General features: G+C 44.1%; 1 protein-coding gene across 1 annotated transcript; it reads right to left on the reverse strand.

Annotated features, from left to right (window-relative positions):
• Positions 1-22,149: 22,149 nt before the first annotated feature.
• SIAH3 (siah E3 ubiquitin protein ligase family member 3) lies at positions 22,150-59,163 on the reverse strand. The gene is made up of 2 exons (XM_042839030.1): positions 58,967-59,163; positions 22,150-22,890 (listed from the first exon to the last, which is right to left on the reverse strand). Exons 1-2 carry the CDS (start codon positions 59,099-59,101, stop codon positions 22,297-22,299), a joined length of 729 nt encoding a protein of 242 aa, XP_042694964.1. The 5' UTR covers positions 59,102-59,163; the 3' UTR covers positions 22,150-22,296.
• Positions 59,164-65,641: the final 6,478 nt, after the last annotated feature.

Consider the following 65,641-nt stretch of genomic DNA (forward strand, 5'->3'; position numbering starts at 1 on the left):
CTCCCAGGAGCCCTACCTGGGACAAGCAACTGTGGGTTACAGAATAATAGAATATCCTGAGTTGGAAGGGACCCGCAAGGATCACTGAGGTCCAACTGCTCACGTAACACATGTATGAAAACCATACTTTGCTGAGGGATGAGGTTCGTGGGGCCCTTGAATGTATGACCACTTTTGTTAGAATCTAAAACTGGGCTTGTATTTCATTTAAAGCAAACAAACATAAAAACAAAGCAAAACATCCTGGGCATGGATTTTCAAGCCCAAAACTAGTTTCAGAAAATGAACGCAGGGCTGATCAGAGCTATTTCTGTTTCACTTATTTGCTTTTGGCAAGGAAGAAAGGGTTTGTTTGAGGATGATGAGTTTTCCATCTTGTGGCAGCAGGAGCAGGTAGTAGGATGCCCAGGGCAGGTGAGCTTGGTGGCCATCCCTTTCACTCTGCACCCACAGAGGGATATCCTGAATATTTCTGTGTTGAACGAAAATCTTTTTAAAGGAGGATTTTTAGAAGACATGCATTATTCCAATCAGATGCCTCTGTGACCTTTGAAGCAGAGAGGCCAGGAATTGTTGGCAAGCTTTACTGAGTATGACTTAAATGCATTACATTAGAAAGCACTCAATTTAACTGGTTGTTTTTCCTGATTTGCTTGGCTACTCCAACCATCTCCTCCCGCTTCTTTACTGTGATGGAGATGCCATTAGGCTGGCATGCAGAAAAGACTTCACGTCAGCATATTTGGGGTCCTAAAGGCAAGTTGTAGCCATCATTGCATAGCTCAATGATGAACAGAATTCCAGGCCTTCCTAATTAACCTCTCTAATTTATCTTCTCACCGTGTGGTAAATCAGAAGTTAAATATAATAGAGGAGTAATTCCTGGCCTCATTTTCAGAAGGTTAGCCTTGCATTTTAGATGGTCTTTCCACCTGGATCAAAATGCAAACTTTTATAAAACCAATGCCACCTCTAGTTCTTTGCTGAGAGTGAGGAGAGGTACACAAAGAAGAGTTTTGCAAGCGAAAGAGCTGTGAAGGTGTCTTCAGTTGCAGAGTATTCAGGAAAGGGATTCAACCACATCTGCACAAAAACATTTTGAAATCTTGCTCGTATCACTTTAGATCTCACCATGCCAGCCAAGATATCAGGAGATGTTGGTCCAGGCTCTGAGCAATCTGATTTAGCTATAGGTGCCCCTGTTCATTGCAGGGGAGTTGGACTAGATGACCTTTAAAGGTTCTTTCCAACACAAATGTTTCTACGATTCTATTATTGCCTCTTGGTCTTCAGAAAATGATGTGGTGTATCCAGCCTTAAAGAAATGGGACCCAAGGCTGGGGATGCAACACTGCAGCTTCACATAAAAGGTCAACATCACACAGGCTTATTTTTTCCAGATATTTTAAAAGTGTCTGGTAATGACCCCTCAGAAGATGGGCTTCATGGATGTTTACAAAGGACAGCAATATCCTCAAGTAAGCAGCCATAAGAATAGTGATAGACAGCCCTGAAAACACAGCCCCAGTAATACTTGCACAGCACTTCGAAGCTTTAGAGCGTACTGAAAACACAAATAAATCCTCTGAGCAGAATAGCTTGGTAGCACTACCTGCCTCTTTCAAATGGATTAAGAAGGAGGAAATGCTGCCTTTATCAGTAAACCACTTCAATTTTTCAGTAAAGAAAGAAATCAATGGCAGGAGCTCAAAGCTGAAAACTTGAGGTTTTTCAAGCTTCCAGGAAGAAAGGGGTTTCATTATCCCTTGAGGAAGGCTAGGGAGACTCGTGGCCACAGTGTGGGTCTCCAGTCTGGGTGGATGTGTGATCCCCATCCAGGTGCAGGTGCAGGGGGGTTTTCTCCTTGGCTGTGGGTAAAGGCATAGTAAGTGGCTTAGATATAAACATCTGCACTGTGAACTATAAGGTTGGCAGAGAGTCTTCTCACTACTAGTGTTATCAGTTTTTCTGTTGCTAAGTCCAGCAGTCTGCTTAAAAAAAAGCTAATGATAACAACAAATGGAAGAGGTTCCATGTTTCCATTTGTTTCCCCTTGCTGTAGTGAGAGAAATTTTGATCAGACACATTTGAAATGTTTACAGATCATTCTACTAATATCATTAAGTATTAAATGCATGTTCAGGAATTCTGCTTAGTCAGGACCTTAAGAAAACGTTAAGAAAATTCAGCTTGTAAGACAAGAGGGAAAAAAAAAAAAAAAAAAAAAAGCAACTTGCCTATTTCTTAGTCTGTGATGATGACTAAAATAAAATCCTGTGGAATTACATTTCTCTAAAATAAAACTTATGGGAGATGTAGTAGAAAATTGTGGTGAGCTGGTGACACATTGCTTGATTGCTTTTGGCTCTGTCTACACTGGGAGGCAAAACGCCACAATTTCTGTGCTTCTGTGACTGATGCTACTGCTGATGTGGGAAAGTTTTTCTGCATGTTCTGTGTTTGAATGTTATTTCCTAATATGTGAATTATTTTTAAGAAGGAACTGATGGAAAAATTAAGTTTCAAGCAACTGAGTTTGAAGCAATCCTGCAAAAGATACTGAAGGCTCTGTGCAATGTGGAACACCTTTTGGAGTAATATATGCTAGTTTAAAGGGCAGTGACAAACAGTATCTTCACTGCTTTTTTCCCTTCTGCTTTAGCAGTGAAGATAAATTACAAAAGCTCCTGCACTCCTCTCCCCTCAAAGCAGAGCTTTAATTTTAAATTTCATAGTACACCAGAAAGAAAACAAACAAAAGTAAATGAGAGAATAAATCTACTGGGGAAAATACAGCGATGGAGAGTCGCTCCAGTGACTTCCGAATGTTAGAGGTGCCTACTTGATTTTATGGGCACTGCAGTTTCCAAGTGGTTGGAGCTATCTTGGTGTGTTACAATCACTGCAGTTCAGACATGAAAGTTTGGCTTCAGGTTTTCACTTCAACCTTTTTCAATCTAGAATGGAAAAACATGAAAATAGAGAATCTCAGGCAATCTACAAGCTCTGGACTTTGGCCTGACAAAGCACACAGCTCACACTGAGGCTCACTTACTGTTGGTCTGAGCAAACAGTGACAGAAGGAAGAAAGCACTGCACACAAAATCAACAATTAATTTATGTCAGATAGGGCTTAAGTTTACTTATTCTTCAAAGCGTGACCAGTACATAAAAAGAAAACACCTTGGCAGAACCACTCCTGATTACTCTCACGTCTCTTGTTTTCTCACTGGCAACCTCAGAAAGCACTTGGATGTCCTCCCAGAATGTGTGCTCAGCAAGGATCTGTGAGCTCAGTGTAGGAAGTGAAATGTCCTTCTTCTATGTCAAGGAGCTTAGACTAGACAATTGCCTCCCTTCTGGCCCCAAATACATTAATCTTGTAACAACAGTGGCTGCAGAGTTTTTTTGCAGGAGTTTTATCCAGGAGAAAGTCTGCCATGGTGCACAAACAGAGGGTGAGAAGATATTCTGGATGTCAGGAGCAGTAAGAAGTGCCTCTTTTGAGGCTGTGTCCTTCCAGATACTTAGAAATTTAACTATGCTGCTTGGATACAGCTTCTTATTGATTTATGTGGGATTCAGGGAGACATGATCTAAGCAGAGGAACACAGAATACTGCCTCTGTTGGACAAGGGGGATTTCCTCCTGCTCTGCCTCATTGTGAGATGTGATGAGGCAGACCCAAGCTATCTAACCTGGGATTGCAGTGTTCAGTATGTACATCATCCTGATCCATCCCCGAAGATGCCACTTTCTTGCTCTTTCACACAGAATCACAGAATCACAGAATCACCCGGGTTGGAAGGGACCTCAAGGATCATGTAGTTCCAACCCCCCTGCCTAGCAGGGCCACCAAACGCACACATTCAGATCAGGTTGCCCAGGACCCTGTCCAACCTGGCCTTAAACACATCCAAGGACGGGGCATCCACAACCTCCCTGGGCAGCCCGTTCCAGGGCCTAACCACTCTCCTTGTAAAGAACTTCCCCCTAACATCCAACCTAAATCTTCCCTCCTTCAACTTGGATCCATTTCCCCTAGTCCTGCTGTTGTCAGCCCTTTTGAAGAGTTTACTCCCCTCGTGGGTGTAGGTTCCCTTCAGGTATTGATAGGCTGCAATGAGGTCACCCCGCAGCCTTCTCTTCTCCAGGCTGAACAAGCCCAACTCCCTCAGCCTGTCCTCATAGGGGAGGTGCTCCAGCCCCCTGATCATCTTAGTCGCCCTCCTCTGGACCCTTTCCAAAATCTCAATGTCTTTCTTGTACTGAGGGCTCCACACCTGGACACAGTACTCCAGATGGGGCCTCACAAGAGCCGAGTAGAGAGGGACGATCACCTCCCTGTCCCTGCTGACCACCCCTCTCCTGATGGAGCCCAGGATCCCATTTGCCTTTCGAGCTGCCAGAGCGCACTTTCCTGGGTATTCCTGATGCCATCAGCATAGAAAACTGATGTGGGGAGATACACAAATATTCTCAGGAGGATTTTGGGGAGGACTGGCCACATCTTTGAATTCACATAGTATGTCTGCAGGATAGATCACAAGCCCTGACATGGTCATTGTTGTCCTAAGTAATGGCAAATAAGGCCCCTGTCTAGGTGCAAGACATCTCCTAGTGCAGAGGTTAACAAGATCTCATATGGGTTAGGTGTTAAATGTGCCCATTTCTTCTCACCAATGGGAACTGAGAGTAGCCCATCCAGGTGGAGACAATTCCTTTGTTGGCACTCCAAGCCAGTGAGGCTAAGATCTCATGATCTTAGGGAGAGTCTGGCCATTTAGCTCAACACCATCCCATCTCTTCCAGGTCAGCTTCAATGCCGGAAAGCTGTGATGGTCACAGAGTTGAGTGGGTGCATTTGTTCTTTCATAGCAAAGAAAAAACCTCTGAGAGGTGCACGAATATACACGTGGACACAGCAGTAAGATTCCATGTATAATTAGGTTTATACTGAGTGTCTAAATAGGTGCTTCTAGAGGACAAGGTACTCCAAGCCAAAAGCCTCAGCTCCAACTCATAGGAAGTGAGTTGGAAAAAAACTGAGATGTGATGGATGCCTCATCCCTGGAGACATACAGGGCTCTGAGCACCTGATCAAGCTGTGGGTGTCCCTGTTCATTGCAGAGGGGTTGGACTAAATGGCCTTTAAAGATCCCTTCCAAATCAAGCGATTCTATGGTTCTATGAGTCTGTGATGAGTGACTAGCAACCAGTGGTCAAAGCACATCTAAGAGCCCTCTCCACTCTTCAGCAGAAAGGAGGTAGTCAGGGTATTGCTCCTCATCAAGGAAAAAACACCAAACCATGTTCCCTTTCCAGGATAATCACAGCTGCAAACTGTAATGCATTGTTCATTGTCCTCGAGCACGCATCTCTCAAGTGCATCCCACCAAAGACAAAGTTATTTGTGCTAGTCAAATCAAGGAAATAATCATTACTTGTAAAATTACTGCAAGCTGATTTTCTCATTAAAATTTCATTAATGTCTTTTTTTTCTCTGGCAGTAGTAAATGCCATACTTTTAAAATAATCTCATTCTGTTACATTTCCATTAACATTAGCCACCATATTAATAGCTTGAAAACACATGTTGGTATATTTGTACTGCTAATGAGCATGCCTTTCTCCCTCCCAAAAGATAGTTATGCTGTGAAAAATAAATATTATGGATAGTGCTTTGCATTCCTCCCATGGATGTGTTTTAAAGATATCAGCAGGGTTTCCACTTGATCTCAAAGGTCTCATTCATATTTGGTTTGGAAATGAAAAGCCACCAAGTTATTATTGCCTCCATCTGAGCATAGAGCCCTGCTGACAAAAGGAAAGTGTCACATCAATGTCACTTAATCTGGAAGGGGAGATTTAGACTGGATATAAGGAAGAAGTATTTTACAATAAGGGTGGTGAGGCACTGGCACAGGTTGCCCAGAGAGGTGGCGGATGCCCCATCCCGGAGACATTCAGGCTGGAGGAGCTCTGAGCACCTGATGGAGCTGTAGCTGTCCCTGTTCATTGCAGGGGCTTGGACTAGATGAACTTTTAAGGTCCCTTACAATTCTATGATACTATGATTTGATAATTAATGCAGGTTGATTCTCTGTCATCTCCTCCCAGCTCCTTTGTTGAGGAGAGGAGAGGAGAGGAGAGGAGAGGAGAGGAGAGGAGAGGAGGGGAGAGGAGAGGAGAGGAGAGGAGAGGAGAGGAGAGGAGAGGAGAGGAGAGGAGAGGAGAGGAGAGGAGAGGAGAGGAGAGGAGAGGAGAGGAGAGGAGAGGAGAGGAGAGGAGAGGAGAGGAGAGGAGAGGAGAGGGCTTACTACTCAAGGTGTTCAAGAACTATCTGAATGTGGCACCGAGGGTCATAGTTTAATAGGCATGGTGATGATGGGATGATGATTGGCCTAGATGATTTTAGTGGCCTTTTCCAACTTTAACGATTATATGATTCTATCACTCAATGCCTTCATGGGTCAAATCTGGTGATTAGCTGTTTCTTTTGATACTAGAAAAGCCCATAACCCAAATGAATCAGCAATGATTGGAGCTTGGGGAGAAGCTAACAGTGTTACTTTACCTGGCAACAGGGAGAAGCTTACTTTTTTCTCCTGTGATATTTGGAAAAATGTCCCTAGGAGAGTTGAAGAGAAAGGGTTTTTTTTTGTTTTGTGTTTGTGTTCTGGCTAACCTGTTTATCCTAAAGAAGATATTTTGTGGTGATATATTGACTTCCTCCACATTTTTTTCATTACATTTTAATGAAGTTTCAGGAGTACACTTTGGCTATATCCCTGGGGAGGTAAATCCAGAACGACCTGAAAGACTTTCAATCTTGCAGAGGATGTTTTCAATCTGTTTTAACATAATCCCTAACTGCAAAAATTCAGAAGCTTTCAGATTTCTTCTAAGGAGAAAATTAAAGAGGATTTCACAACTTCTGGTGACATCCAAGTGAATTGCCCCCCTCCAGCACTTTTGTGCACTGTCCAGCTGGGTGATTCAGCCCAATCTGCAGCTGGCCTTGAGTCATCACCTACCTGCTGGCCACCACTTATCCCTTTCAGCCTTACCTTGCTACCCTTTTACATCAACCACAACCCTAAGTCCTTCTCAGCAGGGATATTCTTAAGGCATTCTCCCAGTTTGTGTACATACCTGGGATTACTTCGACTCATGTGCAATACCTTGCATTTTGCTTTGTTGAACTTCATCAATTTCACGAGGGCCCTCCTTTTGAGTTGATCAAAGACCCTCTGGATGGCATCCTTTCCTACTGCTGTATCAACTGCATTGCTCAGCTTGGTATCATCAGCAAACTTGCTAAGGGTGCACTTAATCCCATCACATATGTCATTGACATAGATGTTAAAGAGTACCAGACTCAAGAAAGACCCATAGGGGACACTGCTCATTACTGGTCTCCACCTGGACATAGAACCATTGACCACAACCCTCTGTTTGTGACCTTCCAACAGTTCCTTGTCCACCGAATAGCTCACTCTTTAAATACACATCTCTCCAAATTAGAGATAAGGGTGTGGTGGGGAACTGTGTCAAAAGCCTTGCACAAGTACAGCTAGATGACATCAGTTGCCTTGGTAAAGGGACACTACCAAGACGTGAATGTTTCAGCTTATGTTTAATAGAATAACTGAATCATAGAATGGGTTGAAAAGGACCACAGTGCTCATCCAGTTTCAACCCCCTGCTATGTGCAGGGTCACCAACCAGCAGACCAGGCTGCCCAGAGCCACATCCAGCCTGGCCTTGAATGCCTCCAGGGATGGGGCATCCACAGCCTCCTTGGGCAACCTGTTCCAGTGCGTCACCACCCTCTGTGTGAAAAACTTCCTCCTAAAGTATGTTTAGCAGGTCTGACCCAAAAGTCACAACAAGCAGCCCTGGAAGAGGGCTGAACCAAGGAGCTAGATGTGGGAAGTATAGGAAAGACCTTGGCTTGGGGCTCTTGTAGGCAGGACACATGGATGTGCAGAAGGATCCAGGGGCCAGAGCCAGTTATCTTGATAAACACATAGTGAAAAAAACACATTTCACTCTGGCTGTGGAGGTAGCTGGTGTCCCACATGACGACATCCTGCTTGATAGGGAAAATAGCCCCATCTAATTTCTTAAGGGCAGCAGTGATCCAGAGAGGGGGAAACACTTGAATAGGAGGTTCTGATTAAAAAAATTGATGGCTTCCTTAGTATTCGGGATATTTATGTTGACTGCAGAGTCCAAAGAAGCTGGCACTGTACAACCTATGAGAAAACTGAAATTGTATGTACAAGACTCTTCATAGCTCTGCAGATCATTTACAGTCGGTTTCAGTCATGTGAATGATCCTGTCTGGATCCAGCCCTTTTCCAACTTTTCCAATATTGTATGATGTATGGCCAAAGAGCTGTCAGTCCAAACTGGCATTTTTATAAACAGATCTGGAAGCAAAGTGAATTTACATTCAGTCCCTTTGTCTATAATGCAGTTTTCACTGATGCAATAAGCTTGCGGAAAGAATTTCTCTGAGAGTCTTTATTACATTTGTTAACAAGAATGAGGCTATTCCCCTGGAGCATTTCAACCATAACATTTTATATACAGAGACGGTTTAATTTCTCAGTCACTTTCATTAATCTTAGTATCTTAAAAATCCTGATTCCATGTGGCCAGTCGCAGGCATGAAAAACTTTGAAAAGAAACCCTACACATATTCTTCCTGAATTCACCCTTGTTTTGCTCGTGGCTTTGGGGAAAACTCTTCTTTTCTTACAGATTTCTGCAGCCTGCTGCATTACCTTGTCACTTCCAGAAAATAGGATTTCTCACCTACAGATGGTGAGGAGAGAGGAGGATAGCCGTGAACATTAGGCTGAAATTACTTGTCAAGTTTGATCAATTCATAGAAAGACAAAAATCCATTTTGAAAAGGCACAGTTGATTTTTTGAAGATCAGTAGCGGTGTCCTCACAGCTTCATTGTTTGGCTAAATTAGACAAGGCTGCAGTTTATTACCTAAATGAAAGATATATTTGCATGTAGATGGTACATAAATTATTTCATTCTGCACTGGACAGTGCAATAAACTACCTCTCTCCTGTACACGTGCACACAAAAATGCACACATGCAATCACTTACTTAAGACACAGGGCTGGTTCCTTTTTTATTCCTTCCTTTTCCTTTTATTGCCTTGTAAGTGTTATTATTTGACAAAGCACTAGGGAAGGAGTACATGAATCTATTAAAGATAACAAAGCTTCATTACGACCCAAAACTCAGGAAAACAGATGAATAAATCTTTCATAATGGGGAGTAGCTATTCCCTCACTCTTCAAGCAAAGGAAAAAAAGAGTTGATCTTAAAATAAACGTCCATCTGAATCCTGCTGTTCCTGCAGTGATTTCTTGTTGCAGCAATTTCTTCTTACAATTTAGGCATGTCATGATGCATTAATTACCATCTGTGTGGCTGTGTTTAATGGGAGCATTAAGAGACAATACCTGTTTTGCTCCCTCCTGGAGCAGTATTTATAGATGGCTGTGTGTGTGCCAGAAAACAGCTCCTGATCTACTGTAAGTTTTATGGTCTACCAATGTAGGCTGTTAGCAGGCAAGTAGTTGGCTGTCTCTGACAGGAAAAAAAGATAGGTATCATAAACACTTCCTGCTCTGATTTTTAGCCTGGTTTTATCTGGGTGGTGTTTTATGCAGCCTTCTTCTATGCAATGCACTATCTTCAGTGAAAGCCCCAGTATGGGCAGCTGAGGGAATTGGATATTCCAATAAAGTGGGCTGGTCCAGTTTAGCCCAGGGCACCAAGTGGGTTTGGAGAGCGAGAATAACCAAACTGGTGACACAGATCTCCCTACAATGACTGCAACAGAGGGTAGGATGCACCTTATGTAGATGCTGAAAGGCTGCAGAAATGTCCTAGGCTTGCAGAAAGGTCCAGCTGGGGCTCTTCTTCCAATCACCTGCATAAGCCACGTTCCTGAGGTTTGGGCTGGAATGATAGTGTCAAGGCTATCATCTCTGGCACTTAAAAACTGAGGAAGATCAACACTCTTCCATGTAAGAAACAACTCAGTTCCCCATCTGGGACCATGTGGAAAGCTTGAAATATTATGAAAGCATTCTCTGACCCACTTTGTTGGCTGATCACAAGCGTGCAGCCTCAGGAAAAATAAAGCTTTTTTTGCTTTTGTTTGTTCTCCCCTTTGCCCGTTTACATTTCATTTTCCTATGATTAAAGAGGAAAAAAATTGAACTTGTGAACAGCGCCATGTTTCAGAACACTTTGCTGCAGCAGAAAGAAACAAAATTAAACAACTCCTTAAATTATTGCATTTTCAAAAAGAATCATCATCTCATTGTATGCATAGTATGTGGCAGGCCCTCATTAGCATCCCTGCCTATTTTTAGCCCCTGTTCTCACTATGCACGAAGTGGAGCTATGTTAAAGGAGGTTCCATGCTGCCTTCCCAAATGTCCACAGACCACAGAAAGCCCTCTGCCCCTTCCTGCCTGTTTTTTATTTATTTATTTTTTTTTTAGGTACAAAATCCCTCTTTGCAAACAAGCAACTGCTCTGCAACCACCAGTTGTCCATGGGGAGTGGGGGAACATCACCTGCCAGCTCTCCCTCATCAGCAGCTCATTTTTTTTCTGCAAGAAATAAAACGACATTACTCCTTCTCTCCCAAAGCAGGTGTCCAAAGAGCTACAAGGAGTCATGAAATGACCTCCCTCCACTCTACAAAGAGAACTAAGGGTGACGTGTGCAGATGCAGACACCTTCCAGATACGTGGAATCAGGGGAGATGGCATCCATATTTCATGTCCAACAGGAGAAGTTGGTTCTTGCAGACCTTTGAAATCTGCTTCCATTTGCACATATGGTAGGGATTTTCAGATGTCTCCAGCCTGGATCAGATACATTTTTCTTTCACTGTTTTGCTGAATTATTTGACATGAGCTCGATGTCCCTTGCAGCCAGGCTCCAGGAGGAACAAATGAGTGATAATGAGGCAGAAATTTGTATGAGAGTCAACAGGTCAGCTGGAGGTACCCTGCTCTGGGAAGAGGGTGGAGGTGGCTCCAATGTGCTATGAATATCCATCTTGCTTATCTGGTCAGGTTTGATCACTCAGCTTTTTTCAAGGCAATTTCTATCAAGCTTCATGAGAGCCTGAAACAGGTTTTGGCAATAAGAGAGCAAAGAAAAAGATTGATGCTAAAAGGAATTGACAGGCAATAGGGTTAGAGATCCTTCCCAATTCTGATCTTGCAAATAGCCAACCTGAAATTAAGAAACTAATCTCTGAAGGTCCTTGACAATTTATTGGGTAATACTAATGTATATTCTTTGCCAATTGTACCAGAAGAAAAAAAAACAACAACAAACACAACTCCCAAAGCCTGCAAGCCATGAGGAGAAGCCTGATGTTTCTCACACTCACAGAATCACAAAAAGAATGGCCAGGGTTGGAAGGGACCTCAAGGATCATGAATCTCCAACCCCCCCACCACAGGCAGGGCCACCAACCTCCCCATTTAATACCAGACCAGGCTGCCCAGGGCCCCATCCAACCTGGCCTTGAACACCTCCAGGGACGGGGCATCCACAACCTCTCTGGGCAGCCTGTTCCAGCACCTCACCACTCTCTCTGTAAAGAACTTCCCCCTGATATCCAACCTAAATCTTCCCTCCCTCAACTTAAAACCATTTCCCCTTGTCCTGCTGCTATCTACCCTTTCAAAGAGTTGACTCCCCTCCTGTTTGTAGGCTCCCTTTAGGTACTGAAAGGCTGCAATGAGGTCACCCTGCAATCTTCTCTTCTACAGGTTGAACAAGCCCAGCTCCCTCAGCCTGTCTTTGTAGGGGAGGTGCTCCAGCCCTCTACTCATCTTTGTGGCTCTCTGGACCCTCTCCCACAGCTCTCTGTCTTTCTTGTATTGGAAGCCCCAAACCTGGGCACAGTACTCCAGAAGGGGCCTCACAAGAGCAGAGCAGAGGGGGACAATCACCTCCCTGTCCCTGCTGGCCACCCCTCTTCTGATGGAACCCAGGATGCCATTTGCTTTCCGAGCTGCAAGAGCACACTGCTGGCTCATGTTCAGTTTTTCATCCATCAGGACTCCCAGGTCCTTCCCTGCAGGGATGCTCTCAAGGACAGCTCCTTCCAGTTGAAGAAAAGAAAATGCTAAGAACCCCTTTCTTTGTTTCCCCTCATGATCAGCTCTGGGCTAGATACAGAAGCAGATAACAAAGCTCAGATGGAATGCACTTTTTCAGGCTGTTGACACCAAATGCTGTGGGTGCTGAATCCAGCTCATGAGAACAACTGGGGGAGTCCAAGCTGGGCTTTGACTTTGCCGTGTATTATGGTGATGGTGAAATTTTTCAGATTGATTGCAACTGCAGAAGATTAAAGGTAGACAACAACAAACTGTAAGGCAAGCTTTTGAAGGCAGTGCACTTTTACAATTGCTTCTTCCTAATACTTCATTTCTACCATCTCATGGTGCATCATTCTCTTCATAAAAAGTAGCTCTCCAACGCAAGTAGGTGACACAAGCTGGGAATACCAACTAGGACTTAATGGCATTTTCCTGTGCCAGATATTGTGAAGTGTTTTACAGATAGAAGGGTTTATTTCTGCTCTTTCAGGTAGTACATCATCATAAGAATTTCTAGAAAATTAAATATATTGATTCAGATTAAGCAATTCCTTCTAAGGTATCATTGCATATTAAACCAAAGCACTTCATATAATGTAATATATTAGGTTAATGTCAAATATTTGAGAAGGGACTGTGGAAAATGAACTCCAACAACAAAAGTGTATATCAAAAATATACGGAAGAGAACACTGCTTAGTACAGTAAATTTCTTATCCAGTCCTATATCACTTTCTTTACCAATGTTGCATAACCCAACTGGCTTCAGACACGTTCCTCATACTTGCCTTTGTGCTTAGTCCTTCTGTGTTCACTGAAATGTTAAAGCATACAGAAAAGTCTCCTGACTAAAACCCTATAAGAGTTGTGCACTGGACTTTAAGGAGCTGCTTAGAAATAGTGCCATCATAAGTCTCATGTGGCATAGCCATATATTGCCCAAGCAAGAAGAAGCAGATTCAGTTTCTCAGAGAATTTTATTGAGTTATTAGTAGAGTGATGATACTGTCTGAATTTTAAATAAAAAAATGTGCTTTTGAAGCTACTGTCCTTGATGCTCACAGACGGGCATATCTCGGTGTCTCAGAGGTTAAGTTAAGCATTTGGATTAGGTGACCTGAACTGTAATTAAAACATTGCATCCTCTTGTTAAGATCCCTCTTCTTCCCCATCAGCTCCAGGACTGCCCACCTGCCTACCTCCAACCGCTCCTTATTGCACACCTTGATGCTTCTTTCTAATTGAAGCCAGAATCCTGGCTCAGACTCTTTCTGATTTTCTGGCTGCTGCATGCTTTGCAGTGCCTTGTGCTCATTTGCCGTAGGGTTAATCGTGTCTATCCTGGGAAATGACACTGTGTTATGACATGTGGCATCTAACACAAGGCTGAAGAGATAGCTGGGATCCCTAACCCTTTGGGAGTATGCAGTCTTGTGCAATTATGTTGACAAATGCAACCAGTTCACTAAAAAAAAAAAAGTGTCTCACAGAGTGGAGCAGGGGCTAAAAGCATCACACAATAAAAAGGGCTGGAACAGGCTCTGCTCTCATTAAGGACAGATGAGGAAAGATGTCCTGTAGTTCATTATTGCCCTGAGCTGCTGGAAATTTCCACATACCTGCAGCAGTGCAGTATGAAAACCAGCATGAACGCAGCACTGAAAATCAGGGTTAACTGTGAGTGACTTGAAATTGCTTTGGTCCTTGTCTGCAGTGAGTGACAAAGTGTATTTAGTATACATGTTGTGATAATTAAGGGCAATGTCCCAATGGGGACAACAGCCATTGAGATTTTCTTATCCAGGAAGAAGCAGTAAAGAAGTGAACTGAGGGCCTTTGACCCTCACACATCACCATGAACAAAATCAACATCCCCCCTAGTTGAAGAGCTTTGGATAGAGTTATCACCACTGAATGAGAAGAGAGCAAAAAGCAACAGGCATTTTGATGATGATGAAAATGCGTCCCATCATCACCACTGTCCTTCCCCTTAGGGAATGGACATGAGACCAAATGTTTGCATAATGGGGGAGTTAGGAGGACCTCTCCTTACCATGGCATTGCTCATGGAAGATGAAAGCAGCCTCTATCTACACAGCCCTCTTCCAACCCAAGCCAGCTCAGTTAGCACTGCTCAGATCAAAGAGGACTGCCATTGAGTCTTTTAACATGCAATTATACTCTGAAAGGTCACTGTAAAACAGCTCTGCGAGGCCCCATGTTTATTGACTCTCTTCCCCAGCAATTTGCTTAGTTTACATGTAATGAGTAAATTCTGCTCTTGGCTGCTGCCCAGCCAATGGGTCTGAGAGCCAAGCTGTGCCTGCTTTCTGCCAGGCCATTATCACCAAACTAAAGGACAATCAAGAAAAACCTCCATATTTTTAGCCTGGAAGTGTCCTTTCCTGTCATGTTTGCACTTGGGCACTGTATTGTAATCCTTCTTATCAACGTTCTCCCATTTCTTGTGATTTTCAACTGTGGATGAACTCCATCACTTCTTGTATTTAAGCTAGATTTGGGTGACATTTTGCACCATTGTTAACATTCATGTGCAGTGTAGATCCTACCCCAGCCACAAGGGTTCCAACCTGTTTCTAGAACTGCCTGTTATGTCTGCTTAAGGCTATCAATAGAAGAAAACGATTACACCTGTGATCTGAGGGGTTAAATTAGCTCCAGGATGAACAGCTGACATACTGTGAGCTGAGCAAGTGACTGAGCCTGGTGAAGTGATGGGACCATAATGGCAGGTTGGTTTCTGATGCTTGTTGGGGTGGCATGTCTGTAGTTGGATCACACACATCACAGCAACACAGTGTGAGCATAATGGCTTCACAGTTTTTGAGCTGGAAAGGAATCTTTCTTGTCCTGAGTGGTTTAGGTATGTTTTTGTTTGTTTTTTTTTTTTTTGTAGTAAGCCTCAATCTGGGGGATGCATCAGTTCTGGAAAAGAGCTGCACTCTGCCCACTCAGCACATGAATTATCACAGCCACTGAGGAACTGAAAGCCCAAAGTCTACGCCATCTTATCTGATAGCATTGGAGTTGAGTGGGAAGTGCCACAGTTCCTGCACAAGGAAATGTCATGAGCTGTAGCAGACCCTTCACTAAGGCTGCAGCTTGAGTGGATTCAGCAGTGACAAGTGCATTTAGCAGAAAGAAACTCTGTTTCTGCAAGCAAAGACAAGTTAAGACTTGTATTCAAGGACTTCTTAGCATCCAGGTCTGTGCTTTTTCTCTCTGTGAACAATGCTGGCCCATCTCAGACAGGTATCTCTGCCGTGCTTCCTGGCTGCTCTCAGTGGCCCAGCCACCTGCATGGCTGCTGACCCCTCTCTGGTCTGACCCTCCTAGAAAAGACAGATCACATGCAGAAATGTGTTTTTAATGCTACTTTTCACTGTCTGCACAACCACAGGGCAACTTGTGTTGATTCACCCTATTGATAACACCATAGGGCTGATGATGCTGCACGTCAGCAGCATCAGTTGCTACAGATGTACACCACTGGAGGCTCAATCTCCACTGTATTTCAACACCGGAGGTATTGCACACAACTGCCATACAACAGCAACAACATTTTACAGGCTGTCAGGAACCCAGCCAGCCTTTCTCAGACCGGGGGCTGTCCCAATCTTCTGCCAATCCATCAGAGCAGCTGTGCAGAGGCCTGGCTGCAGGCTGTTGGATAAATCTCCTTGGCAGCTTTCACACTGGTCACACCTTACACTGGATATTTGTCTTCCTTTTTTGCAGCTCTGGATAAATATTTCTTTGCAAATACTCCAGAAGTGGCTGAGCAGGGGCTATGATGTGTCAGAGTTCAGCCCTCTCTGGCTGCTGGAAATCCTTTCCCAAAAGCACACCACAAAAATACACTGCCCAGAGGCAACAGCACTATATTTCTCCTTCACTCAGGACTCTCCTAGCTCATTTTTTTTTTTTTTTTTCAGTGCAGCATTTCTATGAATAATCAGGGTATAGCCCTGAGACTGCTGCTCTTCAGCATATCTTCTTCCACATCTCAATAACAAAAGCACAGGCATCACCCGAAGCTCATTTTGAGTTATGATTCCTTTCAGTATCAGCTGTTACTTTTAAGATGTTATCAGTCCTGATAGGTCTCACTGTATTTTTATTATTTTATGCTAGTGAGTTATACTGCTATTTATTTAGATTACTGTATTTCTCAGAGACCTTTCTATGGATCAGGACCCCAGTGTGGAAGATACAGTGTCACCTACCATGTTTTGAGGAGTGCTCTCATAGAGATCTGAAACAGCCTTATGCTTCTGTTCAAGATTCTATTTAATTCTCAAAGCTAAGAGAGGGACTGTCATTGATTTCAACTGCTGTTGGACTAAACATCACTAGCACTTGTGACATCCAGCTCTGTGGTCTGTTCATTTGCCAAGATTTATTAGAAGAGAGCCAAACAGATCCCTGAGGGTATATCTAGTGTTCCTGCTGTGAAAAGCAGAGGCAAAGGCCTAAGGCTTTCCTGCATTCCTCCATTTGCAAACACGCTGGTGAGACGAGCAGAGCCTCTGTGAAGCTGTGGTATCTCATGCTTTAAAACCATCTTAACCTACAAGTCAATACTAGCAGGTTTGTAGAGAACAGCCTTAAAATCATCCAAAGCTTCAAGTCAGCTGCCTGACAGATGTTATCTTCAATAAATGAAGTAGTGATCAGGACATGAAGGAAATGTTTGCACAAGTCATGCTTGCAGCTCTGTATCAAGCCAAATGAGGCTTTGGCTTCACCCTGAACAAGTGGGAAATGCAGCGCTCTCCCTGCAGTCCAGGCAGTCTAGTTTGAAAAGAAGGCTCCTTTCCAGAGTTATTTCATCCGTGACAGTGTTAGCTTTGCTTTTTGGAGCAGTCTCCCTTAATTGAGAAAACAAGAATACCTGCGTTTCTCTTGAACTCAAGCCAATAGGACTTGACTGGAATTACTCTCGCTTAGCAGACTGTGGCAATAAAGAAAGTGCTTTTAAGACTCTGCCCCACATTTCAGTTTTTGTTTGAATAAGTTTATTTCTTTGTCTAAAAGCCTTGATTTTTTTGGCCTGTGCTGCATGGATGTTCAGGTAGTTCTTCATTGTTGCCATGAAAGTTCAAAGCCATTTATCTTCAGTATGGTTACTTGATGCAATTTCTTACTGCACGCACCCTTCAGTCCTGGGGCTTTCTACAAGATTAAGTGATGTATTCAGATAGAAAATGTCTCAGGAGGATTTTCAGTATTTGGAAGATAGAGAGCTCATTCTATCTGAAGGACAGCAGCCTTTGTAATTGGTGTTTCCCATTTGCCTCCCTTGGAAATAATGTCTTAGTGAGCACAGTCCTCATCAAGGATATGAGGTATTGGTGTGATCTAGTGTTGTGCCAAAGATTTTTTAGGGCAATTTGCCCACCTTGGGGGTAGAGGTGAAGAGCTTTTTGCCCTTTGCTCAGCTGGTGTGAGCACTCAGGACTAATTAAATCTAAAAGCAAACAAAAAAGAACCATTTTCTTGTGTCTGACTGTTTACAAGTTGCAGCTCCACTGGGAAAAGGCGTTGTGATCCAGCTGGAGCAGAAGTTCTTCTCTGTGTCTGTTCTGACTCTCCCATCAAAGTGTTTTTCAAGTGTGTTATAGGCTGGGAATTCAGATAAATCACCCATAGTACAGTATTGTCGATCAGCCTTCATTCCTCTGTTACCCAAAAGAGAGTCATGTAGCAGTACCCAGCAATTTATTGTTACCCATTCGTTTTATTATAACCTTTTCATTTTTCAGAATTTACCACCTCTCCTTTCTTTAATAGCTTACTGGCCTGTATTCATAAAAGATAGTTTGAAATGTAGGATATGAAATCACAGTCCAGTGGGAAGGGGACTACTGCCCTACTTCTCAGCAAACCCTCCGGCTGGCACTGTTAGCTCGCATACAAGATCCTTTGTCATCTTCAAGATGATGAGCACCAGAATGCTTCAGCTGATTTATAAGGAGTCATGGATATATGATGTGAGCTTAATTCATAATGGGATTGAGCTAAAAGCACTAATCCTATTTTACTGTAGACCTGGCATTAACATTCACACTGAGTCTGATGGATAGTGCAGAAGAACCAAAGTAGGATTTCTGTAGGGTCTGGAGGCAATCCAGCTGGCTCAGCCTGATGAAATTGTTGCAGTTTACTAATTTGGGCACAAGAAAGTCTGTTCATGAGCACAGATATGCAAAAACTTTAAATATACTCAATTTTGTCTATTTAAAAATAAAATATAAAATATAAGGACTAGAAGGAATGGCTTCAAGCTGCGCCAGTGGAGATTCAGGCTGAACGTTAGAAAATACTACTCTGAAAGAGTGGTGAGGCATTGGAATGGGCTGCCCAGGGAGGTGATGGAGTCATTGACCCTGGAGGTGTTCGAGGAACATCTGGATGTTGTGTTGAGGGATGGTTCAGTGAGAACTATTGGTTGGATGGTTGGACTGGGTGATCTTGTGGTTCTTTTCCAACCTTGGAGTTTCTATGATTCTATGAAAATAAACAAAGATTTTTGCTGTCAGGTAGGTAAGAAATCAGAACTTTGCAACACCTTTGTAGCAACATTTTAAGCATTTTCTTCTGTACTGAAATAAATTTACGTCCTTACTTCACAGAGACGTAGGGCTGTGTTTTCCACTTTTTTCAAGGTGTCTGGAGTGACTGGATATAATGCATCAAAAAGATACAAAATATCAGAGCATAAAATTAACTCTAGAATCTAAAAATTCAGAAACTCATTTTGGAAACCAAATTACAGCTGCCTTGTATCCATGATCAGATAGCTGTAAAAAGCTCTATATTATGAGCACTGTAATAATGCGTGTAAACCAAATTCATTGTTGATCCTACTCACCAGCATTTCAGAATTTATGTTCCATCACGTAGAATATTTGCTTCACCTTTGCTTTATGGCAGTAAAGAGTTGTTCATAGGCTTTTATTATGAGGGAATTAGAATGTCTTCCATACAAGAAAGTCCTTAAATAGACCCTTAAACTTTCGAATTTTATGTGGAAATGCTTATTAAGTGTGATTTTTGGTTCTCATAGAATCATAAAATCATTAAAGTTGCAAAAGACCTCTAGGATCATCCAGTCCAACCATCAGCCCATCCTCACCATGCTTACTAATTATGTCCCTCAGTGCCACATCCGCACGGTTTTTGAACACCTCTACGGATGATGACTGCACCACCTCCCTGGGCAGCCTGTTACAATGCCTCACCAGTTGTTCTGAGAAGAAATGTTTCGTAATACCCAACCTGAACCTCCTCTGGCATGACTTAAAGCCATTACCTCATAGAGAGCAGTAAGAAAGATTTAAGTATGGGCACCCATAAGGCAGAGCAGGAGGAGTCTAGCAGCACCACAGGCCATGAAAGGGAAAGCCAAGGCTGAGAGTCTGAGAGAGGGCTTGAAAGGATTTCCACCAGAAAATAGGGAGGGCGTGGAAAGCAATAAGAAAGCTGAACTGTGTTTGGTTGTGTGAAGGCTCTGGTAGAAGGACATGTGAGATGTGAGGAGATCTGTGATGTGGAAGTCAGATATCCACAGTGCCTCCAGCACTGTAGGAATCAGAAAATCAAGAAATGGCAAGAGATGGAAATGCCCATCCCAGAGAACTGCTGCTGTCACATTCCTCCTGACAGGAATGTAACGGTGCTCTGGCTGAGATCATGCCCAGAAAATACCAACAGTGTACTTTTAATTTCAGTAGATATTTCAAGAGCCAAAGATGCCAGCTGGAGGGAAGTAATCTGAAATATGTGAATACCTGAGGAATATCCCTCCTGCAGAGCAGGTTGTGATCAGACAACAAAAGCAGTACTGTGTTAGATCTCTTCCACTGTGTACAAAGAGTTCAGGAAGTTTAGGATAGAGAAACTGGGTTTTTTTTTTTTTTTTTTTTTTTTTTTGCTTTTTGGTTTTTTTGAAGCTTTATTGCTTTTTCTTTTAGTTCAGCAGCAGAATATTTGCCGGAGGAGCTGGAGAAGTTTCAGTTCACAAAAGTGCCAATGATTTATTTATTACCATCATTTAGGGAAAGGGCAGCAGTTGCTGGTTCTGAATATTTAACATTGCAGGGAAACAGCAAGCCACTCTGAAGGCTGTGCATTTTGGTAAAGTGCTGCAAACCAGAATGGCCCTGGAAAATGTGGAGACAGAAGAGCTGTGTAAGTATATCCCTGCATATATGTACTGAATACCAGACTGAGCTTCTTGAGATCTCAGCCTCCATTCCTTTGTGGTCATGAGCAGCCTGCTGAAGAGGTCTTGGCTCCTCTCTGAGCAGCAGCCAGCTGTGAAAGCCCAAGTGAGGACATGAGGTGACTCAAAAGATGCATTACCAGCATTCATTGGAAATCTGCAATTTGCTTTATTCGTGCACAATTTTCAGAAATTTCCAGGGGAGCAGCAGGTGGTGGAAATTAGCACCATGGCTTTTCCTACCCAAAGCTGGCTATCTAAGATGCCTCATGAAATGCGGAAAGCTTGTCCTTAGCTCATTTTTCTCATTCCTTAGTTTTCCATGGGACTCAGGCAAGTAGCCTCAGCCTCTGCTGCTACTAGCTGACACAACCCACCGGCTGCTTCTCAGAAAAGCATTCAGCAGCAGCCAGGCCGAGCACTGGGAGATGGCCAGCACCTCCCTCTGGTGCTCCCCAAGGAGACACCTAAGAGAGGATCTTCTGTGACCACTGCTGTCTGTGAAGTACGCTCAGCAGAAGAAAGGGACCACCCCCACACCCAAGTATATAGAAGAAAAAAAATAAGGTTATTTTTAAAGCAATACATTACAAATCTCTTGGCCAATTTACAAGCAGATATTCCCAGCTGCATGGGAAAAGTTTGTCCAGAGAAGATGTGGATGCCCCACCCCTGGAGATGTTCAAGGCCAGGCTGGATGGTGCTCTGAGCAGTTTGATCAGGTGAGTGGTACCCCTGCCCACAGCAGGGAGTTGGAACTGGGTGGGATTTTGAAGTCCCTTCCAACCTAAGCCAGTCTATGATTCTTTGATTCCAGCTGTGTTGTTTCAAGTCAATGCCTGTCTGCACAAGCTGCGGGGCTAAGGGGTAAAGAATTCAGTAGATAGATTAGTACAAATTTAGGGCTATCCTAAATTTAATTTTCTGAAAATCTCTTTTTGAATACATGAGGAAATAGTAGCTAAAAGGTGAATACTCTGATTTTTTATTATGGATATCATGTCTACCCTGGCAAGTCTTTTGTTCCCCATCATGAGAAGTGAGTGAGATTTAACCATACTCATGGTGACTTCTCATTAAATGTTGTGATTTATTTAATGCAAGATGAGGCTTCCCAGGCCATGTCTCAGCTGAGGAAGTAACTTCTCTTCTACAGTGTTCAAAGTCCGTCTGGAGAGCTTTACCTCCCCAGGAGCCAAAGGGAACTATGAAACCACAAACTCCCTGGGGTTTGGTTGTAACCAGTATAAATATTACGTCTCTGTTGCCGATGAGGAAAATGGGGAACATGGGGAGATAAGTAAACATTTCAAAATATAGGTGGGAGGGGAGGCACAGGCTTCCTCTGGTTGTCTGAGGCCTTTTGCAAACCAGCCCACTTGCAGTCAGCTCAGTGCAGTACATCAGCTTCTCTGAAGCTGCTCCTGAATCAGTGATCAAGGAATTTATTGAAAATTGAGTGTTCTTGTACCTTAGTGGAATACTTTATGTTTACCAGACATGCAGGACTTCTCAATACCTAGCAATTAGGCAAGCAATGGAAGAAGTGGCATTCTCAAACCAAAGGATTTTGTGAATCATCCTGGTGTACTTTCCAGGAGAGCAGCATCAAGCCAAAAGTCTCCAGTGTTGCTGAAAGGCAACAATAAATTGATCAGCCTCTTTAAAATTTCTCATAAAATTGTATTAACAAAACAGTAAATACATTACACAGAGACCGTAACCACGGGATGTTTACATAATGCCCACTGTGGACCAGTACTAAATACCATAAAAGACCTGAGACCCCCCCAAAAAGTCTGCAAGTTCTGGCTCTCACAAAGCAGCTAGAGCACCATTATTCCTCCTCCTCCTTCTCTTCCTCTTCTCCCTCACATTTCAGCTTCACTGTTGTGAACTTTGCTGGTGGTTATTGCAATTCCTATTGCTAGGCTCCCATTATCAGCAAAGAGCTGAGCCAGGGAAGTGTTCAGCACAAGGCAGTCTCCATCTGAAATGATAGAGTCTACACACTCCAGCACCGACCTCGGAGTTGCCTCCCACTTGAGGCGCCTCTGGTTCCTGTTGAGCTCGAGCCGATAGGTGAAGTTGTCAGCCTGGGTTTGCGTGCCGATCAGCATCATGGTGGCAAAGAACTGGGGGTGACCTTTGTACTTCTCCTGCTTCCTGAGAACCAGCAAAAACTGGTGGCCAAGGCAAGAGTGCATGATGATCCAGTCCGTAGGTGCGGGCAGGTGCATGTCTGTGGCCAGGAAGACAATCTCTGCCCCCTGAAGGATGTTGATGCGGTGAGTTTGCCTCAGGTGGGACACCACCACCTCCAGGTGCCCTTCCCATGGGCAGGAGAAGAGAGGACACATGCAGGGAACCAGCTGGGGGTCGTGCACTGCTTCATGGTGATGGCAGGGAGGAAGGCTGCCTTGCTCCGTGGATGTCTGTGCAACTGCACAACGGGTTGGTGCATACTAGGAGAAGGGAGAAATCATAGAATCATCAAGACTGGAAAAGACCTCTAAGATCACCTTTTCTGACCATCAACCCATCGCCACCATGCCCACTGACCCATGCCCCTCAGTGCCACATCTACATGCTTTTTGAGCCTGCAGGGACGGTGACTCTACCACCTCCCTGGGTAGTCTGTGCCAGTGCCTCACCGCTCTCTCTGAGAAGTTGTTTTACCTAATGTCCAACTTGAACCTCTCCTGGTACAACTTATGGTCATTAACTATCATCCTATCAGTAGTCACCTGGGAAAAGAGACTGACTTCAACCTCATGACAACCTCGTGTCAAGGAGTTGTAGAGAGTGATAAATCGCTAACAATAGTAGGTGAGCAAGGAACCAGTGCAGATATGTAGGGTGCAGACCCCACAGACACCAGTCACCTGATATCCCAACTAAAACAGCATCAGAGGGAGCCCCAAGAACACAACACTCCTTAAACCAGACTGAGATCAGAGGTGATACAAGCCTGGATTTGCACAGCAAAATATGCTAGCAGATGCCTTGTTCTCCAGAAGAGAGAAACCATTTGAGCCATGATAAGTCACCTTAAATGAAAGTGATGTATGTGTTTCAAGAGCAATTTCATTAGTTCAGGGGGAAAATCTGATTAAAAAGAAAAAAAAGCCCTACAAAACAAGGACAGCATGGGGCATTTTATATGGTTACAGCTCTTGCAGCTCAGAACAAGGAAATGAAATATGTACAGCTTTATTATGCTTTAATGAAACACACTGGCAAATACAGGCATTTCTTCTGAAATGATATGCTTTATAACACCCATAATTCGTGAAATAAAAGTCAGTTTTTATTGTATACAGTTCCTTCATTTTTTTCTGGTCAATGTATTTGTGCTTAACTGATGCACTTTCCTCCATAAATCCTAAATGGCTCTTGAAGGTAGATAGATGGTAAATTTAGAATGCTAAGTTAATTTGGATTAAAGTAAGGCAGCTAAATGGGAAGGCAGAGGCTCTAGCAGAATGATAGCATGTAATGACTAGGAAGCAAACTGCACTTCTTCTGTCAAGCAGGCATTGTTGAAGAGAAATGAGTAAGTTTTATCCAACCAAAAGAGTGTCCACATGTAATGGTATTTGGGAAGAGTAATGGCTCTGCTGCAATAACTTCATGCATAGGCAAACCCTCAGGCATCCACATGATGATCATGATTCATCCAGCCTAATTTTAAGCATTTACTTCAGCCACCTGAGACAGAAACCTGGTTACCTTAGACTGTCTCTGTAGTCAATAGAGGGATGCAGCCCTTTCCACCAGCTGATTCTGACCTTGGCTGGAGTAATTCACCTCTTAAATGTGGCAGTGGCTGCTGCCAGAGAGACTAAAGCTAAGATCCAATTTGCCTGGTCAGACCTCAATTTTAGATGCTTCCATGTAGAGGGGAGATTATCTCCTGAACTGTTTTGGAGATGCTTGTAAGGTGCATAAGAATTAAGATTATATATATATATATAAATGCATACATTTTGTTTCAATGTATGTTTTCTAAAGGTTCTTATAATTCCCAATACCCAAATGGTAGTGACTACAGTCTGCTATGGGTTTATTGCTTAGAGTTATTGGGTGGGATAAGTCAAGGTTTCTCTTGCCCATACACATGTCCTGCTGCTTGAGACCCTGTAATTTTGCCACCATCTTTCTCGAAAGGTGTTTCTATACAGGGACTGGTGAGGGAAAAGCTTAAAAATACAAAGTGGGTATAACCCTGGGATGAGTACATCTGCATAACCAATAAAAGCAGAACAAGAGGGTGCAACCTGTGAGATGTGTGTCCATGTAATGCTGTCTCTGAGGCTCTCTGTTACTGCTGCCATCAGTTTCCACCTCCAGAATTTGCATTTTTTGCTTTCCAAGACAATTTGGAAGAGAACCTCTTGTGTTAGCTATCCCAACTCTTAGACAGCCAGGGTTTCCTTGCCAACCAGGACAATAAAAGTTCTTGGTGTTCATTCAGAATCTCCATTTGTCTGAGGGATGTGATGGCCAGGCCAGGGTTACGATTGCTGTTGCATATTCACAGGATCATAGAACCGGAGCACAACTGAGGCTGGCAGGGCTCTCTGGGTCCCTCTGCTCCAAACTGTGCTCCAGCAGGAACACCCAGAGCAGGATGCCCAGGGCCACATCCAGATAGTGCATAGCTCTTCCCAAGACCCTGAGCACAAAAGCGAGGTGTTTTTACGTTCTCTGACATCTGATATGAAGAATAATGTACTATTTAAATGCTGTTATTGAACTTTCCAGCTTTTTCTTTGGAGAGTTATTACTTTAATAGTACTGTTCTGCTTCCTTCTTTCCTCATTTTTTATTTGTTTTGCTGTATAAAATTCAGGAATATAAACTTTTCAACAAGATAATGAATTGAGGACAGATAAATGACTATCATTGTCTGGGAAATAAAGCAGGTCATTATAAGCTAATCGAGGTTTGTGGCTTTAGCTGCCTACTTATCGCTCTGGGATTGCTGCAGAGGACTGGTTCACACTTAATTCTACATTAATTTTTGCATCCCATTAAGATGAAAGTTATGGTTAATTTAAACTCTTTTGGTGAAGGAAGCTCTGCAATGGCAGATCGTAAAAGCCTTTTAAAAAATCCCTGAAATGCTAATTGCCTCGTAAAATGAATTCTAATCTCCCAATCTAATACAGTGGGTGTGAGCAATTACTTTTTCTCACCAAACTGTTAATGCAACATTAGTGATTATACTAATTAAAACTAATGAACTCATACTCACATGCTGATAAACCTCTCAACCACTCGACAAGTTCCAGCCTTCTATCAGTTTTATTTAACTCCTCTTTTGGAAGATGAATCTTAAATTAACCTCTTGAATAACATTCAAAATTGGGTTTTGAAATGTAAAGCTTTATAGACTGTGTATAATTCCTCTCCAAAGATTACCAGAGTCAGAGAAACCATTTCCACTGAGGCTGTAATTGAATTTAGAAATGCATTCTCCTAATTTGATAAGCATGGAGTGCATTGGTAGCTCATTGGTCTAAATTGTATTCAAAGTAAGAAAGTTGAGGTATCTCCAAAATCATGATATGACAATCATGCTTTTATGACTCAGGAACAAGAAAAATAAATTTCAGTGAGCAATTTATTCATCGTATATTGCTCCTTTCCTTCATTTGTGATTTCTTGGTGTGCAAATAAATGAGAATTCCCTTCAGCATGTTCCATTCCTGAAAGGTTCTTATGAGTTGTTTCTGCAATTAATTTTTTGGTCCAACCTCATTCAGCTCAAGTTTGTTGAAAATTCTAGAATTCCTGTGCAAACCACATGATCTATTTTTGTTCTCTGATCGTGGTGAGAAGGATTTTGAAAATCTGATTTCTGAATTATTCAACGCTCTTGCTTCCAACATGTGAATTCTGTAATATTTTGAGAGAAATATTTAAAAAATTCCCAGTCTCTGTGAAAAACGTTTCACAGAAAAACTGCTTTTTAACTTACATTTTTTGGGGTAGAACTGTAACTGCAGGGGTGCCTCTGCACTTGTTTGTCTTTCATATGGCTGTTACTTGAGCCTCTAAAACTAAAAGGTGGAACAGACATAAAACATTTCAAAAATCTCATTCTGAATAGTCTTTTATCTTCTTGGTCCATTCCAGCCAAATTTAAGCATGATAGAAGAGTCAAAGACTAATCTCACTACTTTTCTGGGCAGGTTGAGAGATTTAACCCTTTCATGTCTCCAGAGAAGAGCATCTTGCCAAATGGGCAAATAACATTTTCAGATAGGAGAACATAAACAACTGCAGCTTGAGTCCAAATATAATATCAGACACCAGAAAATCCACATGAGACAGTGTCTTTTTTAACAGGAGAAAAGCCTTTAGTCAGAACGATCCTCATTAAATGTAAGATAATCCAGTCATGAAATGCAAGCCACAGGAAAGCAGGCTCTGCTGCTTACAGACCAATGTCTTTTTAACGATGTGGTTTCTTACAATGTAATTCTCTGTACATTAGGCAAAGAGCAATTTACAAATACGTGGTGCTTTTCTCTTCATGGAAGATACTTACATCTGAAGCTGAGACACAGCGTCTCTGGGTCCTGTCCCAACATTTCTATAGACTTTCTAAAGAGTCTAAAGACTTTCTAAACTGCTAAAAATTCCACAAACCACTCCAGGTATGACTCATCTGTTCTAACTTTGAAACATGAGGAGCAGGTGTTTAAGTCTGAAGTGCATCAGCTCCTTTTACAGCTCAAGGAGAACTCAGAAGTGTAATTCACTTCATCCTGGGAGAGACCAAAGCAGCGTCCCCCTAGGCACTGCTCTCTACATGCAAGAGGTATCATCCATCCTCAGGGCAAATTTGTATGATTTTTTCCTTTTGATGCAGCCCAGGATACAGTTGGCCTTTTGGGCTGCAAGAGCACACTGCTGGCTCATGTTCAGCTTTTCATCCACCAGAACCCCCAAGTCCTTCTCCATGTGGTGGCTCTCAAGTTCTCCTCCCAGTCTGGAATAGCCTCAACCCAAGGACAGCTTGGCCTTGTTGAACCTCATTAGGTTCTTGTGCGTCCACTTTTCAAGCCTGTCCAGGTCCCTCTGGAAGGCACCCTTTTCCTCTATTGTGTCAACCGCATCGCTTTGCTGAGGGTGCTCTCGATGCCACTGTCTGTGTGTCTATGTCATTGATAAAGATATTGAAGAGCATCAATCCCAAGATGGAATCCTGGGGACACTACTCATCATGGGCTTTCACCTGGACACAGAGCCATTTACCACTACCCTCTGGCTGTGACCATCCAACCAATTCTTTACCCACCGAGTAGTCCAGCCTTCAAACTCACATCTTGGGGTATGCGACTTTTTGGGGATTTTGTCCAAGAAAAGGATGCAGCTCCCCTAGATCCCCGTGCTCTAGCCCTTTGACCACAGCAGATGCTTTTGCTGGGAGCTTTACAGTTACTTTTGGAGATTCTCTTGCAACAAATTGGTAGTAAAATGTACTATTTCTTCAATTTTCTTACCATCTTCTTCCTTTTCCCTGGTTTTGGGGCTCTGTCTCTTCCTCTCATCTGTATGGAAAATGCTCCAATAATTTCCTAATTCTCAGCTTCTTTCTGCCTCATAAAAGCTTCACCACCCACTAATATCTACCTCCATGCTACTTACACCCACCACGAGGGACAGATGTTCCAAAGAACTATAAAGGTGACATGAAGAGACTAGTCAGCCTTTAATCCTGGTCTTCATTTAATTTCTCTTCTCCTGTTTTTTTTTTTAATTATTATTATGCTAATGAGATTTTGTAAATCTCTCAGATGAAAGAAAAGAGAAGAAAGAAAAAAAGCCCCTCAACCTATTTTGTAAAAAGCTCTACTTCCATATCTGAAATTAAGAAGCCCAAATCAGGGCTCATGTTGAGGATTTATTTAAAATTTTAATTACATAAAATCCTATTAATTATGAATGCATCAGTTGAATTTCTTAAGCACTGAATATTAGTTGCAGCTTTGGCAGTGGATATAGCTGTTTTCCCCTTTATCAAATGGCAGCAAGAAGACAACTTCAAGCTCATTCTGCTAATCTCACTTTACAACATCACCAAGTGAGACTTGGTGACACAGCACATGGTATGTGTTAATGGCTCTCCTCATGCTAATGACACACCTCTAAACATGCAGTAGACGCTGCTCTAGTCCACATCTGCTCTGCAGCACCACGATTCCTGGTATCAGAGGACCCTGAATTTTAAATGGAGTCACGCATCTTAAGAGGTATTTTGTAAAAAAAAAAAAAAAAAAAAGAAAATTGCTTTTAGTGGTAGTTATATGTGTACAAAAAAGGAGTTGCAGCATTTTAATGTATCCTGGATGGAAAGACAAAAGACAGACAGTTTGCTTGTTTTTCAAAAAGCAAGATTTTCAGAATAAACTGTCTGGCAGTTTTGAAGTGCAAGAAAAAAAAAAAATCAAGAAACTTGAAATCCTTCAGTACACTGAAACAATATCATTATAATGAAATATAGACAGGATCCAGTAAAGCATCTTAGCTGAGTACATGCTTTCCTAGGGAAACCCAAGCAGAGACATGAACCAGGTGGAACGAGGTCATGATCTCCAGCTCTCCTGCTTCAAAAAACAACTTTGATGAACCTCTCATGTGGGACGATAACAAAATTTCCCATTTTTCAGGCTGAAGAGAGATGAACCACCTCACTAGCCCTCAGCCAAGCTGCAAATGGGTTGTGACCATCCAGACAAACTATACCAATTTAGCTCCTTTTTTGATTGGTTCTTATTCTGCATCTAGTCTGAGATCACCTTCTGTGCTTTGAGGAATAAAATATCTGCATTACATACAAGCACAACTGCACACAAGAGTGATTCCTGTGGAGCATCTGTCACAGATACTTGCTAACCGAAATATATGAAAAACATGGAGATGAAAAAGAAGCAGCTTGACCTGTGGACATCTGGAGGGTTGACAAATTCACGGAATCGTAGAATCATCAAAGTTGGAAAAGACTTCTAAGATCATCTAGTCCGACCATCAGCCCATCCCCACCATGCCCATTAACCACATCCCTCAGTGTCACATCCACACAGCTCCTGAACACCTCCAGGGACGTTGACTCCATCACCTTCTTGGGCAGCCAGTTCCAATGCATTACCACTCCTTCTGAGAATAATTTTTTCCTAATATCCAACCTGACCCTCCCCTGGCGCAACTTAAGGCCATTACCTGTTGTCCTATCACTGTTACCTGAGATAACAAGTTGATATATATCACCTGCTCTGCAGTAATTGTCTTGTGCAGACTATAAGGGCTTAACAAAGTATCAGTCTTATATTTAAGATCTGTAATAAGAGAAAAAAAGGCATCCTGGCTTTGAATTGGCATGAAGAATGAAAAGAATTAAAATATGTGCTCACAGAATCCATATAACTCTGCTCGCTTCCTACTCTCCGTTACTTGTGTTTAGGGACTGTTGAGAGAAACCCTTGAGAGCAGTTTCCTGGAAATTCTGAAGAGTTTTTGAAACTAAGAGGAAAGCTGCTCTTGTTCCTCAAGAAAAAGCCATCAAGGCCACATGGCCTGTATCCTTTAGCCTTTTACAGAGATATCCACGCAAGGAGCTGAAATGAGGTTGTTTTGGTCAAGAGCACTCTTCTGCAGGAGCTGCTCTGCCACTGTGAGCACGCAAGGAGTGGACATGGGCTCTGATTCCAGCCTGGGGAACTTCCCTGAGGTGCAGTTGGCTGCTCGTAGAATCAAAGAATTGCTCAGGTTGGAAAAGACCTTAAAGTTCAACCACAGCCTGACCATACTGCCCTAATTCTAACATCCTTCTGCTAAATCATGTCTCTGAGCACCACATCCAAACAGTTTTAAACACATTCAGGGATGGTGACTCAACCACCTCCCTGGGGAGCATATTCCAATGCTTAGCAACCCTTTCTGTAAAGAAGCTTTTCCTGATATCCAACCTAACTTTACCCTGGCACAACTTAAGGCCATTTCCCCTTGTCGTCACCTATCACCAGTGAGAACAGACCAACCCCACTCTTGCTGTAATCACTTTTTCAGGTATTTGAAGAGAGCAATAAGGTCTCCCCTCAGCCTCCTCTTCCCCAGACTGAACAGTCCCAGTTCCTTCAGTTGCTCCTCCTGGGCATATTCTCCAAGTCCTTCACCAGCCTTGTTGCCCTTCTTTAGATTTGCTGGGGACAGTTCCAGGCACAGAGCCTAAACTGCAGCTACCACCAACAACAGAGGTGGGAAAGGTGGGCATTTAGAGGCCAGAACATGCTCTGCCTCCTCTCTTGGGAGTATAGAAACTTCGGTGCTAGGGGTTCCTTTATTGCAGCAAATTAAACTTCTGGCACAATATGCAGTCCCACAGTGGGGCTGGAGCTCTTGCAGATCTGGGAGAAGCTGGCCTGGGGAGTGGGATGCACCCTCAGTGCCTAAATTGCAACTTAAATTCCCATTGTGGTATTTTAGGACTGGTGCACAATGCTGGGACAATAGAACCATAGTACAGAGTACTTGCTGATTCATTGCAGTGCTGATGGATTGGGGCATGGGGATGTCTACCCTCTTTGGGCTAGATGAATATTTTATACCTTATTGGAGTGATGGCATTGGTGGACAAAGGGAACATGTCCCATGTCATTTACCTGGACTTGAGCAAGGCCTTTGACATGGTCCCCCACCATATCCTTGTCTCCAAATTGGAGAGATATGGATTTGATAGGTGAACCACTTGGTGGATAAGAAATTGATTGAGAGGCCGCAGACATAGAGTGGTGATTAATGGTTCTATGTCCAGGTGGAGGCCAGTAACGAGCGGTGTCCCCCAGGGGTCTGTCTTGGGACCTAACTGCAGCCTCTCAGTACCTAAATGGAGCCTACAAACAGGAGGGGAGTCAACTCTTTGAAAGGGTAGATAGCAGCAGGACAAGGGGAAATGGTTTTAAGTTGAGGAAGGGAAGATTTAGGTTGGATATCAGGGGGAAGTTACAGAGAGAGTGATGAGGTGCTGGAACAGGCTGCCCAGAGAGGTTGTGGATGCTCCGTCTCTGGAGGTGTTCAAGGCCAGGTTGGATGGGGCCCTGGGCAGCCTGGTCTGATATTAAACGTGGAGGTTGGTGGCCCTGCATGTGGCAGGGGGGTTGGAGATTCGTGATCCTTGAGGTCCCTTCCAACCCTGGCCATTCTGTGATTCTGTGTTCCTATTGGCAGGACAGGAAAAGAATTAGAAGCCAAGGCAGGTGCCACCAGCACTTGCTCCAGAAGGGTACTGTGTAACTGCTTCTTATTACTAGATCTCTCACAATGCAGTACTGCTTGTGTCTGTGGGTGATGTAGTGAGTGGTCTGCATATATAAAAAAAGATAATCCAAATTGTAGAATATCTGAAGATTCAATTCATCCTTTATCCACTTTGTATTTTGTATAATGCCTGTTAATAGAGTGCAAAACCATTTAAGGCTTTAATTAATAGCAAAGTGATAAAGTAGTTCCAGGCTTCATCTGCTGTGTCTGATAGGGAAGGCAGAGTTCACAGGAGCCCTATATCTGACCTGTTGATTTTTCGTTTTACGTTTGCACTGAAGAAGATATTAATATGGAAAAGAGTAAAAGAAAAAAGAAGAAATGATTGCCCACTGTGCTCATAAACTTGCCAGTTCAGACTGGCTCTATTAACTCATCATCCAATATTCATTTACAAGTTACTACAGTAACAGCAGGTCTCAAGAAGAGCAGATTTGCTACTGTCATCTTAGATAATTACACCAAATCCATCCCTAGACAATCAAAATGCTTCCCTTCCATCAGGCAACATCCAGCTATCAAAATTACATGACATTTAAATTCACTAACTTCTCTCTCAGCAACACAACCAAGAGTACCAAAGGATGGCACATACATTGCTGATAAGGAGATGAGGGGTGATTGCAGAGCAAATCTGCAACCTCTCATGGTGGGAGAGATGTGCCCATCCCAGCCACAGAGATATCCTGGCCAAGCATTTACTCAATGGACCAAGTCACACTGTTGATGAGATGGTGCACAGAATGCCTAGACCAGGTTTGTCACAGTTGGGTTCAGTCCCTTACCATTTGCAGCAAGGAAATGGGCATTTATGTGGGAACATTTGGTTTTATATCACACATACTTCTTTTAATTTTGTACAAATCATAGCCTGTTCCTTCTTCTTCCTCCCCCTCTAATTCTCAGATAATTGTTCTAGAAGTTTTCTTCACACAGAGAGAATGCAGGTGAAGGGAAAGAACAGAAAGGAAGGCTCAGCTCAGCCAGAAAAGACAATGTTCCACCTACAGAAAGAAAATAATCTCTATTAATAGGTTGGTTGAAAGGGTTTTGAAATAATCATAATAAAAATTCCTTCTAAAATAACATTCACGCTTATGGAAAGATACCAGCTCAACATCTCCTGGATGTGCAATGCTCTGCCTACAGAAGTAGCAGAGCAGAGAGCTGTGTTCTCTGTGTGTCATTTTTTTTCACCTTGCCCTGTCCGAACGCCTCAAATCTGAGACAAAAATTCTCGCCTGGCCAGGAGAGGCCTTGTGTTTCCCCTCTTGAAGCACTGTCCTTTTGTGGAAGGTAATCCCTGTCATCCCCTTGCTTCACCAGCACCTCATCTTTGGCCTCATATGCTGCCAGTAAGAGAGTTGTCACCAGGGAATGATTCTATTGTTCATGGGGAAATTTGGTATGACCTAGATGTGAGGAATCCATCACTCATCAGGGCCACAGCTCCTGGATGCTACTGAATTTTCATTGATGGAAATCCCATGCCGTAGCCTGTCCAGTATGTCCTCCCTTTGTTGGCTTTTGTCTCTTTGGCTCTCCATCCTACACTTAACGTCTTTGATGATTTGAGGTTAGGGTGGATATTTTTTGGTGTATTTTCGGAGTATTTTCTTTCTGCAGGTTTTTTTTTTTTTTTTTTTAAATAGAGCTTTCTGTGACAATATTGAATAAGATGACAAACCACTCATTTCACCACATTAAAGGCATTCCAGCCTTTCTTTCCTAGAGCAAACCTCTCTTCTCCTTCCAAAGTGGCCTCCAGAGCTGGAGGGAAGATGTGTGGCAGCTCAGTAGTGGAGTATCAAGGAAACAGCATGAATGCATATGAGAAGTCACAACTACCCTGAGGTTCTGGCTGCTGAGATCCCAGATGCAGTCCTTGCTTCTGCAAATTCTGATTTCACACAGCATGGAAAGCCTCCAGTGGAGAATGGCAGGGTAGAGGTTGCATGAGACATCTCAGCCACCAGATGAGATGCTTCTCCTCTTCTGCTTTCTGTCTTCTCTTTTGCTGGTATTCACCTGGCCTACTTGGTGAGTTACTTCAACTCTAAACCAGCAGAAAATTATTTCCTTTTTAAAAATTGATTTGTTAGCCCGCTTTTATGCTGGTTTGGTGAGTTGCATTGGTCAGTGAGTTGTCAGAGGTACCTCAGCAGCAGCACTGGGCTCGGGAAATCATTGTGCTGGGTTAGAGAAATAGTAGGGTGGGCAGGACTTGCTTAGTGAGGGCTGTTACACACAACAAGTTTTGTGCTCTGTCTACACAGCTTGCATCTGTCCTTAAAACTCTTTATTTCCCTCCTTTCACCCTAAGGGCATGCAGTGGTAGCCCATCTTGCAGTTTCCAAATTCACAGTAAATCCACGCTATCTTAGAATAACAGCTTTTATACACACCGGGCTTCCAAGTCCTTCAAGAAGGACAGAATTTCTTACCAGAAAAAACAAGTGTAACAACCAGATACATTTTTTAATGGGATTTGTCTCACCTAAATGTGTATGTATAATGTGAAGTAATTAATCATTCCCCTATTGAATACCCCCATCTTCAGGAAAAGATGAAACTTCGGTATGGTACCTACACAAGGTGTTCACTTCTTTTCCTTGGCCTGAAGCAGAGCTGGGGTCATGGCCATGAGGTTGGACATCAGCCTCAAAAAGTTTTGCCACATTCAGCACAGCAGAATCATCATGACTTGGAGCTGCAGTGGTGGCAGGAGACAGCCACAGCAACTGTTTAATGGGTGATTATGAGCTGCCTATTTGCCTAATGCAGAAAATCCCTTGAGCAGACACATTTTCTTCCCAGCTAAGGACTGAGAATCCTAATTTTCAGACTTCTAGATTCAACAGTGAAATAAAATTAATTTATAGCTCTTGCCATTAGGAGGACAAATTTTCATCTCCGTCCTCCGGGTGAGAGGCACTATAACAAATGAATGATTACTGACCCATGATACCTATTAGAGATTACAGTTGGGTCATCTCATTTGTTGTTTTAACACAAGAAATTAAGAGCCCTAGCAGGGCTGTCACAAAAACTGAATCAATAATGAGATGAGCACAGCCTTTACCAGAGGCTCTGCCTGGAATTACCTGTGGGAAAAGCTCAGAGATAACAGGACCTTGAGCTGCGGATCTGAATTGCAGGAGCCCAGCAGGATGTTCCATTTGCACCGTCTTCTTTCCATTACTACCTGGAAGTGCAATCTACCCACCACGAATTAGCCTTCATATGGACAAAGGAGCAGTTAACCACGTCCTTGCTTGGCCCTTTTGCCTCCATCACTACCTGTGGTTAAATTGCCCACCAAAGAGATTTTGAATCAAAAGGAGGTAAATAGATAGGCCTAACGCCAGCTGCCTCACTAGAGCCTGCACACTTAGCATGATGCTGATTGCAGACTGGCTCCTGCTACCAGGTAAGGTAGCTGATCTGCTTCCAATGCATCCTCAGCGCTGGAAAACTCTTTCAAGTTTTAAGGGAAATATCTTTACATCATACCCACAGTTCGTGTTCTCATTGTCTGAGCCTGGGCTCCGTGGACCCTGCAATCTGCTGGCCAACTCTGATCCAGCAGCATCGCTCCTCTCTGCAACATAGCCCAATGCACCAGGCATCTCAGATTGAGACACAGTGCCCTGACATTGCCCCTTGTATCAAAGGAAAAGAAATTGTCAGAATTGTCAGAATTAGTGGTGACTTAATCAAATACTAGCTAGTCACTTGCTATTCGTTTTATTTATAATCTAATATAACATGAAAAACTGTCCAAATGCCCTTAATTCATAGATCTCTTATTAGTACCTCAATAGACAATCATAGAATCACAGAATCATGGAATATCCAGTGATGGAAAGGACCCACATCATCAAGTCCAACCCCTGGCTCCTCACTCTGGACTATCTAGAATTCATACCCTATGTCTGAAAGCATTGTTCAAAAGCTCATTGAATTCCAGATGTTAGGGGCTGTTCCCACTGCTCTGGGCAGCCTGTCCCATGCTCACCATCCTCTGATGTAGAACCTTTTTCTGATATCCAGCACTCAGAGCAGTATTCTACCCTTATATTGTGGAGTTGGGTTATACTTTCCTCTCTCTGTTGAGGTTTCATCTTAGCACTGTGACGGAAGAAAATCAGTGCTATAACCTTGCTCTGATTTGCCTTTCTTCTGTATCAGATCAGCAAATCTGTCTGTCTTGTCTTCATGGACTCAGGAAAGCACAAACAACAAGAGACTCTGCAAGGCTGTGATGTGAAGTTGTGTGGCAACATTGGATTCAGATTTAATCATAGTCCAGAAATTAAGCAATCAGTGCCTTAAGGACTTTGTATTCCCACTGTTTTCCTCCATCCGTAGCTTCTTAGGCCAGTGCACTCCAGCACAGTAGGCCATAGGAACACAACTCTGCCACTGTAAACTGGAGTAGCCCCACTTGTTACCAGCTTAGGATGCAGACTGCTAACCTCACCCCTGGTTGGGCTCATGTCAACACTTGTGTGAGCAGCTAACTTTAGGGAAAGCCATCAAGAACCTGATTTCACAGCAAATGCTGATGCAGTTTCAACAAGAACTTCCCACTTCCTTCTTGTAGTCCCTGCGGTCCTGTCTCATCCATCACAAAATACTGTTTCCCCAGAGCTGCTTTGCCTCTCTGGAGGACTCAAGATTGTGAGGTCAGCATTGCAAAATCAGACGAGCAAATCACATCTCCATTTTGCTTCCCACATGAGATTTCTCCTAATTTATTCCCATTCCTTTTTAAAAAAAAATTTTTTTTTTAACATGAAGATCTGCTTGAGTTTCTGGGTTAGCTCCAGCACTGTTCACTGAAATTATACAAAGTACTGATTGTTAGCAGATACATTACATGGGCAATACTATTGAGGATCCATTAAGTAAATGAGGACCAAACCCATGCTGTTTTTTCCTTTTGCTCTGTTGCTGTTTATCAGAATGGCAATCAACTGCAGCAGAGATGTACAAGATCTAAGCTAGCTGTGATTTAAGCTGGCCAGAGATCATCCAAATTAGTAGGTTATGGAGAAGTCTTGTGTTAAATGGTTGTGGGTCTGGTAGTGCCCTGGGCTGTACAGTGGTTGCATAGATGACCTTGTGAAGGGAGAATGGTTCAAGGGAAAAACCCTTTTGATCCAAGAGCCTCAACATTGCATTCATCTGCCATATTGCTCTGTGTTTCATTTTCATTTATCATTGTTAAATATTTTATTTTCTTCTGTCCTTACAAACATGTAAAAAAACTGGTGACAGTGATGTCTGGCTGATGCCGAAAATACAGTAGAAAGGCCACTAATAGAGCAGGAAGGAGGGAACTCAGTCACAGCTCCAAGTAGTGGAAACCACAGTGACAGTGACAGAAGATGGAAATGAATGTTTCAGGAGGAGAAATGGAAGTTGAAAACAGCTTTAAGCAGCAAATTTACACTAACACTTGGAGTAAACTACAACTTTTTCTTAACAGTCAAGTGTGAAAATGACAGTGACAGAATATCAACGTAAACTGACTAATGAAAGTATTTTTGCCAGTACTCCTCACCATGGTATGTAGCTTTTAAAGGACGATGACATTCAGAGCTTATGTGCAAGGCCTCAATGCCAAATAAAAGAGGTCTAGGGACAGATCTCCTAAGCTTGGGTGACACATCCTGACTGAGGGCCTCTCCCTTGAGGGAGCACAGAGCAGACCAAACTTGATCAAGTGATGTAGATGGTCAAGGTCCAGACCACAACCTAAGGCCTTATCTCTGATTTATTAGACTAAGCAACCCTTATACAGGTAGTAAAACAGACCAGAAGTCCTTCCCTGGCCCTAGGAACAAGTGGCACAGCTTGTGTCCATGTGGTTCAACTCATGGTTCACATGGGTTGGCCTCAGCATCATGTCCAAAGAGAACTTTCTGATCTCTCTCAGCCCTTGGCCATCACCTAAGAGATGCATATGATGCCATGGGGTAGATCTGGGTAGAATGCTAGCTAGCCACCATGCATGATGGATGATAGCAAGCTGGTGGCTGGGCCTTGGCCTGCTGCAGTTTGATGTATACTGCCATATCTGAATTTCCTGCACTCAAAGGAGGCTCTGATTTGCACTAACATATCAGGAGAGTTCATGTGCTATTTGAGGGCTAATGGCCGTATTGGGACTGCCAGCTTTCAGGGTTGTATTTTGACACCTTTCCTAAGAACTTGGTCATTTAAAAAGGGAAAATATTAAGACCTTTTCCATATTTCTTTTGACATCTCACATCAGGATGCAGCTACCTGTCAGATATGTGTGTGTACATAAGGAACTACATAAAAAAACCCTCTTCCTTGAAGCATATAATGTCAGCAACTCTTTTGGAACAGTCCCAGCTCCTCAGCCATACCACAGCTCTTCTGCAGCTGGAAGAGGGCACTCGGGCATTACCTTCCCTGTCAGCTGAAGAACACTGCTCTGCAAACTGCCCTTGAAATCAATGTGGCTGCTATATTAGAAATACTTAGCACATAAATTGCAGGACATAGAGGCAGTGCACGTTACAAGGCATGATGAGCATGCAGTGAACCTGCTGTACAAGCTCTTTTTCAAAACCCAGCACGGACTCTTCTCTCATCCTCTGGCTTGGTTCAGAGCTTTAAGAGTGGATGTGCTTGTGAAGGTGGGTGGCTAACCCCATACAAACTCTACCCAGAAAATGGCGCTGAACTTCCTCATGCACCATATATATATATTTAATGATGTACCCATACTGCAGATTTAATGTTGAAATGAATTTTAGCTTTAATCTGAGGATGTCAGTGGGTGTGCAGTATTGGGAGAATAATAAAACAAGAATGAAAACACAATAACTACAGAGTGATAAATAACAGTATATGGGCACTTTACAGTGGAATAGTCAGATGGGGAGGGAAAGAATGGGAATTATCTGGGCAAGTTTTCGTATATTTGAGCATCTGGGAACCAAAGAGAGTGCTGTAAGGTTGTATTCAGAAGATGTTTTTATGTCTAAGACCTCTGAGGAGAGCTACGTGTGTAACTGTTAGAGCCATATCCTCTGTGTTCACAAACCTGAGCCTATAAAAAGACAAGCTCGTTTACCAGGGAAAGGATTTCTCTGTGAAAAACCTAGAGGCTCTTTCAATGTGCCAAATTGATTTCTTTGTCTTCTCTTCAAGCACGAACATAAATTAAGCTGAGGTTACGTCCTAGCTTAAAAGCAGGGTGAAATTTGTGTTAACGATCAGTTTCAGTTACAGGGAATTAATCTTAAGTGTATAGTACAGGCATAGGAGTGCATTACTTTCCTTTTATGTCATTTGTTTCCTGATACTGGCACTTGGGAGCAAGGGTATCTCATGTTAAATTGGCTTCTCATTATACATACAAATCCCACCAGGACAGTTACAGACACCTGGCAGAAGGGTCACATTCAACTGAACATGCTCAGCTGTATGTGGGGGACATCATACTTCACCAGAGGCATCTCAAGGTTTTGTAGACATTGCTGGGAAAAGAGCTGCATCTCTGGGGGAAAACAGCAGATGCTGAGCAGCCAGAACAGGCCTCCTTTGCACTGGAGTGGTACATTTCTCACATGGCTGCACTACTGTTGTGCCACTTTCATTATTAATGTTGTTGTTATTTCTCCGAGCAGAAGAGGTGCCCTGTAAAAGGATTGTTCAGAAAGGGTGAATCACCACAGACCCAAATTCTTGGCTGAACAAAGCTACCTCTGAAGCAATTTCTTCTACTCTAACTGTGCTGCTATGAGCACAGGACCACAGAGGCTTTCACAGTTTGGGTGCTGATGTGAGAGAAGATAAATTTAGGACCCAGCCGTAATTTCTGTGGATTGTGTTTTACAGGAGACAGTGAGTATCTAAAAAATTCAGGTTGCAGTTCACTGTTTCTACAGGAGACGAAGATATGGACTCCAGTCTCTTCTAGCACCAAGATGACTCTGGTTTTGGCAGAGTGTTGGTCTTTCTTCAACAGGAACGATGGAGCATGAACCCTGCCCTGTCCACATTCAAGGCACTATTGTGCCTCCTTCTCATGAGAGGAGCTTCAAGGTTTCTCTGCAAGTGATAAATGGAACATAGACTGCTGCTGCCAGGGAATCGTGTCTTATCCTGCTCTCTGTGCTAAAAGCTTACAGCATCTAAGTAGTCTGGAGTCTTAAAGATCAAATAGTATCCAGTAGATGGATCTTGCTCTGAGTCACCAACAGGTAGTGTTCATGGACAATAAAGGATATACCAAAATTTGTGCTTACACTGGCTAAGGTGCCATCCATCATGGGAACTTATCCATCTCCTGTAGGTAGGATTGCTGAGTTGAGGATAGGTAGCAGCTCAAGGATTCGGGGAAGGGAAAAGGGAAGATATGAAGTCCTAGATGGCAACATAGACAGAAAATGGTAACCCAGCACCACTGATAGGACCTGTCATAGCTGTAGTAGAAACAAACCTTGGCTCATCTGGTAGTCCACTGCCTGGACAGTGAGGGCACTTCAGGTGTCTTTTTGGGGACACGGAGCATAGTAATGTTTAGTCTGGTGGCACATAGAATCCCAGCTGTCTCTCATCTGTATTAGCCAATAAATAACTGTGTTATACTTCAAAGTTTTGTGCATCCTGCTTTGAGTCTCTTTGTGCATAGCAAGAGCTGAAAAATGACCTAGAAAAGAAGGGTTATACCTTCTTTCCAGCATACAAAGTCAGCATGGTCAGCAGAAAAAAGTGCAGTTGCTTTGTTCATGGGTTCCCTCTTCATCTTCATCCTCCCTCGAGCCGATGAAAAGACTTATGTTGTGATTGCTGGAGTATGGGGTTAACCACAAAAGCAAAGGGGTACAAAATGCAGTTAGGGTTGTATGTCTGTTTGAACACAAATGGCAAGTGCTGCATAGTCATGGCGCTGACAATTTTTAAGTAGGACAAGATTCTGATTTTACTAAGAGTCACAGAGTAAAATACCTTTGAAAACCTAGACCATGTTGTTAGCAGAATGTGCCAGTCTGCTGAGCTAGAGTATCTACAGTCTCAAAAAGAGAGATCTGGTTAAATTTTTTATGCTTTATGTTTCAAAGTTAGGAGATCACAGAAAGGTTTCCAAAACAACTTGCGGAAAAAGAATGATTCATCTTACTTAACATCATCAGTTCACAGATGTCTGCATATGAGCTAGTCAGTGTAGACACTCCTAACTGTCAAAGGAAATTGCACAGTCCTCTGGGTTTCTCTTCTGATCTGCTTTCACCTAGATGTGTCCACTTGGTAAAATGGGACCTTGTGTTTAATAGAATCATAGAATCATAAAATTGCTTGGATTGGAAGGACCCTTAAAGCCCAGCTCCAGCTCCCTACCATAGGCCACGTCACACTCTAGACCAGGCTGCCCTGGGCCCCATCCAACCTTAACCCCATTTAACTAGATATTTCACATGAGAAAAGAGTAGTAGGCAAGAAAAGTGGAGTCACCAAGACTGTGGAGTAAAATCACAGTAAGAGTAGGCTGGCACCAGCTGGAAATAAATTACCTTCCTTCACAGTAGGGTCTATGGTGCTGCACTTTGAATTTATGACCAAACCTGTGTAGATGAGACAATGATGTTTTGGTTATTTCTGAGCAGTGCTGGAGCAGCATCAAGGTTTCTCTGTTCCTCACTTAGCCCTGCAGCAAGTGGGCTGGGGGTGGGCAAGAGGCTGGGGAGCACACAGCTGGGCTCTTATGGAAGAGACAGTTCAGAGCACTAAATTTCTGCACTCAGCTCAGTAGAGGGGACAGACCTTGCAGTACAACACTGACACAAGGCAGAAACGACAAACAACAAATGAGCCAGTCCCTGCTATTCACCACCATGGCATGGAGACGATACCAGGTGTGCGGTAAGCCCAATCCCAGATCTACAATAGAAACACCTACAGGGAAAAGATAGTAGGAAACATGTGAAGAGCTGATGCACACCAATGGACTGCAGAGGAGGAAAGAGGTGAGCAGCAAGTGGTGTTGAGCACTGTCAGCTGGAACTGCCAGGCTTGCAAATCAAGAAGGAATGGTTTAGGTCAGTTTCCCCTGCTTTTGAATGTACTGAACAAGGCTGTACTTACAAGTCCTCTGGCCACAATGTTAACACATGTGAGCATGGATCCATTTCTGGCACCTTCATTGCCTCCTTTCCCTGCCTTCTCTGGGACAAATTGACCCTGCCTAAGTAATAAATGACTTTCCCAATCACATTAGGATCAGTTTAGATGATGGAGAGGGTAACAAAATTAGAGCTTTTAAAACATTATCTCTTCTCCACAAATGTCTGCATTGATATAACGTCCACAGAGAGGTAAGGGAAGCTGAGATATGACTGATCTCATTATAGCTTATATAAAGAAAACAAAGTGTGTGATGGAAAGCTGGCCAATAGCTGTAAGAAAACCCTTAGACTTTCTGTAAGAGACGAGAAAGGGCAGAGAATAGTTATAGTCTGATACTTGATTTAAAAAATAAAATAATCTTCAATCTCTCATATCTTTTCTCAAGCCCCTTATACAAACTAATGTATACACATGCACTGAGGCAGGCAGTGTGCCTCTGATTTCATGTTATATGTGTAATGCCCTAGTGTTTTAATCCTGTTGTCTGCATCCTGTTTAATGTAATAATTTAATGTAATATTTTACATAACCACACTTGATATATTGTATAGAGAAGCCAGGGAGCGTGTCTGATCTCCTTGCTATGACAGGCAATAACTGAAGTGACATGGTTATCGTACTCAGAGAGAAACATGTACTCTGCAGAAAAACTGGACTGGACTGAAGTAGCAGAAAGGACTGGATTTTGGATATTGCAAAATAGACAGCTGTATACTGATGATGCTGCGCTCAGGAATTAAATTCATCATTCAACTTCCTTTTTTTTTCCCCTGAAATCACTGATTTCTTGCATAGGGACTACTCACATATTTATTAACATCAATGAGGAAAAGTTTATAATCAGGCATCACTGTTGACATATTCAAAGTGTAACTCACTACAGAAAAAAAAATCTGTTTATTTATAAATTTCTAGTAAATTAAGGTCAAAAGTAAAATCAAAATATTCTGAAAATACCACTGTCAAATTCTAGAATCATTGAATCATTAAGATTGGAAAAGACCAGTAAAATCATCTAATCCAACCACCACCACCATCATGCTCACTAATCATGTCCCTCAGTGCCATTTCTACCCTTCTGATTGGCTTGATTACATCACATATGGACCCAAAACACAAAGCCAGCACCTAAAGCTGGGCATGTTCAGTGCAGAAGGTTATATCCCTATGTGCAGCAAAAGAAGACCATGGGGTCCTGATTGTCCACGTGACTGAGTCTCTCAGACATAGGGTTTGAATTTTGGGTGGTCCTATGTGGGGCCAGGGGTTGGACTCAGTGGTCCTTGTGGGTCCCTGCCAGCTTGGGATATTCTATAAATCTATGGTTCTGTGAAGTTCCTACAGCAGAAGGTAGCTGTAACCAGGTGAAAAAGTCAGTGATGTTTAGCTTTAGGCAAGGCATTGCTCACTGCCCCTCTTGTGAATCTTGGACTTCCTGTGCTTCCTATGTGCAAGCATCACATCTGCAAAGCATTTACAGGGATATGAATGAATGCACACATGCACACTTGACACATACACAGCTTCATCACTCCAGTTTGGCAGGAATCTGAGCCTACTCTTGAAATGCCACAGCTCAAATACAATCTCCTGAAAGAGTTTGCAATGCAAATCATCCCATCAATCTGGTTTACAGCACAGCCACCAGCATAGTAGTACTGGTAACAGGCTGTGACACAGGGTTAGGAGTTTCTAATCCAACCTTACCACTTGAAGTCTATTATGAAACTACCCTCTCTATCTACAGACATTTAATTGCTACCTGACTCTTGGCCTCATTAAATTCCAGCAAACGAATCCCCAAATACTAGGTTTTCACTCTGCCCCAAGACACTTCAACAGGTTTGCTTTGCAGTGGCCGTGAAATGATCGTTTCCTGCTCTCGGTTCTGAACATGCTGTGCCAAGCAGTTTAATGCATGCCCATTAATAGCAGACCACTTTGCTGTATTAAAAGGGAAGAAAAAAAAAAAAAAAAAAGATGAGAAGTACAAGCCCTGCACGATGATTAATTTTGTTGTAAATTGGAATGATCAGAGTAAGGCAGATTTGACCACCTGTAGGAACATTACTCTATTGCTTCGCATGGAGCTCAGTGTGCAGGAGGGCTAACAGCAGCAGAGGCAGAGCTGGAAGGCAGCATCCTGCAGTGATGCCCAGGCACTTGCCTCAGGGACAAACAGAAAGCATCTTGCATGAAATTTGCACTTTTGCTCCTGGAGCCCCAACAGCATCTCTATTTTCTCTATGAGTTGAGTGACAAGTGCCGTGTACTGCTGGGACAAGTGCCACGCAGACTTGGAAGTAACTTTCACATTTATTCTCTGGTCTTTTAGGGCTGGGATGACCTCTCCATCATGAGATGGCCGTACACAGCTCACAGTTTGTGCACTTTGAGGTGGGACAGAGAATAGGGTTTGTTCTCTAACACAACCGGCTTGCATTTATTTGTCATTTACTTTAGCACAACATCTCAGCTTGTTCTATGTAGCAGGTGTCTGGACTGATTATCTCACAAAACAGCATAATTAATGGGTTTCTGTTCCTTCAAAATCAAATCTATTTTGAGCAGGTTCAAGAAAAACCTTCTTTCTGCTTGCACGAGGTGTGAAACTGCAAGCATGGAGCCCCTGAGATTTTCCTTGACATCAGAAGACGTTTTGTCACTCATTCCACAGAATTACTGAGGACGCTTCCTTCATTAAAAGGGAGCAGAACGTCCGTCTCCTCTCTGCAGTGCAGAAGTTGTTCTAATCTCAGAAAGGCTTTGGATTTTCCAGCTCTAAAAGGAAGGTAACAGTATTTATAAGTGGTCTGGGAATTTCTGCTTGATGAACATTTTATGAAAACCTGGCTATTCACCAAAGACAAGGATGATATTTTCCAGACCAATGAACCATGGCCTCCCTTCTGCAGAATTAAACATAAAAATAAAAAAAATAAAAGCACAAGGAGATCCAGGCCATGGAAACAGGAGCTCTGATACTCAGTGTGAAGTGGGGTACTAAGGCTGGAAGCAGACTGGTACCCCACAGATGTGGAAGCAGAGAGATGACAGCTGGCCCCACTGGTGGTCCCAAGGAACAGCACCAATGATGCTCCAGGGGCTGATATTCTACAGGGAGGGGTGCTGTCTGCCTGGAGAAACTAGGCAGGAATCTACCAGAGAGAGAAAAATAAAACAGCAACCAGACAAAATGTGAAGAAGGCTGGGATGCTGGTGCATGGGTGGGGTAAGGGGTGACTTTCAGACTTTGCTACCTTTTACAGAGTGCTAAACACTGCTGAAGACGGTGGTTTTGCAAGCGGGGGGTGACATTCACAAAGCCTCAGAGGACAAGAAGTGCTGATCCAGCAGCTGAGACGGGTTGTAACTGCACCTGCAGAGCTGGAAGGGAGAGGGACACAGGGACAGCCACTGGGGAGGGAACAGGGGAACAGGCTGATGTGGTGAGCACAGAGGGAAAATAAGACTGTTGCTAGCAATCCCGATGAAGGGAATCTCACAGAATCGATACAAACCTCTACTGCCTATCAACTGTGATTGATTTTTTTCCATTTTTTTCATTGCTTCCCCCCACTCCTAGCAAAGTTAGTTTGGGTTTTACGACAGACACAGCATTTCTGTGGGGATATTGAACTTCCCCTGAGCAGGAGGAGAAGGATACTTGGGTTTCCAGGCTTTTGTGTGGGATCTCAGGTTACTGTTATTTCTTTAGCATTCAGGAAAAATAAAACACTGAACAGCTCCTCCCTGGCTTCCCCAAAGCCTTTCCGAGGTGCAGCCTTCTTTTTTCTGACATTGAAATTTCTAAAATATTATGCTCTGAAAGTAACGCCTTCTATTTATTTCCACATATAAGTGGCAACAGATTAAAAGAGAACAGTAACACTATTTGATAGATCAAATTCTCAGCTGCAAAACACTATTTTTCAACATAGTCACCACCATTAGATGATTTGCATGGATGAGCTGATCAAGACTCTTCATTTTGTGGCATGACAGCTGTGTGTGGCTGTCTGGAATGTGGCTTGTCTTTCACGTTGCTGTTGCCACTGCTGAAACACAGCACCCATTGCCTCGCTGTGCTCATATCCACTATTTGGTCTCCATAAATGTTCAGCAAGTGTAGATGAATATCAATGGGTGCCATTTTTTCTCATCATGGGGGAATTCAGTAACACACCTTTGCTCATCTGCACTTCCATGTCAGATCCATTTCAGGGACCTGTCAGACTGCTTTTCTGCTGCCATCTGTCACATGGCAACAAAATGTAATGGGATATTGGTGGGAAGGTTCAGCTGCTACTGCCATACCACCAACATCTGCCTCTGGCACTGTGGGCCAAAATCATAAATTAGGAGGCATTACTTTCAGACCAGCCCTCATATATTTTGCTCGTAGGCATGTTGTGATCTCTGTCAATGGCAGATGCTGTGTCTAACCTGCACACCTTTCTAATAGACATCAGGAAGCTGAAGTTATGGCTCTAAGCTCCTGAGAAAGGATCTTGTCTTTGTATTTGTACAGCTGGCCCAGTGAGGTTGCTATAAGAGCCTCTTCTAGCTTAAAAAGTTGTGATTTCAAGTCTGGGAGGCAAGAAACTTTCCCTGTCCCCTCATGCAGCTTAGCCTTGTTATCAGTCAGTAAAGTTTCAGAAGAGGATCCCTGTTTTCAACCACCCAGCTCCGCGCTCCCCTCCAGATGCACATGTCCTCATCAGTGGATGAACCATGCTGTGAGCGCACAGAGTCAGTGGCCAGCAGCAGAAGATGCTTGGTCATGCAGCTCACACTGTTTAGGCCAAGAAAAACACAGATGTGATGCTCAGCAGTTCCCGGGGTTTGTGGCTAAGAGATTCATCAGCAATCCCTAGGGACTGTGGTGTGACCCTCATTTGAGGGATTGGTGCTGTATTTCCCAAGAGAACAACGTCCCTGAGCATACTGCAGGAATGTAGGATATATTTAACTCATTCCTCAAGGAAATCCTGAAGAACCACATGACACACACAAATTCTCTTCCCCATTAATATTTATTTATGCGTTGCTTAGTATAGATCTAATGCATTTTGGGCTGCACGGAAATGTGTTGTTCCTGATAACGGTGTCCTCTTCTTTGGCCACGAGCATTCAGGAGCTTTATGAAAGTCATTGGTACTACTGTGCCAACAGAAGGGTTGATTTATAGTCTACTTAATGAATGCTGTTCTATTGCATATTGATATGCTATGTGGTTAATAGCTGAACTTTAAAATGATGTGAAGGCCATGACTATGTTAAGCTTACATGAACAGCAGAACACTTCAACATAATAAAGCCAAAAAAATGTTACTGGCTTGCAGTTGGTGCATCCTTTTCCTCAGACCTTGCAAAGAACCATAGCTAAAACATTTTCTGAGGTAATTTCTTTCAGAGATGAGCTAATTAAATACCAAATTGGTTATTGCAGATGCATTTACTGAGATTGAAAAAAATGATGCATTCCTGACATTCCCCTCTGTAAATATATGTTAAATAAGTTATTGGTAGTTAATTACCGTGCTGTAAAATTAAGGCAAATAGAAGCATTTCAGATGTATAAGGCAGCTGCTTCGTCGTAATTAAATAGCATCGATGGATTATGCTTAGATAAAAATCCTGGAAGATCAGGAGTCTCGTATCATGGCATGGCATTTATTGCTTCCCAAGGTATTTCTTCTGGCTTAGAAGTGAAAGAGTATGTCCACATGAGCAAGGAGAGCAGTACAGGGTATGAAGAAGAAGCCTGATGTGCAGAAAGCTGTTGTATTTTCAAAACAACCTGTCCACATCCCATGTTTCTTGCCCATGGGTTTGGGGCAGCTGCTGATGCTCTGGACTCACCGAAGGTCACTTCCCATGAGGATGAGAGACACATGGCACAGCTTCAGGTGTGGACCATGGGGTCCCTCCACCTCATCTCCCATCTCCAGAGGAGGATTCTCCAGAGGAGGATTTTACCACATGAAGCATATGCATTTCTTTCTATCTTCAGCTCCATCACCAGTTCTGAGAGGCAAGCTCATCAGAAAGGCAGGCTACCTTATCCTGCTCCTCTGGCTGCTTTGGAAAAGGAGCAGCCACCATGATGAGGTTTGTCCTCTTTCTGAGCTCTGGCCATGTGTTGTGTTCAAGGTGATCACATACTCTGGCCAGAACATAGAACCATAGAATCATAGTATCGTCAAGGTTGGAAAAGACTACTGAGATCACCTGGTCCAACCATCAACGAAACCCCATCATGCCCATTAAACCATGTCCCCCAATGCCACATCCACACGGTTCTTGAACACCTCCAGGGACAGCGACTGCACCACCTCCCTGGGCAGCCTGTGTCTCACTACTCTTTCTGAGAATAAATTTTTCCTAATAACCAACCTGAATCTCCCATGGCATAACTTAAGGCCATCACCTCTTATCCTATCACTGTTACATGGAGAAGAGGCCAACCTCCCCATCTCACCACAACCTCCCTTCAGGCAGTTGTAGAGAGCGATAAGCTTTCCTCTGAGCCTCCTCTTCTTCAGAGTGAACAATCTCTGTTCCCTCAGCCTCTCCCCATAAGACCTGTGCTCCAGATCCCTCACAGTTTCACTGCTCCTCTCTGGACATACTCCAGAGTCTCAATGCCTTTCTTGTAGTGAGGGCCCCAAAACTGAACACAGTATTCAAAGTGCGTCCTCACCTATACAGGCAGATTATCATCTCCCTGCTCCTGCTGGCTGCGCTATTTCTCATACCAACCAGGATGCAGTTGTCCTTCTGGGCCACCTGGGCACACTTCTGGTTCACGTTCAGACAGCTGTCAGCTAACACGCCCAGGTTCTTTTCCTTTGCACAGCTTTTCAGTGCACAGGGTTCTTGTGCCCAAATTGCAGGACCTGGCACTTGGTCTTGCTGAAGCTCACACAGTTGATCTCAGCGCATTGGTCCAGCCAGTCCAGATCCCTCTGAAGCCACGTGAGTATAAAATCTACTACTGCCTTCATGATGCTGTGTAGTGCTGCAGTGGTGTGATTGCTCCATTCCCTCTCAGCAGTGGCTGCTCGCTAACCACGGATTAATGAGCCCTCTAAGTATCACTTAACACTCCTAAAATGCATTATATTTTCTAAGTACAGTATAATCATAATTAAGTGATTAAGGTAAAGAAAAAAAAAAGAAAGAAAAGAAACTTAGGTGGTTATAATTTAGCTTCATCGTCCCCTTTTTCATCTTCCATATTTACATCCTGACTGTGAGATAGGAAGAGTACAGCCCCCAGCATCATTGACACCAAAGCATTCATTAGCAGCCTCACAGAATTTCTGGCAACAGGACTCATTTTGCAGATGGGTCCCCCATGTATCTATGGTTCACCTATGGTGGAAGTTTTGAGTATTTGGCTTGCATCTCAAACTACCTGCCTGATGTCAAGGAAGACTGCTCAGCAAACCTATGACACAATCACTGTCTTCTGAACTGTCAGCTGGGCCCTGGGATCTGAGTACCAGGTCACTCATCACTAAGGGCTCCCCTGATTGCTAAGCCTGGTTTTACTCAGGATTCAGGAATGTGCTGGAAGGATCTGGGAGAAGTCTGGTGATGAGATCACCCCAAAGAGGTAAAGACACCCACCAAGAAAATCAGAATCATTGAATCATTAAGGTTGGAAAAGACCTCTAAGATCATCTAGTCCAACCATCAGCCCTTCCCCACGATGCCCACTAACCATGTCCCTCAGTACCACATCTAAACAGTCTTGAACATGTCCAGAAATGGTGACTCCATCACCAGGGTTAGGGTTGAGGTAAAAACAGACTGTCTGCAAGACTGGATTTGGGCAATAGGGCTTCTCCACTTAGCGGGCTGGACTGAGGTCTCTTTCAGATCTCAGGTGTTTGCAAACCCCAGGAGGCACACTCCTTACTGAGCACCCAGGTTGCAGATACAGCAGCGTGCAGCTTGCCCTTTTGCATGAAAGCCAACACAGAAGCTACTTGACCTACAAGTTTCTTTTGTGCTGTAAAAGTCACAAAGCAAAAGTTACTACCACAAAAAATGCTGAAAGGCAGCTTTCAGCATCAATTAGTTTTCCTTTTGAGTGAGTAGAGAAAAGGTCTTCCAGTCTCCAGCATCTGCTTCATCAGAACAAGTTCTCTTTGCTATAGGCTGTTGATTGGTCCCTGGCAAATTAAAGTTGCTTCAATTAAAGCAGCAAAATATCAAAATATGCAAATACAGCCTGGATTTGTTTGTAAACTGGGATAGTTTTTCCTACTTACTGATTTATTATTTAAAAAAAAAATCATTAAAAGCTTAAAAATTATTAAGAGACCTCCCTAGCAAGCTCATGTGTACCTGCAACACTAAATTATCTCCAACCACCTTGTGAAGCAACTGGAGATTAAGCTGGCTTCAGATCTGTCTTCTGATAGTTCTTTTATCTTCTACCAACAGCCTGAAAGAAAATTCAGCCTGTATAATCAGTTACTTACAAGCCATCAGTTACATTTGTGCAACCTTGCATGACCTCAGTACTTTTGAGTCTCATTTTTGAAATATTTTCTGTGATATAAGAAACCCAGGAAAAGTTTTGCTTATTTTTAAAGTTTCATTATTTCCTCCCCTGAGATTCAAAAGAGGAATTGCATCTGGAAGAAAGATTCTCATATGTGTCTTGGGAAAGCTACTTATATAGGATACTGTTTGATTCACCAGGATTAGAGTTGTCCCCCAAAAACACCTTCCAGAAGGATGGCAGAGAGGAAATTCAATGAGCCAGATAAGCCTCTGGCCACACCATGGCTACACTGTAGGAATATGAGGGGAGGAAGTGAAGTGCAAACATCTCCCCCTGACCACCAAGCCTTAAGAATCAGCAAAGCATGGCTGAAGGAGCGATGCTTTGGGCTCATGTCAGATACCCTTTGATGAAGCTTGCTGCAGTGGCCTGAGATATTCCCCATCCCAGTGCCTTCACCACTGAAAGCTCCATTCCTACAACAGATGGGAAACACAAGCCCACATTACAGCTGCCTATGCAGTCTGGCATACCAGTGCCAACTCTTTTATTCATCCAGCCAAGGCCTGTGAAATGAGTAGGGGTGGAGTGAGGAGCAGGGTTATGCTCCTCTCTGTTGCACCTGCACCAGTGCAGAGGCAGCTCTTAGGGACCAAGAAAGTCATAGAATATAGGATTGCTTGAGTTGGAAGAGACAATCGAATTCATCCTTGCAATGAAGAGGGACACCTTCAGATAGATCAGGTTTTTGGAGCCCTGTACAATTTGATCTTGAACGTCTCCAGGGATGGGACCACCTCTCTGAGCAACCAATTTCAGTGCTTCACTACTCTGAGTCACGTAGGCTGACAATATTTTAAAATGTCCCAGAAAAACACAGATCATCCGTACACCTTCATGATCTACAAACCATGAATTAGCCTAATAAGTCAGAGAAGTCATCAATTTTTCATCTTAAGTGATGCTATTTCATCCTAAGTCCAGAATTTGGGCAGTATCCATGGCTTTCATTGATCAAGGAGAAAACACTCCACTGAGCCTGGGAATACCAGGAGCCCTTCTGTGCTGAGCAGTGACGGAACACTGGCACAGGCTGCCCACAGGCTGTGGGGTCTCCTCCTTGGGGATCTCCCAGAGCCTCCTGGACGTGGCCCTGGGCACCCTGCTCTGGGTGTCCCTGCTGGGGCAGGGGCTGGAGCAGAGGGACCCAGAGGGCCCTGCCAGCCTCAGCCACGCTGTGTTTCTATGCACAAAGCCAGAATCCAGGCAGGGAAAGGAAATGACACTAACTATGTCGCCTCTCTGCTTTGTACCTCTATGCATAGCTAATTAACACAGCACACGCACCGAAAACCAGCTCTGAAGCATTAGGGATCCTGCTGGAGGGGGAATGTAATCAAGAAGCAGTTAATTGAATAAACTGAGTGTAAGTTTGTTCTGCTGGCAGCTATCCCATAAGGAGAATGAAAGGCAGAGCTGGTGGAGAGGATTATTTGCGCCACGGAATTCACTCAGTGCTCTTTAGGAAGATGTTCAGTGTTGTCCTGGGGTGAAAAGTCTTTGCAGACATATGTCAAACAATCTATCCTCCCCTCTTCAGATTGTTTTTTTTTTGTATTGCTTGTGATCACCAACGAGGGTGCTTATCCCACAGCATATTTTGAAATACTTCTCACTCTCTTCTGACATCTTTTGCTTGCCAGAGTGACTTTCCTTTCAACTCAGACTCTTTTTATTAGCTCCTGCTATCCCAGGGCTGTGGATACCATAAAGACTTGTATTTCTGATGAGTTTAAATAATCAGATACGTGTGTAACTAGCATTGCTCAATCCTTTTCCACTAGTGTCAGTCTCCTTTGCTGATCCTTGGATTGTTGAGTGCCTCCTTTGTATGGGTCCACCTCTCATTTTCATTAGGTATTTTCCGCGCTCGTCTGGCAATGGTGGCAATGTCCATGGTTTATTTGCTTGCTTTGCCTAAAACAGGCCAGTTTGAATGCTATGAGAATAGATGTGTCTGAATAAGGGATGTGACCCTACAAAACAGATATATTTTGGAATCTGTGCATGTGTTTCACTCTGCACCCCTGGGTGTTCCTGCCGAGCTCAGGACAATACTGACTGTCACATCGCTGCCCTATATGATCCTCATGTGATGGTGATTCACTCTGTTGCCTCTCTTACTTCTTGGCTTATTTGCCACGTGACAGTCCCTGAGAGCGGAAGAACATTTTCACCCTTCACTGATGTGGTTTTCTGATTCCATAGCAGCCACCTCTTTGTTTGTCTCAAGTGCTTATTTGTTTTCTGCACAAGGGGAGGTTACTAATTTCATCTTTTTCTGTCTCATTTGTGCTCCATTTCTCTGTTTCTCTTTCCAATTCAGGTGACACTTGATGCGAGACACTGTGTGATCCTGTATTTGAGAAGCTCACAAGGAGCTGTGTCTCATCTCTGCCATGCAGTGCCCGGAGGTTGATGGGCATTTCACTCTGGAGCTCAGTGTTTGCATGTTTACGGTACCAGTTACAACACCAAAGCTGAGTACATGATATATTTTCTACTGGAGAGGCCAAACTGGAAGGAAAACACACATCAAAATAAACACGCAGAGCACTTGGAGGTCTCCAACATTCTCTTACAATGTTTTTTTGTCATTGTTGAGAGTAACAAGACGAGCTAAAGATAAATCTATTAATGTTATATGTGATGCTCAGAAATGCCTCTAAATAAATAAAACTTCTGTGACTCGTACATGCGAATGTGTCGGGCAATTCATCTACAGCACCTGAGTGCTCTTCCCCTCCTAGATGAGAACACTGGGAGAGCTGAGCAGTGCTGAAGGTGGCTGTGGGCAGCAGGTCACTCCAGAGTTGGAACAGGCTGGGCTTTAAGGTCCCTTCCAATGTAAATCATTCTATGGTATAATTCTATGAATCCATGGTTCACCAACACTGGTGAATAAACAGTGGTCATGGCTCCCTGCCCTGTGTGACTTGTGGCCATGAGTCCTCCAGCAGGATCTGCTTGCTGGGATTGCTGTCCGGTGCCTAAGAGCAACAGAACTTTGCAAGCATGTAAAGTATGGATTTAAGCTGAGACAGGGGAGGTTTAGTTAGATACTGGGAGGATGTTTTTCATTCAGAGGGTGGTGACGCACTGGAACAGGTTGCCCAAGGAGGCTGTGGATGCCCCATCCCTGCAGGCATTCGAGGCCAGGCTGGATGTGGCTCTGAGCAGCCTGGTCTGCTGGTTGGTGACCCTGCACATAGCAGGGGGTTGAAACTGGATGAGCATTGTGGGCCTTTTCAACACAGGCCATTCTATGATGCTATGATTCTATGATTCTGTGATTCCTTGTTGGAATGAAAGCGGTGTTAGCAACCTTTCCCTTAATTCCATAGCTCTCCCCATCTTGCTGGTAACTGTTTTAAAACAGGACTTCTACAGTCAGTGTGGAAATCTGTGTCACCAAACAAGCTGAGGTCTGAATGACTGTGTTTTCTTCTGAAGGAGCTTAAAGGCACAGAAGGGACCCAAAGTTGCAGTAAAGTTAGTGATGCTTTCCTTCAGCAAGAGTAAAAAGGAAAAAAAAATAGGCAAAACTAGCTTACTGAATGACAGACAAAGAGAATGTTTTGCCTTAAGGGTTTTGTATAGGCAGCAATGTGCAGCATGAGGATAGCTCAGAAGAAATGGCACCTAATGAAAAGAGACAAGCTATGAAGAAAAGGAAAAATAAAGCAGCCTGATGAGGTGTTTAACTTCTCAAATCCATGCTTCTCACTTCCAAATGAAGCACATATATGCAGAATTTGGAAGTTGCTCCCCTGTTCAGAGAGAGCAGGGGATGGAGAGCTGAGGGCCAGGAACAAGCTGGCATCGCAGGGGTCCTCGTTACAACCATAAAATCACATCTTTCCCTCTGCCTCGCTCAGTCCTGAGTAAAGCTGGGCAAAGACTTCTGCGGGATTCACCGATTTTCTCTGGTCCACACCAAGCCAGGAGATGCTGACAGAAGAGGGCATGGGGATGCCAGGGCTACCTAAAGCCTCAGCTCTGAGCCAGGGAGGACAAGATGAGGGATTCCCTATGTGCAGGGAGTGCCAAAGCCCTGGGAAGGCAGGGCACAGGCAGCAGCTCCTTTCCTTCATTCTAAACAAGAACTGTACTATTTGCAAATTCTGGCTCTGAAGAGTTTAGTGATGCTCAAAGACCTGAGCCTGGACTTCTGAATGTCTGGGTCTTGCAGGACCATGCTCAGTGCTTGGCTTCTATCCAGAGACTACTGCCAAATCACACAGATTTGTGCTAATGATGGAAATCTCTGGGTGTAACTTACATCTGTTTGGAAGCACGCTGAGACCTCACGACTCATTTCACAGAATCAAGGCTTTTATTAAAACATCCTGATTTCTTCTGCACCCCATGAGTCTGCAATGGCAATAGCTTTGGGGCAGCATTGCTCCTGGGGGAGGTGTCAGGGCTGTTGTGTATGGCTCATGTATATGCATGTCTATACTGAGCCAGCTCAGAGCAGGAGGATTAGAGCACAATGTGATGTGTCTGATTGCTGCTCCTAATCCCTGCTGCCAAACACCCCACGGGGAGGGGGGAGAGAGGGGTTTCTCTAGCATTACCATGACTGCACCGTCTCCCGTGGATGACAACTGACCTGATGCTTCCTGCAGTCAGGTCGGGTTCAGTATTAAAATTCATACCAGCAGTTCCAGCCCCAAACCAAAATCTCCATCCATATGTAGGGAAGGAAACTGATGTCCCTTCGTCCCTGTATCCCTCTAACCAGAGCTATAGCACCCATCAATTTGGGCAAGGAGCATATTAGCATAGAAACTTCAGGGGCAGTGGCTTTTTCCCTCACTTCCCATCCTCCCAGAGGTTGCTGTGATTTCTGATGATGGAGCTTGAAGTTGCTCTGCTTTTCCATGCTACTCTGCTCTCTTATGCTATGGACCATGTGGAGTGCATGTATGGGTCTGCAAGATCAGTGAGTTATGGGATGGAAGAACTCCTGGTACCCATCATTGTCTACTTGCTGCTTCTGTACAAAAGGATTTTGGAATTTACGTTGTCCAATGTTCCCTGTCCCCACCACAGGACAAGACCCTAGGTTTGCAGGCACCCTGGGGCTACCAAAGCCTCTCTTGCCCTGGCTGTTAGATCCTGTTGCTTCAGATGGGAAAACACCATTTGATTTCCCCAGACTCCAGCCCTGCACTGAGATGGTGGTGTGGGCTGGCTAGAGGCTGTGAGCTGCACATTGCAATGCCCATATCCTTGCTTACACCGAGTTTAAGAGTACATCTCATGGGGGTACTGTGTACCATAGCATTTTAATCCTGCTGGGGATAAAATAGATTACAAAGCCATTTGGCTGCCACTGTGCACAGAACCAAGCAATTAGAATAGGATTCAAATGCACTCAGTGCAGATATGCTTCTCACATCAAATAATTCTAGAATGCAGACTGGACCAATAAACAGCACTGAGATCCTTGCTGAATGTAAAATTAAACTATTTATGCCGTCCTTCACATGTGCGTCTTCTCTCAATTTAATGAGTTGTTTAAGTCTTACAGAGATGGGGAAGAGTGTTTTTCACACGAACGTTACACTTCTTTCCAGCACTCAGGAGAGTTAAAACCGCTTCCCAAGGCAGGAGGGTTGGAACTTGATGATCCAACCAAAGTCATTCTATAATTTCATAAGCTCATAACTCTTGGAATGAAGAGGATGTGTTTAACAGAGCCGTATGCAGCAGCTGGCCGAACACGGGTGCTGTGTCCGCAGTGCTGTGCAAGACAGGCCCTGGTGGATGCCTGTCCTTTGCCTCCCGCTGAGATCCATGGTGCCAAATCTCTGGTGCACACTGTGGTGGCCAAGCGCCATCACAATCAGTGGGGGTTGAGATGCCAACCACATCTTTGAGCCTTCTGTGGGTTCTGCCTCAGTGGGGTTATACACACTGACGGGGGACCTGAGCTGTGTGTGAAATGTCAAGGTGCACAATCACAGCAGAACACAATGCCCACTGTTCATCGTTTGCACAAATCAGCCAGCAGTCCCCTCACCAGAGTGCTGTAGAAACACAGAAGGAGATAATCCCTTTGCAAAGAGCTCACAATTGTGGGGTAAGCACAGTCATTAAAGCTTTGAAGGAATGACTTTGCTCCCGGCCCTTGTTTCCTAGCAGGCTCGTATTCATCAACTGTGAACCTTAATACAGTTTTCACTCCGCTTGTCAATTGTTAAGGTAGATGTGGAGGCTGTCAGCAAAATGTTACAGATGCAGTGACCCAGCTGGAAGTAATAGACTCCAAAACATCAAGTAGTCATAATACCACAATCCACTGCAGAGGAACAGGTTCAGCCCCAGGGCAGAAGCAGGTTTCTTTGCCCAGTTTTTGGCACCTTTTGGACAAGGTGCCCTGCCCATGGAAAGTGACCCTTCTGCATGCTAGGAGGGAAGATGAGCTGACTGCTTGGGGTGTACCACCTTTTTTTTTCCCCATCCACAGTGGTTTTGTGTCAGCTGATTCCGTTTGCCTGCTGGCACAAAGGGGATGTTTGGGGGAACATGAAATTTCAGCCTGATCACTGTGCTTCATTTGCACACTGCACCTTTCCTAAAAGCTCCTGTTTGTTTCCGAGGGAGCTTTGCAGCCCAGCAAAGCTGTACTGAGGTCACTCACCTCTCTGCTGGGCTGAGTCCCAGCAACGGGGAGATTGGCTACGAGGAATTTTAATGTGCTGAAATATCCCACGTGTTTAATGGAGGGGAACGGAAGCATCACAGGTTGAACTCAGTGATCCTTAGGGGTCCTTTCCAAAGCAGGATATTCTGTGATTCTAACTTTTCTTCTGGCGCTTTTAAAGGCAAGTGAAGTGAATCTGCAGCTTGGGAGGAGGTGAACAGACAAAATCAGGTTCTGTCCCAGTTATCACGGGGGAGGGAAGTGGACCGTGTGCCTGTGGGGTGTCTCTTCAGACTGTGCCATTATAACATGACCTTCAAAAACCATTGGATGCCAAGGGCTTTTTTTTTTTCTTTTCATAATTCAGATTGCAGACAAAAGTAGCGGGAGGCACTCATTTAAAAGGGGTCAGGAAGAGAAGCACTCATTTACCAAATGTCCCTGTGCACTCACAGAGGCAGCTGTTTCTTCCAGCAGCGTGCTTTGCCCATCTGCATGGAAAGATCCCTTTGAGAGAAGGAGAGGGCTGTGGGATGTTTGAGCAGTGCCAGCAGTGGCAGAGGATGTGATGACATGAGAGGCAAGCTGTCCCCAAAACATCCCCTGGCAGCCCTGCAGGAGAACCCTCTCCAAGCTCCTGCTGTGCTGGGAAATACCTCTACCTGCCCCACACTGCAAATACAGTTCCAGAAATCTGCTTTCTTGAAGTGCTGCTATTCCCTTCAGGGGGATGTTGCCCCAAGGAGGAGGTCATCCTGCCAGCAGACCTCTCGGTATGGGAAAGCAGAGCCAGACATACTGGAACCATAAAATCATAGAATGGTCTGGGTTGAAAAGGACCTCGAAGATCATCTAGTTTCAACCCCCCTGCTATGTGCAGGGTCGCCAACCACCAGACCAGGCTGCCCAGAGCCACATCCAGCCTGGATGAGTTGTCCTGAATTCAATTCCCTGCTGAGTCTGCTCTGCAGGTCAGGTCTGCGAGGGGCTTTCAGCAGGACAGGAGTCACTGTGCTAAAGGTGGTCCCTCGCTGCTGCCATGCAGTCCCTGAAGCCGCCCAGCCACCGCCTTACCCACTGCTGTGGCTCTGTGTGAAAGCATCAGGGCTTTGGCGTAGATGGAACTGTTGACACTTTGTCAGTGTAAATCCAGAACCACGCTCACAAGAGAAGTGTTTTATGGGCTCTATAAATAGTTTTGCATTACGGCAAATGTATTCTCCAGCCTTAAAATAGCTTCACCTTGCAGAGGGCGAAGGAGGCTTTCGGTGCCCAAAGAATGCCTTCAGGCTCCCCTCGGAAGGCAAAAACTGCTTTTTCTGCCCCAAAGAAAGCATGGACAACAGGCAGAGATCCCTGAGCTGTGGGAGAGCCCCCCTCACCCTGCTCCCTAGCATCACATTGTCACACACCAGCAGCACACTGTCACACACTGGCAGCACTAGCCACACCAGAACCCTTTAAAAGAAAACATGCTAATTCATCAAACTAACTTTTTATCTCCCCCCCCAAAATGCTCACAGCATGCCTTCTTGTCTCGTGAATGAATGGGAAACTTTGGCAATGTGGGCACCGGTGGCTGCCTACAGCTACTCTGGCTGCGGGATGCTCTCCTTCCTTCATCCCCAAAGTGCTCCTGCAGCACTGTGAGCATCCATCCCTCTGCTGGGGCTGCGTGGTGATAACCACGCTCTCCCCGCACTGTTGGATCATCATGCTTCCCCGGGGAGAAATGGCAGCAGCAGGGAGGAAGGGGTAAAGGAGTAGAGAAATGGGGAGAGAGCAAATCTCTTTGGCTCACCTTCAGGCTGTGCGTTGGGTTGACGACGCAGACGAGCTGCCCGGCAGCTGAGAAAACCCTCTTCGCTTTGTAGTGTTGAAACCGCAGGTGAATGAGATCTAAGACAGCCCCAAAGCACTGGGTGAAGAAAAGCATCCCAACTTCGGGGGTTGCTGCTGCCAGCGGCGGGCAGGAGAGGCAGCGAGGCAGCCCCGCAGTCCTTGAGGCTGGGAGAGAGTGCAGTCGGCGAGCGCTGCGCTCCGGCACGGCTCAGCATGCCTTCATATTCATCATCAAAATAAGACGGGAAGAGGCTTGCAGCAGTGGGTCGGCCAATGGAAAGGACAGAACTGTTATCCTTGAGGTCCGGAGACAGCCAATAACGAATGCCTCCCCTCCAGAAAGTCCCTGATGAATCGAGCCTGGCGGAGAATGTATTATTGAACATTACCATACATCAGCACATCGCATTTATCTTGCGATTACAGCCGGGAGTACGCAGGGCTGGGGAGATAGGCAGGCACAATTGATTGCTTAACGTCTCCATTTATTAATTGGCTTCATTTAGCGAAGGGCGCCCTAATACCGGAGATAAATGGAACGGGTAGGAGAGAAACCCACCAACAAAACTGTAGGAAAGTGGCAGGAATAGGTGAAGCAGGCTTCATTGTGCAGCCTGGGAGGAAAATCACATATGCAGAGGGAGTTACAGCTCCTCTCAGGGTGAAGCACAAGTAGCGCTCGCTATATAAATAGATTCACGCCTGTGCGGTTGCGGGCTTTGCTTTCAGTTTTTGTCACTCTCTGATGCTTTGTTAATGTTATATTCTGCTCCTTTACAGGAGAGACATTTCCCCAGTGCAAAAATAATGCGCCCTACCCCTGCAAACAAATGAACTAATAAATAAAAACCAGCAGACATCAGCAGGCATGGGGTCTGCTGTAACTTGGGGTAACTCCTTTTAAAGTCAGCAGCGTGTCTGGGTTGGATGCAGAACGCTGTAGGTGAGGGATGCTGGAGCTGCAAGAGCGTATAAAGGTACAGAGTGTGCTCCTAAAAATAATGAAATGTGTGATGCATGGGAACACATGCACGGGGAGGGACTGCACTGGGAAAAAGTGGCTTCTAAATCAACAGAATAATTAAACATGCTGAAGGCTTTTGCTTCTCATTCATCCGCATATTGGTGGGCAGGAAATTACTAATTAGCCATTAGGTTGTGTTAGGCATTAAAAAAGAAGGAATTAGGGAAGCATTGAAAAAAAATAATAATAAGACGCTGTTGTGTATCATTACTGGCATGTATCTGTGCTGGTGGGCAGGGAGATCTACTGAGCCACTGGGGCTCGTCAAAACAGAGTTCCTACCACCCGGTTATCTGGGAGGCAAATGCACTGAAGCAGCCAAGGGAATAGGAAAGCACGTTCGTTTTGTGGGACAATCTTGTGTGTTGTGCTGCTCTGCTTGTTAATAAATCAAAGAGGGCTAATTTAATTAGCTCTCTGCCAGAACTTCCTATCAGGGTGCTCTTTAGGATTGCTCACTAAGTACTCATATGGCTCGTTTAGCCTTTGTAATCCTTCCCCCCTTCAAAACAGATGAAAGTAGCTTTTCTTTCTTCTTTTGCCTCATTTTAAAAGCGATTCAGCTCTGGGGGTGAGGGATGGAGCAGTCCATGTACAGCATCTGCATCAGTCTGGGACCGGGTGGTCACTGCTGTGAGCTCCTGAATCAATACTGCAATACTGGCTCTGCCAGGCTGCAGAGAGCTGTGCATAAAAATAGATAAATAAGTGAAATTTTGCAAACATTGGAACAGCTGACAACACAACCCACCCAGAAAACATCAAAGCTGGGAGGAATATGTATCTCTCAGTTCCTCACATTCACTTGTAGATGAGGAGATAATTTTTGCAGCGTGGAAAGAGATTTGGAGAATATTTCCAGACAGGCTTAAGGACAAGAGAGTGAATTGATTTGCTTAAATGTCTCCTTTTCTCTGTTCCCAAAGTAACGGCAGGCATCCAACTATTTATTATTTATTTACTGCCAGTGTGCAGTCGGTAGCTGCACGAATGCTTCCAACCGGCAAATCTCACAATACAAGGCATCGGTGCAAGGAATCTCAGGGTGGGTGTCAGGAAAAACTTCTCTGAAAGAGTGGTTGGGCAGTGGAATAGGCTGCATGGGGAGGTGGTGGAGTCACCACCCGTGAAGGTGTTCATGAGCTGCGTAGATGTGGCACTGAGGAATGTGGTTAGTGGGCATGGTTGGGATACGGTTGATGATTGGACTGGATGATCTTGGTAGTCATTTCCAGTCTTCATGATTCTATAGTTTGATGACTCTGCCATCAAAGCCTTAAATAAGCAAAAGGTGCACTCTCTATCTATATTCATTATTGCCACTGGACTGGTTCACTCAAAACTGAACAACGAATTGGAACTCCTGGGCTTCAATCTAATGTTTTTTTGGCTGGGCACTTTTGGAAAATGACCTTCCTAAAAGCAGATCTTGCTCCCTTCAAATAGTAAAGTCAAGCTTCTTCCCATCCCTACATCTGGGACGACTACTTGCTGGTGCACATGGCGCCAGGGGTAGCCCACACGGCGCCCTGAGGATGGGAAGACCCCAATTACCCCCTCAGGCCTACCTTTGAGGGATGCTATTTGGCCACTCAAAAAATCCCTCCTCTCTTTTAGCCAAGTCTGTTTTCTGCCTGGCAAGAGGCTGTAGGAAAAGCATACAGGCCACCTCACCCTGTAAGTGTCTACATCTGAGTGTGTCAGTCCAGACTTCCTTACAGGTTTGGATGAATGGGGCATTTGAGGATGTATTCCCCCTGAGCCAGCTCGTGCATCAGGCAGCTTTCTTCATCCTTTGGATGTAAGCTTGCTGTATGAAGCTCTGTCTGCTCTCCTGGGTCTCACAGTAGGTTTTGAGGAGAGGTTTTTGCACTACCAGTTCACATTTTCCTCTGACATTCACCTGAAATTTTAAGTAAGAATGCAGAAGATGTTCTGCTGGCTCAGGGCAGTGTCCCCTCCAGCTCAGTACTGTGTCCCCAGCAGTGAATTCCAGAGACAGAATTTTGGGATGGCACATAAGCCAGGGTCAGCACCTGCCATCCACTCTACTGGTATTCCACCAGCATTTACTGCAGCACAACTGGGGCATTGGATAATATCAGCAAAGCAGGGCCAGTAATTTTTGAAGCTGGAAGGAGAGTTGTAGGCCTCCAATCTGTTCTCAGTAAAGCATTTGTCCCTTCATGCTAACTGCTGCATACCCGTTCTTTCTGAACAACCTGGGTTCGAGGTTCCCAAAGAAGGATGTGCTAAGGTTGTTTATCTTTGCCACTAACATGTTGCAACACACTTTCAGTTTGAATTATTTTTGCTGCATAGGCTTCTGTGTATAGAAAGTCATTCTATAAAGTGCTTTCTCTTTCCGGGCTGACGTGGCCTCTGATGTTGCAGACCTCCATGTGAAGATACAGCTTTACTTGAACTGTCCCCCAGCAAACCAAACAGACCGATAATGTTTCCCTTGCAAAGCACCTTTTGCCTCAGATCAGATCACTGTTGCAGCTTCTCTATGCATTTTCTCTGCAGCCTTATCACCTCTTCCTGAGCCTGATCCACTCCTCCTAGCTGATGTGTGCAGAAGTAAAATGGCCCATCTGGCTCATAGTCTCATGGTGTGTTAGTGATGGGCACAAAATGTCCACTGCCATCCTTCTTGCCCCATTCCTACACCTCCTCTTGTTTTCACACCTTCAACACAGCTACGTGGGAGGCAGAGCTGCTGGCAAGCAGTGAGGGTGGCTTCAAACCTTTCTGCAAATTGCCCAAACTGGGCAGCAGAGAGGTGTACCCTCCTGTCACCTTCCCCAGTATCTATTTAGTGAAGTGGAAGAGAACATCAACCAGATTATTTCTTTTTTAAAAAATGATTTGTTTTGGTGGTGGTGGTGGCTTTCCAAAGTGAAGTAATATCAAAAGTTGTTCACCAAAATCTTAATTATTTTACCAAATAAGTTTTCAAAAGTCCATTTAGATGATGTACAAAGATATAAACAGTAATCACACTGGAACTGCATGGATCTTTTCATGGAATCACAGTGTGGTTGAGGTTGGAAGATACCTTTGGAGCTCATCTGTTTAATCCCTGTGCTCAAGCAGGGACACCCAGAGCAGGTTGACAAGACTTAGCCAGAATATGATCTTAAGCATCTCAACAATTTTCATTTTCTCAAAAGGCCACATTTTGTCAGGCAAGAAGTATCAGAAGCAGCCTTTAATGCAATTAAATAACATGTCAATTAAAATATACACAATAAATGCCACCAGTAATTCTACTGAGCTAGGGAAGAAGCTGAAGTTGGTGAACTGGAACCAATTTTGCAAAGATGTGGTTCTTCACATTTCTTTCCCCTCAGCCACATGCAGTCATCACCCTCAGAGCTGTATATAAGAGCAGGGGATGCACTCACACCTGGCCACATGTACCCCCATCCATCATAGGGCAGAAGTCTCTCCTGCATCTCACGGCTGCCCACAGATTGTGGTCACCGCACAGCTGAGCCTTCCATATTAACCTTCCCTCTACAGAAATGGACATTTCCCTCTGGCATTGAGGACACTAATATGACAAGAGTCTTTTTTTTTATTATTCCTTTCAAATATGTCCTTCCTACATTACTATTAGTCATACATGAGTTTTCTAGATTCTGGGTCAAGAGGGGAATTCTTCATTTCTCCCTGGGGCTCATCTGCTGCCTAAGGAAGGAGGTTGCTGCCTCCATTTTCTTATTTTTTTCCTTCACCCTGCTGCAGTTGGTATGCTCTCCCTTCCTCTGCTTGCTTATTAACTGGGGAGCTCGTGGCAATATCTCATGCTGCTTCTCTCTGCAAATGTTATACTCGAGGCTGCATCTCCTTCAGCTCTCACCAGCAATCCGGCAGCTCAATAAAGACACATTACACTTTCATGCTGTTATTAGATAAAGTAACTGCCATCACTTCCCATTCAGAGTGGCTGCCTGGTGCCCGCATTACCATAAAGATGTATTTCCACTGCAAGCTTAGAGAGTGCCCAGTGGAGGATCCCAGTGCTCCCAGCCATGACAGCACAGAGGAGGGCTGGGCCGTAGTCACCTCCATTGCTTGGTACTGGAGAGAAGACAAAGCACCAACAGGAAGTGGTGAGAGATGAAGGAGGCTCCATCTCCTGCTGACTGCATGAGCAGCAGCTTGTTCAGATGCACCCTCTAACTCTGAGTAGGTTTGAAGAGATGGAGCGTTTCTCATTTTCTAGGTCATGAGAATAATGAATAATTCAGGCTCTCTTCAGAGCTTCGGATCCTATGTTTACGTTTTCCTCACCTTGGATTTCCTGTCCTCACAATCTAGTCCAGGCGAACCGAGAAGTTCACTGAGTATTTTCTAGCCACCAGAGGTGACGTGCAGCTTCCTCTGGCACATGCCAACGTCTGAGTTACCTGGCTGTGTTTCCATTAGATACCAGGAAGTAGCTGATCAGGACATTGCAGGTTAAAGCAGATATCTAAAATGGATTGGATGACTCTCCACCAAATCACTTCCGCTTATTGCACATTTGCAGCTCTCACAGGCCACAGTCCTCTGTAACCAGCTGAGATGAAGCCCACCTGTATTCTAGATTGTACCTATTGCCTCTTGTCTTGGCTCTGGGCACCACTGAGTAGATCATCCCCCTTGCATTCCCCTAGAGTAGGCTGCAGAGCCTTGGTGACCCCAAATCACTCTGGGCACAGTGGGTGCATCCTATTGCAAGTACCCTTGTGCCCCTCCAGATAAGAATCTCCAGAACAAGACTGTGGTGAGCTCAGCAGTCTCCACCATGATGTGAAAATCTCACCAGCTGCGATCCCAGGGCTTGTGAGTCCCATAGACAACCACCTGCCAGGCAAGACACGTAGCTTTCCTGAATCTGTGTTTACTCATTTGAAAAACATGCCTGACAATGCCAGTGCTGCCGAGGCATCGCTGCACAGCTCAATTAGCTAATGGCACAAAGGCACAGAGAGCGACGTGGACAGGAGGCAGCACACAGTGCCAAGTGCCATTGCAGTGATTACCACATCTCAGCGTACCTCCAGAGGCAGCCATCCTTCATGGTGTGCACCAGCTACCTGCTTGCCTGGATCACGTGCCTTCACTTCTGCATGTGGCATCCCACAAGCCAGTAGTGTTTTCTCAAACCTTAGGTAGTTAAGGCTGAGCCCACGTAAGGCAGGGATGGTGCAGAAGATCTTGTCTGCCAACAATCACGAACAAGAAGGATGTTAAATAGGGAAGATTTCACCCGAAGCACCAAATCTTCTTTTCCTGTTCGCACATGGTACTCCAATCACACCAATTACATGTTTAGACAGCTGAAATGGCAACAGTAGAGACAACATTTCACTCTTAGCCAACAGTGTTGACTTTGTTTTGGGGCAAGCCACAGGAATAGGCATTGTTGCTTTTGCTTCCCTTCATAAATTTAATAAAATTTATTTGATCTGTACAGGCAATAAACAGGAGCTTCTTTGCTCTCAGATACTATCATCTGGGAGGGGAGGGGACAGGAGGGGAAGGGAATGGAAGGGAAGGGAAGGGAAGTGAAGGGAATGGAAGGGAAGGGAAGGGAAGGGAAGGGAAGGGAAGGGA

This window comes from Centrocercus urophasianus, unplaced genomic scaffold (genome assembly GCF_019232065.1).
Source record: "Centrocercus urophasianus isolate 14NV4802_14NV808 unplaced genomic scaffold, USGS_Curo_1.0 seq_9, whole genome shotgun sequence".
Lineage (NCBI taxonomy): Eukaryota > Metazoa > Chordata > Aves > Galliformes > Phasianidae > Centrocercus > Centrocercus urophasianus.

Excerpts from the sequence above, each read along its gene's own strand:
- SIAH3 (XM_042839030.1), bottom strand. The coding sequence starts at position 59,101 with ATGCTTTTCTTCACCCAGTGCTTTGGGGCTGTCTTAGATCTCATTCAC. Across the intron at positions 22,891-58,966 it reads ACCCAACGCACAGCCTGAAG|TATGCACCAACCCGTTGTGC; the intron begins GTGAGCCAAAGA and ends CCCTTCTCCTAG.